Here is a 72,089-nt window from a genome sequence, read left to right on the forward strand (position 1 = left end):
CCCTCAAGTGAATTAGCCGATACTAGCCAAAGAGGCAGTGCCCATTTTAATATCAAGAGACTTGTTGTTAAGGGGTTAAAGAGCTGCGTGAGGGATTGTTTTCTGCATAACAAATTGCACTTTATTTACTGTATATACTCTAGTATAAGCCGAGACCCCTAATTTTACCATCAAAAACTGGGAAAGCCAGCCCAGCCTGCCCCCCTGTAGTATAGAGCCAGCCCAGCCTGCCCCCCTGTAGTATAGAGCCAGCCCAGCCTGCCCCCCTGTAGTATAGAGCCAGCCCAGCCTGCCCCCCTGTAGTATAGAGCCAGCCCAGCCTGCCCCCCTGTAGTATAGAGCCAGCCCAGCCTGCCCCCGAAAAAACAAAACTTATATACTCACCCTCCGGCGGCCCCGATGCGCTCTTCTTCTGTCTTCGGTCTCCCGGCCGCGGCATACTATGACATCATCAGCGGCGCATCATAGTATGCGTCGGCCAGTGAAAATGGTTAAACGTATTTTCACCATTTTCTTGTGGGCTTGGATTTAATGGCTTTCACCGTGTACCCAAAAATTACATGTCTACTTTATTCTTGGGGTTGGTGCGATCATGGGGATACCAAATTTATATAGGTTTTCATACATGTACAAAAATGTAAAACCTCCTGTACAAAAAAAAAAAAAAAAAAAAAAATCTTCATTTTGCCATCTTGTGCTAATAACTTTTTCATACTTGGGGTACGGAGCTGTGTGTGTGTGTAATTTTGATTACGACTTTTGAATACTACCATTTCAAGGACTGTACGGCCTTTTTCATCACTTTTTATTAAATTTATTACATTTTTTAAAGATCGGAATTTTTTAGTTTTATTTTTTTTTAAACTTTTTACTATTTTTTCTGACTCCTTAGGGTACTTTAACCCTAGGTTGTCTGATTGATCCTACCATGTACTGTCATACTACAGTATAGCAGGATTAGAAGGGTTGTGTGCGCTATGGTGCAAGTGGAAAGCAGAAAGCTGTGCTCTCTCTAGCGGACATACCCGCCATTCTGTAACATTAATTGTTTAGTTTGCTGTTCCACATTCACTTGAATAAAAAAATACAACTATAAATTGTATATCTTACGGATTGCCAAGGCTCTTTAATATTATATGGTTGTTTTAACCTACTTGAGCAACAGGTGTTATTAATGTTGAGTGATGTGTATTATCTATGCTATAAGTTTATTTTAATTTGACACAGACACATTGCCTTCGGAAGTAAAGATAATACACTTAAAGACTTGGGTATAGGACAGAGAAAAAAAACAAATAGATTAGGGGTAAAGGGAATTCAGATGATCTATGTAACTCAGCATTTTGAAATTGGTGAAAGGTCATCTTGAAGGATATTGCTACTAACACGTTGCTGACAGAGGACGACTATACTCATCCTAATTAGCGGTGACTTACCGCATTAGGATGAGCATACTTTTCCCAATATGGTTGAAACCTTGAGAGTCTGAGCCACTCAGCAACAGGAGACCGCCTAGTATACACAGCCTGGTCCCTGCTGCATCTGCCCTACACAGAGATCTTTATGCCGGGCAGTGTAACCCCTCAACAAGATTGATTGTGGCAGCCAAGGAGCCAGACAGAGGGAGCATGGCTCCCACACCCTGGCCCCACGCATCATCATGTCTGCCATGTACAGAGGTCTATTAGGCCCAGTCCAAAGCTGGTTCTAATAAGCAAACCATCAGTTTAAGACAATACACTGCTACAATCCAGCGCTAAATGTACTATGAAGTCAGATATACCCCAAAATAGTTCCAACGAAAACATCTTATCCTGTAATTACCCCCATAATGCTCTTTTGATTGAGTAATTAAAAAAATATAGCTTTCAGAATAGGACAACACATAAACCTATGAGCATTCTGCAAAATAGGTCAATTTGTTAAAGTAGTAAAACAATCTTTAATTTAGTGCATCTATTGTGACATGGACCAAATGAAATAACGTCCTGGTGTGGGAAAATTAACAAGACACATAGGAACACAGCTCTGATGACAATATGCACAATTAACTTACGTTGACTCCATCTCTCTCAGCTTGGCTCCAGATGTAAGTTGTGAGTTTTTTCTTTGCCAATTCATGTCCTGAATGCGTTTTCTGAACAAAACAAGATTTATATAAAGAATAATAAAACAAAGTTTCATAGAATATCTGGATGAAGAAGCAATCTGTAATCTGTCTAGAAGGCAGGCACTGCAGTTACTATCTCTTACCTACACAAAATGCATTCAGTGGCATTTGTTGTGTATAAGGTTTAATAAGAGCATATGCTTCCAGGCTACAAGCGATGCGGAAAAGGAATTTCCACAGAAAAAAACCACTACGAACGACAGCAATTGTCACCATCCTCTTAAAAAAACCTTAGACACAGCGAAATGTAGACAAGCAGGTAAGATACATAACCCCTTCCTGTCCGAGGTCAATTTTTGCAGTTCTTTAAATGCCATTATCCTTGGAAAAGCTTTACATATCAGAATAATTTTTACTTAGTTTTATTAATATTAAACAAATTTTTTCAAGTAGTAAAACTGTATAAAACTTTTACCAAATAGGTTATAAATATCTATAGCATTATTCCATCCCAATTTCCCTCAAGTTCAGATACAAATGCAGAGGGTACATGTACACTTCTCAGTCTGAACACTGGCACTGAGAAATACAATTGTGTCATATTACACAAGAGACTCTCCCCTTTAATATGCTATAAATACACTATATTGTGTATGGATGCTTCACATGACTAAGGGAGATATCCACTCTAAAATATACAGTCAGAACTAGAACACTGTATATAAAAATCTAAAAATTTTACTTCAACTTTGAAGAGTAATAGTGAAATCCCCCTCATTATGACAACCAGATTGTGTTTCTAGGTGCCAGGGTTCAGGAGATTATAGCCGTTTGAATGTGGTGCAAAACTGCAACTTTAGTCAGATTCCGTAAGACAGAAAACTAGTGTGCTAAAGCCTCATCCAAATGGTTGTGTGCTAACCAGGGCGAAGCACACCGCTGTATGGAGAAGGTAGTAGGGATTGACGCTCCTCACCCCTAACCCCTCTATAGAAAGCAGAGCAGCCGCCTGGCTCTGTCACAGTGCGGTGAGACACTGTGTGCTCATTACACCGTGACCAGTTGATATGGTAGAAGACTGAATAATCCAGATCTCTTTATCCTGCAATTCCAGAGTATGCTATACAAAGTCCGTTATTTTGTACATATAAACAAAGTAAATACCTTAATTTCTGAAGATCCTTCTGTGCAGATTCAATCATATGAACTAGATTCCTAAAAAAGAAAAGATGAGAGGGTTAATGAAGCTTCAATTGTAAGCATCCTCGAATGCAACATTGACTATTACCAGTTCAACTCACTCATTATAGACTCTCCAGGCATTACAGCCATGCTGAGACATGATCTCCAGATTCTCTATACGAACAGCCTGGTGCTCCAGCTGAGCCATTGAATTGTTGACGCACTCCTGCCATGCAGTTATATCATTCCTCTGACCAGATGAAGGCGCAGGTAATTCATATCTAAGAAAGCACAAGAAAATCTCCATCAAATTAAAAGACCAATTATACCTTTAATGTAATGTAAAAAAAAAAAAAAAAAAAAAAACAGAATCTTTAACGTACAATGCCAAAAAGAGGGTCTGCTTATAACTGGTCATTTTGTCCAGCAAAAACAAGAAGGAAGAAGCAGATGCAAAGAAAAATGTCTACTTGTAATAGACGCATGAGGGAGCAGTTTCCCCGAGCGTGGGGGGAGGAGAATACCACTCCTTCCTGGCCACTCCCATGGGACTAGGGACACAGCTCGGAAGAGAGAAAGGTAAACTTTCATCTAACTTTTCTGTTTATTGGAAAAGGCCAGTTTAATTATAAAGACACTTTGGCAATGTGCACACTATCCCCTATGGGGAAGCCAGAAATATCTCCCGATGACAGGTTCCCTGTAAAATGCAAAGTCTGACAGAAAACCCCTAGGACTCACCTCTTCATGCTTAGAAGCTCAAGCGGCTGGCGAGCAGCTAGTCTCTCAAACTCATTCCTCATTATTTCGGTCTGGAAAGATGAAAAAAAAAAAACCCAAGATTTCAGATGAATTTTAAAGATGAAATTGAAATAAGAAAACCATCAAGTGTAGCCCAGGGAATGCTGCAAACCTCCCCTGTGTATATAAAAAAAGCCACTTCCCTAGGCAAAAGGTAATGGTTTGATATGGGTTCTCTATGATAAGATAACCCACCCCTCACTATTATTGTACCACTGAAATCAACAACTGCTGAACATGTCACCTCTAAATTACCATCCAAGGATTTCCATCTTTGTTCAAAGCAGGCACGTGTTACCTACCTCCATTGTGATCTGTAAACTTTTCCCCCTGCACTAAATATCAGCACAACCTTCGTGGAGGGTTATGTGGACATCATACAAGAGGATTTCCTACTTACAATCTATAAAAATATAGAGTGTGAGCCCTCCTGGGCAGGGTCCTCCTTCCACATGTTCTCTGATCATTGTAGTTTTGTATGTGAACCCTTAATGATTGTACAACTCAGTTAAAATAATAATAATTGGGATACACATCAGAGTTCGTCTACTGTCTAACCAGGGCTTGGATAACAAATCCCCTATTTACTGGACAGCAAGGAAACTCTAGAATCACTGGTAACAAGCTGGAAGACAACAAGAAGTGACACCACTGCGACTGTTAGAGAAGTAGAGCTGCTTGTGAAAACACCATTTATTTTAGTTAGTTGAGATTGTCTATTAATCAATATATTTTCAGGATACACCATCAATATTTTGACCTCCTACCCCCAAAAATTAGTTCAGGCACGGTAGGACACAGAGCTTCCAGCAAAATGCACTCAGTTGTGTTAGATCACAACAACTCATTAACCCACTAACCACCAGGCCCTTTTTGATTTTTGCACTCCCCACCTTCGAAAACCTGTAGCATTTTTTTTCCATGTAAAGAGCTTTGTGATGGCTTGTTTTCTTCACAACAAATTAAAGCCTCCTGTACAAAAAATTCCTACTTCAATGTATGGCGCTGTGTGTGGTGTCATATTTTGCTACCAGTTGCAAAAAAAGAGGAATTTTCTACTTGTACCTGGGAGAAGATAATTTTCCATAAATGTAGTCATAGTCAGGAGATAGTTTTCCTTGGATACAACCACCCCTTCACTCTTCCAGCAGTGGTCAGACATGCATTATTGAGTCCTGCCCCACCACCTGGATTCAGCAGTCATTCCACGTGACGGCTGTGGGACAGCCAGTAACTCCCGCCCATTTCATTTGTAAAAACTATTTGTTTCTTTGTACAATCCCTCCAGCAGCGGTGGTGGTATCAAAGGACAGTATGGCTACATTTATGGCAGATCATCTTCACACAGGTAAATTTCTTTTAATTACATCTAATTGAAGAAATGTATGAGTATGGCTTTAAGTACTGAAAAAGCACTGCTCTAGATCCATACCTCAAAAGCGCTGTAATCAGGAGTAGGTAAATAGCTCAGGTAATTTTTGGTTGGACGATAACGTCTCGTTTCCTCTTCCACCAGGGCAGCGGCCTAAATATAAGGGCAAAAGAAAATATCAAATCTGATAACAAAACTGCATTAAATGTTATTGAGCTTTTATTGCCCATTTTCCTGTTACGTACATGCATGTACAACAGGTTCACCATACCCATCTTATAATAAAAACCTTGCCATCTCAAAAACCTGCAAAGAGCACCACAACACCAACAGCGACCAATTACCAAGAGTTTACTAGTATTTTATACAATTAAAGGTAATCTAGATAAAACTATTTAAAAGGAACCTACCACCACGAATTACCTATAAAGGTAGATCGGGTGGTAGGTGGATCAATAGGACGTGAGGATAACCCTTTTAAGGGCTAATCCTCACGTCCCCGCGCTGTTTTGTGAACTTATATTATAGCTTTATGCTAATTTTGTTATGCGGCTACTGGGGCGTGGAGTAGCCGCAGCTGTGGCTACACAGCGCGGCTACTCCACACCCCAGTAGCCACTTTCCCCCTCCTACCCACAATCTTCGGCGCGCAGCTCCTTGCAGCTGCGCGCCGAAGATTGTGGGTAAGAGGGGTAAAGTGGCTACTAGGGCATGGAGTAGCTGCGGCTACTCCACGCCCCAGTAGGCACATAACAAAATTAGCATAAAGCTATAATATAAGTTCACAAAACAGCGCGGGGACGTGAGGATTAGCCCTTAAAAGTAATGATGTGTAACTGCCATCACCACAACACTGGCCATACTGGATGCACTGCAACCAACCGACTACAGCCAAACATATAGGTGATCACATGACCTGCCCAGGCAGGTGCAGGACATGTGATATGGACATGTGACCGGCGGCCATCTTGTGTCCTTTGTATGCTCTGCAACGGACCGCGCGGAGGAAATTAACGGACTGATTAAAGGGCCAGTAGCATTTTAATTCTTAAAGGGGTATTCCGGGAATATGAAGGTCTGACTCAAAAACCCATGATGATATAAATAAATGCATACAACAATACTCAAAGATATTCACCTATGAGGAATCTTCTGAGTATATGTCAGGGATTAACTTTATGCACTTCATAACAAAAAATAATATAACGTGGAAATAAAAAAAAAACTCTAAAACATGTAATCAAAAGGTGTTTTTTTTTTTTGGGGGGGGGGGGCAATTTCCGGAGAGATTGCCATTTTACACACACACACACACACACACTTCAGCAGGAAGTGCCTGAGCTGATCTTGTAATGCAGGGGAGAAGGCAGGAATCTAATAGTTGATTTTTGGGAGCATTTCATATTTCTTTTCAGAATTCAAGAAATATTAAAAAACATGATAGTACTGTTCACTAATAAATTTTGTTTTAGCTGTAGGAGAATATGTGCTCTCCGGTGGTCCTGGGTACGAGAGACTATAAACATTAGTTAATGTTGCCCCTACCCCATGTTAAGCTAAAGATGTATATATTTTATTTACAAGCTGTAGCTGCTAGATGAGGGGTACACTTCAGGTGACTACAACTTTGAACAGTGTTACCTAGAATCATCTTTTAAGTTGCCTGGGACTTGGTGGATTTGGTCCTATTTGGTGAACTCTGTCCTGAGGTGATGGTCTGAGTGCCCACAGAAATGGCTCCGAGTGCCACCTCTGGCACCCGTGCCATAGGTTTGCCACCACTGCCTAGGGTATTTTAACTCTAGGTTGTCTGATTGGAATAGATGTGTAAAATCCCCTGTATTATGGCAGTATATGGTAGAATCAATGTGGAAATCGTGTGTTGCAATAATTGAGTTAAAATGAGATACTCTTCAAGGCTGTCATAGTAACCAATCGCCACTGCCCAATGACTATAAAGGGGACGGCCCTTGCGCCGTCAGGATTTAAATGCCTCCAGCAGCTTTGCTGGAGGCGGTGGGAGCCGACGTGTGACATAAGAGTACATCACACGTTGGTACAGGGTTAACTGTGACAGTCGGGAGTGGGTCCACAAACCCAAATTCCATTTTAACAGTGAATATCTCCGATTCTCTGCCACCTAGAAACACCACACTGGTATCATATGAAAGCGGGAATTCTATCTAGGTATGTACCACCAATCCAAAGTTACGGCTCTAAGTAGCCAGGACATATTAGATACATCCCAAGTATGTTAACGCACAAAAAAAAAAAAATTAGTTGTGCCACATAGACGGGCTATATTTTTACAGCTTGTTTCGCAAAAAATGACATCTTATACACCTCTGGACACCAAATTATGAAAATTTATTAACGTCAGAGGATTTCATTCTCTTTTTTGAGCACTTTGTTTTAATTTTTGAAAATGTATTAAAACACAATAAAACCTATATAAATTTGGTATCAACGTGATCATACCGGACTAAATAATAAAGGTAGAAGTATCAGTTGAAAGTCATAAAAACTGAGCCTGCACAAATGCGTTTTTTCCAGCTTCCCAGTACACAGCGTGGAATAATAATCGCATTGAGAAGTAAAATTTGCTAAGCAGAAAATAAGCCCTCAAACATGGAAAAATGAAGGTTGAGAACAAAAAATTTAAGAAAAGATAGAATTTGTTACGTACAAAACAAGCCCTCAGGCAGCTCTATAGATGGGGACAAAATAGTGATGGGTTTTTCAAGGAGGGGAATGAAAAACGCAAAGTATGGACAGGGAATTGGCAGGAAGGGGTTAAGGCAGGTAAACATATTTTTCATCTACAGTGAAGATTAGATGACAATGTCACATAGTGTCTTCTATCCTGGACAGTGGGTCACGTGGAGATTTCAGGCTCCAGACTACAACTACACCGGGCACACGGACATCCTGTCTGGCACCATTCACACGCGTCTGGACATCACTGCCCTCACCGCATACACGCAGAGCAAGTTACCAGACACCCCACGTGTAACATTACGGGACATCTGCACAGAGCACTCACCGCCTCCCGCACTCCGGCGGCGTCGTATCCTTGGTCAAAATACGGCAACGCATCCACAACCACATCTCCAGCAACCAGACTGGTCCCCGCCATCTTGTCGCCCGGCAGAAGACTGGAGAGCGCACGCGCGCTGCCTGATGACGTAGTCTGTCCTACTCATTACCTGTGTCCCGCTGTAGAGAATGCCAGAGCTGCTCGTTGATTGGTCAGCTGCGAGTTGTTCTATCACGTGACTTACCGCGGTTGGAAGTGAGTGAGCTCTGTGCAATCAGCCCTGAGACTGTACATTATATAGAGGACTGTATATACAAAATATTCTACAGTCACATACAGACTGAATTGTTTATGTTATAAATTGCCACAATGTCTAGATGTGGGGGCGGCAAAGGATGTGGTGGTGTCCCCTGGAAATAGTAGTGACATGATCGTATCCGAGGAAGCCGCTAGTTAGATCAGAACTTCTGTCCAGACAGAAAGGGGATACAATAATTAAACGAATAGATGAATAATGCTGAATGACCGAGTCACCAGCAGCTATCTATATGCACTATATGCATCAGTCAACAGACATGTTTCATTTTATCAGAGATTACTGTATCCTTTCCTGTATATATGGGAATAGGACAGTACTACTACTCCTATCCTGTATATATGGCCACAGCACACTACTGCTACTCCTATCCTGTATATATGGGTACAGCACACTACTACTACTACTCCTATCCTGTATACATGGGTACAGCTCAGTACTACTACTCCTTTCCTGTATATATGGGCACAGCACACTACTACTACTACTACTCCTATCCTGTATATATGGCCACAGCACACTACTACTACTACTCCTATCCTGTATACATGGGTACAGCTCAGTACTACTACTCCTTTCCTGTATATATGGGCACAGCACACTACTACTACTACTACTCCTATCCTGTATATATGGCCACAGCACACTAATACTACTACTCCTATCCTGTATATATGGGTACAGCTCAGTACTACTACTCCTTTACTGTATATATGGGCACACTACTACGACTCTTATCCTGTATACCCCCCACCCTTATTACATATAGTCCTCTAGTGCCCATTTTAATATATTCTTGTAGGGGCCCCTTTAATATATATATATATTTCTGCAATAGTTGAAAATAATAAAATTCACTCACCTTTAGCAGGGCTCCCGCATCCTCTTCTTCCCCCTGTAGCACGACCGACAGAAACAACAAGACGTGCGGCAGCGTGAGTGCATCATCACGCTGCCGCGCATCAGGGGGTGACAGTGCGACGCGTGCCGGCAAAAAAACCCCGGCCGCGACGCACACACAATGCGTGCATTACATTAAAGACGGTACTCGAGTGGATGCTTACGGGGGCCCACTGTAGGCCAATCCGACCCGGCAGGCAAGTGCCTCAGATGGGTACGGGGGCCCCTGTCATAGTGGAGGTAACGGGGGCCTACCGGAGGATCCACCGACCCTGGTCTCACATGTGTATTAGGAGGATGCAGCATGTCAGCAGGTAAAGCACAGACACCAGCAATGCTTTACTATACATTACACACAGACATGAGCAGGGGAGGAGAGGGGAGGGGTAACATAATACAGAAAATATGATTTTGCAATGATTAATGTATGAATTGACTAGATAAAGGCTTGGATGGAATCCTTGTGAGCTGCTCCAACAGGTAGTGGTGACAGAAATAGTGACAGAGACCTGATGACAGGTGTCCTTTAAAGATCACAGTCTGGGCAAAAAAAGAGGCAGAGTAGCACTGAAGGGCCCAAGTGCCCAAGTCCAAAATAAAAATCTTTTTAAAGTTTTTTTTTCTAAAAATGGTGTTTATGTTTATGGTGTTTATCCATGGATTATTTAGAGAGCTGTTAAATTCTTTGTAGACAGAGTGGAGTTGTCATCAAAGTGAAAAGTATAATGATCTTGTACTTCTTATCAATCAAATGGGATCCAAACATTAGACAATGGTTTATTGTTTGACCATAGATGTAATCTTATCAAAGGCCATGTGACTTGATAGAATGCTGATGATACTACAGCATATACCACTTTTTAGGATGTTTAGAGTTTTAACAAAGCAATCTGAGTCCAATAGAAAAGACTAATGTGTACTTAGAATGCACAGTAAGTTGAGTAAGTTATGTCCTGTATAGGATAAAGTGTTTATCCTTGGTGATGACACAGAATCAATATTAGAATTGTCTCCCAGATATTAGTGACAGATATATAGACTCACGTTTTGGCCGTACGTCTGATCAGTTCTTCCTATAATGGAATGCCACAATCGCAGGGCACAGAGCCATTGTTCTTCACCTCGGCATCCTCTGGGTTCTCATGTGCATGCAAGTGCATCTAATTCACTCCATCCGTTTTTTTGCCCAGCCTGTGATCTTTAAACCATTGTCATATTTTTATTTTTAAGTATTTTTATGTATATATTATGTTTGCATAATTGATCTCTCTAATAATGATATACACCACTTTCTGATTCCAACGACTATATGTCTTGTTTTTAGATAAATATAGATTTTTAAATAAATCTATTTTGTGTTTAAAAATCCATTTGGGTATACAGTGTGAATTGGTGCTAAATTGGTGCAAATTCCATTTGCAATTTTGTTCATACTAATACAGTTAGGCACTTCCACAGTTCCACCATTTATGTACTTTACATAGCTATTGGGATTAGGTTAGTGCTGAATTTTAGCAGTAGTCTGATGATCTGGTGGGGGGTGGGGTCGCTGTATGTCAGCCATAGTATGATCTGGGGAGGTTGTAGCGATTGCATCAGTCTCTAGGTTAAAGTTTCTGAGGGGTTGAAAAAAAAGGTTGTGTACCCGTTGTTAAAATATTAGTGCACCAACAGATGGCGACAGTAAACAAGTTACATGTATGAATGACACTAATTCATCATTACCATGTGGGTGCACCCACAGTATCTTACAATTTGTCAGCTCACATTTACATACCCAGTAAACTTGTCGGATGATGACAGCAAAAACATATGTTAGGGGTTAGCTTCAAGTTTTCTGGAATGTGTGGGGGTTAAGATATTAGGTAACTTACTAATATTACTATTAAAATTTATGATTTATCAGGAAAGGGAGGGGGAAGATTGGAAAAAGAGAAAGATGTGAGTGTAATAAAATATAACCTTTATTGGATCTCTAAAATCTTGAGTATGTTCTCTCACACTAATAAGTGAAATATCTAGTATGGCATTAATTTGTGTTGCCATACTTTATCCTAGCCACTTCAGTTGTGAGGTAACAACTGAGGGTACATACAGGTAGGGGTACCCTTATAAGTTATTATATCCCTCCTGTAGTATAACAGAATCCCACCAATAATTTATTATGGGGATCAGAGAGGAACAGGCTGTGTGAGATGTGGGTCTTTAGATTAGCACATCGCAGAGAGCATTAACATCGCTGGCATGCAACGGAGCGCGGCACTGTGGATGAGCCGGCTGTTGCTGTGAGCGAGGATCGCGGCTGAATTGGTTATATACGCCGCCTCTACATTCACTTCAGCAGCGCTGATGGCTTAGTTCCAGATTGCGTGAATCCACGCGACTGAAACTCACAACTGCGTTCTGCTATTGTCACCCGCTATCTGTGACCCAGATTTGTGCGCCTTTTATGTAGAAATCTAAGATTGAGAGTCTAATTCACCAATGGAATAAGATTATCATTATTATGTCGAGATGGAAATATCAAAAATGGAATTAACCATATTCTCATTTTTACATGATTGCAGATGAACAAAAAATAAATATAGCCGATGTATTCTTTCTGTAATTTACCATTCGCTAATGTCCAACTAATTTAAAAACATTTTTTTGCGTGATATTAATCATGTTGCTAGTCCAGATACAGTCATTGTTATGATGGCAATTGTGTCTGCACATAGTGCCAAAGGGCAAATGTAATGTACCATCAATTTTTACAAAAAGCATCCGAAGCCAAAGTTATCATTCAAACCTCTTGGTTTAAGGCTTCCCATCCTGCAGATCCATCCAACAGCTCTCCATTTGAAGAAGCAAGGTATCCAAATCTCCACCTCTGATCCCTAATGATGTTTGGGTGATGGCCCAACCTTTAATGTCTCTAGGGTTACAGTTGTGAATTTTTTTGAAATGCTCGGCAATCGTTTGTTTTGCTTTAGGGCCTCAGTCTGCATTTTATCATAGTTTTTAATTGAATATAGATGTTCTCTGATCCTGATTCTCATCTCACGAATGGTCTTTCCTACATACATTAATTTGCAGGGGCATTGGAGAGCATATATCACTCCAGATGAGGAACAAGTAATGTGTCCCTTGATGTCATATTTATGGCCATCCTTGTCTTCAAAGGCTGTCATTCTGACTAGGATTTGGCATGATAAATGAATGAATAAAAATTATTAATTTTCAAAGTTCTAAATTTTCTGCTTTTCAGGCAGATAGTCATAGCACCCAAGTAACTTTATAACTAACATTCCCAAATGTTCTGCTGTATAATGGCATGGGTTTTTATGCATCCTCTCTCTTTTCTAGGTTGTTAGGAGGTTTTGAATTGTGGGTGCAATTTTTCTAATTTTTATGAAAATCCCTTATTTAGAGGCACCTGCTCAGCTTTAAGTGACTGTGAGAGGCCTAAATAGCTGTACAACCCCGTAATTTTTATGCCATTTTAGAAACTACACCCCTCAAATCAACTTTAAGAAGTGTGTTAACCCTTTAGATGTTTTACAGGGTCTAAAACAAAATGAAGGTGTAATTTACAAGCTGTAATTTTTTTAGACAATATATTTATTTTAGCCAAAAATTAAACCGTCACAAAGTATTAAATGGCAAAAAACTCCACAAAGTTTGATACCCAATGGATACCGGGCATGGAACAGAAGCATCGCCATTCGCCATGCAGTTTCTCAGCGTCAGCATGGGTTTATGAGAGATAAGTCATGTCAGACTAATCTGATTCTGTTTCTATGAGGAGGTAAGTTCAAGACTGGATCTGGGGGACGCTGTGGATGTTGTATATTTGGACTTTTCAAAGGCATTTGACACTGTGCCACATAAAAGGTTGGTATATAAAATGAGACTGCTGGGAATAGGAGAAAATCTGTGTATTTGGGTAAGTAATTGGCTTAGTGATAGAAAACAGAAGGTCGTCATTAATGGCACATTCTCAGATTGCGTTGACGTCATGGGCGTAACTACAGCGGTAGCAGCCATAGCAGCTGCTATGGGGCCTGCAGTGTCAGGGGGCCCCATCATCTGACCTGACACAATAAAGAATGGAGGATGTGCACCATTATATCTATATTGTACTCCCCATTGTCCAGCATAATAAGTTATATAACATATACTGTGATGTATATATGCAGTATCTGTGAAGGGGGGCCCCATGCAGTAGCCTGCTAGGGGGCCCTGTCTCTCCTAGTTACGCCACTGGTTGACGTTACCAGTGGAGTGCCACAGGGGTCAGTATTGGGGCCACTTCTTTTTAATATTTTTATTATTGACCTTGTAGTGGGTTTACACAGTCAAGTTTCAATATTTGGAGATGATACTAAGCTGTGTAAAGTAATAAATACTGAGGTCGATAGTTTAGCATTACAGAGGGATTTGTGGAAGCTTGAGGAGTGGGCAGAGAAATGGTTGATGAGGTTTAATGTAGATAAATGTAAAATTATGCATTTGGGCCATGGAAACAAAAAGTATAATTATGTTCTAAACAGTCAAATACTTGAAAAAGGAAAAGGGGTATTGGTGGATGGTAAACTTAATTTTTGTGACCAGAGCCAGGCGGCTGCTGGTAAAGCAAATAAAATTATGGGATGTATCAAGAGAGGAATAGATTCTCATGATAAAGACATAGTTTTGCCCTTATACAAATCCCTGGTCAAACCACACATGGAATATTGTGTACAGTTTTGGGCACCAGTGTATAAAAAGGATATAGTAGAGCTGGAACAGGTGCAGAGGAGAGCTACCAAGGTTATTAGGGGAATGGAGGGATTAGAATAGAATGACAGATTACTAAATATAGGATTATTCAGTTTAGAAAAAAGACGACTGAGGGGAGACCTCATTACAATGTACAAATACCTGAACGGACAGTACAAGGATCTCTCCAAAGATCTTTTTATACCTAGGCCTGTGACCAGGACAAGGGGGCATCCTCTACACCTAGAGGAGAGGAGGTTCCACCATCACCATAGACAAAGGTTCTTTACTGTAAGAGCAGTGAGACTATGGAACTCTCTGCCGCAGGAGGTTGTTATGGCGGACTCTATGTACATGTTCAAGAGAGGCCTGGATGCCTTTCTGGAGAAAAAAAATATCACGGGTTATGGGGATAAAACATTTATTTAATTCTTAAAGGTTAGACTTGATGGACTTGCGTCTTTTTCCAGCCTTATATACTATGATACATTTTACAGGCTATAAAATGTTTTTATTTTTTTGTAATTTCGAAATATGGGGGATTATTTTTTTTGTGGATGAGATCCACTTTTCAGTTTTTATTTTTCCTGGACGTTCACCGTACCATAAAAATAAAGTGTTATCTTTATTCTATGTGTCATCACGATTACGGCCATACCCAATTTATATAGCTTTTTTTATGGTTAACTTGTTTTGCAGAATATAGAACTCCCTTTGTGAGAAATTTGCTTGTTTTTGAATTACCATGTAACAATGGGCATAACATTTATATTTTTTTGTTTACAGAGTTGTTTTAGAGCTTATTTATTGTGAGAAAAGCTGTATTTTTTCTTTGTATTCTGTTGGGGTAAATGTTATTTTTTGATGTAATGGTGTAATTCTACGTTAAGGTGTGGGAACTACCCGCATCCTATAATGTAGAATTATGTCAGGTGCGGAAAGGGGTTAAGAGCCTCAATTAGAATTGCTAAGAGCTCTTTGGAAACCCAGCAGTGGCCTACTGCAGGAGGTTGTCCCCCAGATCAACATGTATATAAATAACAAGAAACTTAAAACAGAGAATACCCGCTGGGTATTAACAAGAGGGTGATGGTGAAGGGAGATGAGGGAAGGGACAACCTATTTAATGAATTTTCTCTTCCCATGATAGATGACATAATGAGGCATAATGTAAATCCTCTATTAAATGTTAGTTGCTTAACCCAGGAAGAAGTATGGCGCCACCTCAAAACCACTAGAAAAGACAAATCCCTGGCCCAGATTCCATACACCCCCGGGTACCGCTGGAAGTATGCTCTAATCTCTGTAATATTATAACCCAGCATAAGCACAAGTTTATGAGGAATTGTTCTTGTCAGACGAATGTGATTAGTTTTTATGAGGAGGTAAGTTCTAGACTGGACCTGGGGGAGGCTGTGGATGTTGTGTATCTGGACTTTTCCAAGGGATTTGATACAATGTATGCGCATGAAAGGTTGTTAATTAAAATTAGACTGCTGGAACTAGGGTAAAGTAATAGAAAACGGAGTGCCTTCATTAATGGCACATTCTCATATTGAGTTCAAGTCACCAGTTGGGTGCCACAGGGGTCAGTTTGGGGCACCCTTCAAAGCAATGTTCTGAACTGTCAATTACTTGGTAAAACTTTACCAGAAAAAAAGACTATTGGTGGATGGTAAACTTAATTTCAGTGACCACTGTAGCTGCTAATAAAGTAAAGACAATTGTGGGATGTATCAAGTGAGGAATAGATATTCATGATAAGAACATATATTTGCCTTATACAAATCACTGGTCAGAACACACATGAATATTGTGTACAGTTTTGGGCACTAGTGTATATATAAGGATATAGTAGAACTGGAAAGGGTGCAGAGGAGAGCAACTAAGATTATGAGGGGAATGGAGGGACTAGAATACAATGATGAATTTCAAAGCTTGGGGTTATTCACCTTAGAAAAAAGTCCACTAACGGGAGACCTCATTATAATGTACAAATATCTGAATAGGCAGTGCAGGGATCTCTCCAAAGATCTTTAGCCTTGCAGCCAGGACAGGGAGGAGAGGTGGCTCTGCCATAGACTGGGTGTCAGGCACCAGGGGTAGTGGACCCACTGGACCACCTTGGATGATGACATAAGCTGACACCTGGGAGCGGAGTCTAAGTGATACCCGGTTTTCCACAGAGCCCACCGTAAAGTGGGTTTGACTTGCTGCGGCATGGTACCACCGGGCCGTTCCACAGGTGCGACATTGTCAGCGGTGGTGGCCAAGGCAAAGTACAAAGTCTTATAGCAGAATTGTAGTTGTGGACAGGCAGGAGGTCAGGGCAGGCAGCACAGGATCAGAGTTGGGGATGTAGCAGAAGGTCAGGACAGGCCGCACAGGATCGAACTCAATAACGGAACTGGGGTCACAACAGGAAATCACAATGTAAGCACAGGACATCAGGATCCAAGCTTTCTCTAGGGAAAAGGGCACGAAGATGTGGCAAGGTGTGCAGGAAGAGGCTGGCTTATGAGGGATTCAGGGAATGGCCAGCACCATTCAAAGGTTGACTGGTCATTTAAATCTTCTGGAGCCAGCGCCTGCGCCCTAGTAGGTGGGTACGCGCATGCCAGACCACCGGAGCAGGAACGAGGACAAGTCAGACCATTGAGGCATGGAGAGGAGCACGCCATAAAACTGGCATGAAGGAAGCAGTCATAAATCTCCCCCCATGTGTGATTAATCGGATTTAACCTAGAACCGCTCAGCTGAACGGACATACGGTTTTCAGTTCAGCCGTTCTAGGGTCGGTCTAGTAAATACTGCACAAACACAAAGCGAGTTTGTCAGAATATGCGCATATAGAACCAGACCAAAAAACCCTTATAATGCAAGAGAATGCATAGTAACAATTGTTTACCGTATGTGGATAGTCAGCTTTAATCTTTTGCTGAGGACAGATTGCAGCTACAGATAATTGGGATGGTTGTGACTTGTTGTGACTTGTACTTGCAGCTGCCTCTAGGGGGAAGTAAGAAGACACCTTAAGGAGACTTTGCTATTAAAGGCCGCCTCTGCAGACATGTGGAGACGTACAGTCATTCATGGTGCAATAGGTCCTGTGAGGTTCATTTGATACATATAATGCAGCAGATCTTTCTCCAGAAGACCTTTGGTTTCTTTAAGTTCATTTGAAACTAAGCAAAAACAGAATGTTCACTGGAAATGTGACCTTTGCCAAAGGGGGTATTGGGGACTGTATATTGATTTGAACAGTTAGTACTAAAGTCTGTGTAATAATAATTGTATGATCGTTTTGGTCAGCATAAAAGAAATCTAAGTTAATTTCAGAAATGTTTGGTGAGGAGGTGGATAGAGAATATAACAAACTTTGGCTAGAACACCACACTGAGCTTCCTCAAGGTAGATGCCGTCAATGTAAGGTCAGACCTGCCAGCTGTCAGTATGTGGAGGTAGCTGCTCAACTAAGTATACCAATAGTGTTGACTAGAGAAGGTATCCCCATGAATATTCATAAGCATGAAACTATTTTTGTCTGGATACCATACACAGAAATATGGTGGCTCACAGCTTTATGTCTTCTCACATTTTACCAGGGCTAAAGAGAGGCAAACACCTGGCTCTGTGCTCTCTATAAGGCTGGCTGCACACCAACATGTAAGAGTTAGTAAAGTACTGGCCCTGCAGTTCAGCAGGAAGACAGGAATTATTGCATCCTATTTTGGTATAATGCAAGGACCCCCACCTAAACAGTGGCAGCATTGCCATATTGTCACAGATTGGGGTTCCTGTGATATCAGGGGTCATTGATCTATAGCTATGATAGCTTGGGCACTTTGAGAGTCTCCTACAGCTTTCAATTGCCATTATCTATTACAGTCTGGCTGAAGAGCAGTATATTTACAATACACTACAGTACTATAGTATTGCAGTATATTGCATACATGATCAGACCCTTAGGTTTCTAATATCCTTGGGGGCCTAAAAAGTAGTAAATTAAAAAAAATAATAATAATAATAAATGATAAACATGTAAGGTCTCCCCACATACCAAAAACCCAGATTTATCAAATATAAAAATATTTATCCCTTATAATATACAGTGTAACAGAAAAAAAACATTGATGCTTTACTGAAAGGGACAGGACCTGAATCAGTTAAATGGGATGCCCGAGATCACAGATATTCAGAGGGATAGGTGAGAAATAGGGTTATTGTACATAGTGTAAAAAAGAACATGATGATATCCAAGCAGAGGGTATATACAATGGTATATCGAATGCCATTTATCATGTCTTGTGCACCAGTTTTCTGGTATATAAGGCATGAAAAACTTCCACACCTCTTTCTTGATAAGTGGCTGGGGCACAGACCAGGCAGGACCTGACGTGCATTTCATGTAGGTGCCAGAACCTCTGCCTTACATACCAGAAAACTGGTGCACAAGACATGATGCGCCTGTCTTATTAAATTCTCAGCTATCGGTGATATGGAGAGGGAAACCTTCTGACATACTTTCAGCTAGCCTACACTGAGATGTAAACATAGCTTTGCAATGCACCACACATTTATATATTATTATACTATAATATATATTATACATTTATATATACATCCATAACAACTTGTGTATGTCTGTGTGTTGATATAAATACCTCCTAACTTTTGGAATGACAAAAGGGAGACAAAAGTTTATTTTATTGCCCAAGCCAGAACTTTGCCTTGCCCCCTCACTCTACCCCCACAAAGTAAAATTCCACCCTCACCTCCTTGTCAGATTGTGCCCACCTCCTCCCCCCAGCTCCTTGTAATTCTGTGGACCCTCATCCAGGCCCCCTGATATTGTGCTGCTCCCCTTCATACTATGGCAGTGATGGCAAACCTTTTGGAGACTGAGTGCCCAAACTACAACCAAAATCCACTTATTAGTGGCAACATTGCATTTTAAGCAGTAACTTATTGCTACCTGTTCTTCCTCATCTTTCAATCGTATCGGCTGCCTGAGGCCACCAACACAGATGAAAGAAGGAGGGCACATTCAGACTCGCTGTAGATTCTCTTCAGGGTCTCTCTGTAGAGGAAGAATAGTGGGTCTAGCAGAGTGACCTCCAAAGATAATGCACTTCTGTCAAAAATCTTCTCACTTTTCCGGCAGTTCCAAACAGCCAATGAAGTGTCGCTTTAAAATATTACTAAGAGCAGCATCTCTTACTGCCTGGGTGCCCACAGAAATGGCTCCGAGTGCCACCTCTGGCACCCATGCCATAGGTCACCACCACTGTACTATGGGATCCTCCCCCACCAGCAGCTCCCCTTCATACTGTGCCTCTCTAAGCAGTTTCCCCATGCCACCAACATAAGGGGGGCCCTTGCATTATACCAAAATCTAACGCAAGGACTTCCCATCTGCCACCAGACTGGAGTGCTGGTGCTATATTACCTGGTTCAGTGTTGGCACTGCAGTTTGACTGGCAAATGTGAAGTCCTTGCATCATATTTCAGTATAATGCAAGAACTCCCCTTATGTACAAGGTGTGCAGTTTCCTGCAGCACACAGTATTGTGCAGGAGGAAGTGAGAATAGCACCCGCGTTCTTCAGATTTATGGATGTCCTTTCTTGCAATTGGTTGGAGTTCTGGAATTCTTGCTGATAGCGAATAATATGCAAATTTGGTACAAGCCCTTTAAGTAAAGGAAAATCTTCTCCCACAATGATAAATGTACTGTATGCAATCTATTGCATGTTCTCCATCTATAACATTCTGACCCCAGATGAAACTGCAAGCACACCATGACAAAATCTCTGTATGGGTGATGGCACACGTGGCGTTTTGAACGCGTTTTTGGCCCGTTTAAAGCAGTCCGTCAAAAAACGCATCAGTTTTTGACAGGTTTGACCAATTATCTTAATTAAAACAGGTCAAAAACGGATGCATTTTTCAAAAACATGCGTTTTTTGAATGACTGCTTAAAAACTGCCCAAAAACGTGTCAAACCGTCACGTGTTCCATCACCCTAAGGGAGCATACATCAAAATTGTCCCCAATGTATTATTTCATGTTTGATACGGTGGGCGTATAATTGCATTACTTATGGCGCTTCACACTCTTAAGCTACTTGCACACTGCCGTATGCTCTCCCGGCAATAGTACGGGTATAGTGCACAGCAGAGCGCTCCGCTCTCCATACTGATGCGCACCGCAGGGCCATATGTGTGGCCACTGTACCACCACCTGGTGCCACCATAGCTGTCTATGGGGATGTATATACAGCTGCAAACTTGCGCTGAATATCTGTCCCTGTAACGGCAGTGTGAAAGGGATCTTAAAGAGTTATTTCCATTACAGAATATCTTTTTCTTGTGAAACCTGTGGTTGGCTGGGTTAATATATCTTCAAAATACAACCATATAGGGCCAATAGGCCGTTTTTAACCCTTAGGTGCCTGTTAAAATTTAACTTTTAATTCCTTATCTATTAAAAAAATAATAACGAAAAATGTGACTCGGTACTATGTTGTTTTAAAATAGTCAGGGGTTCGAGATCAGCCTGTTTATAAATATCCCTTTCTCCTGTCAGGTACCTATTTTGGCTATCTTTTTAGTTTGTATTGTCCTCTGTTACTTTGGGTGGCGTTCAGACACTGACACATCAGCACTCTGACATGGGATGTTAGTAGGGTTGGGGAGAATTTAGGATTGGGGTAGGGTAGTTCACACCATGCATGCATTCATTCCACCAGTCTACCATATTCTCCCTTGCTTTTCCCTTTAGAGTCGGTTTGCCGGTCCTCTATAACTCTATCTGAGCTATCTCGCTGCTCGGCTGTTCTCGTGCCCTGAAGTAAAACCTAGCGTTGACCCCCACCCCCCGACATGTTTCGCCACCTAATGTGCCGTCTTCAGGGGTTTTTTGGCTATTGCCCCAAAACCCCTGAAGATGCCACATTAGGTGGCGACGCTAGGTTTTAATTCAGGGCACGAGAACAGCCGAGCAGCGAGATAGAGTTATTTTTTTAATAGATAAGGAATTAAAAATTAAATTTTAACAGGCACCTAATGGTTAAAAACGGCCTATTGGCCCTATATGGTTGTATTTCCATTACAGCACATTATTGTTTGTACCGGTATTATTAAAGTTATACAATTTTTCAATATACTTTCTGTATGAAATCCTTGCAATTTTTTCTAAATCTCTGCTTGCTGTCATTCTATAGAACTCTTCTATATTTACTTCTAGTGGACAGAAATCTGACCATGGTCACAGAGGTGCACGACTTATGGTCAGATTTCTGTCCACTAGAAGTAAATATAGAAGCTTTCTATAAAATGACAGCAAGTACAGATCTAGAAAACCACGAGGAATTGATACAAAAGTATATTTTGTATAATTGTATAACTTTTCACTTGTATCACAAAAACAATAACATGAATTTGCTGAAATGGGACTACCCCTATAAGGCGTAATCATCAACTGTGCAGAAACGTGTTTCACAGGTGGACCACAATGCAGGGACAGGATTCCTAGCATTATATCCATCGAATATGCAAGGAATCCATGCTTACCCATCTAAACAGCTGTAATTAATCACAGTGCTTAGCACGCCGATTGTAAAGCCTCCCTGAGGGAGGTCACACATTGCAGTTACAATTGCGTCGTAATCAGTTTTGAGATGGTTTTAGGCGCAGTTCGTTAATTTAACAGGTTAAAGACATGAACTGAACGGGTGAATTTGATTTTGAAGGAGAAACCTGTTTCACAAATGTCTTTCACCTGTTAAATTAACAAAACTACACCTAAAACACCACCTCAAAGCCGATTGCGATGCAGTTTTAACTGCGACATGTGACTGCGACATTATTGATTTACCACTTTTATAAAAAAAATTAATGAGCTGTTGAAAGACCCAAATTACAGTCAGTCATCAGTCAGACTGTGATGAAAAGAGCGTCCTTTCCAGCTAAAGCAGTTATCCACCATATCCTAATAAACCAAATCCTTGAACAGTACAAACAACATGGCTTCAAAGATATAAGTTTCATGTAACACTTTATTTATATATTTCGGTACCAGTATAAAAGCAGAATAGTGAATTATACAGGTTCTAATAAAGTATTACATATTTACCTATAAAAGATAAACAGCATGTAATAATTATATGACATATACAAAAGCTCAATATGAGCCACATTTTTAACATAGGTAAAACCTTCTACTGTATCAGTGTATGCTGTTCGCATGTGAATTCCAGACCAACCATTTGCACCATGTTTCTAAACGTTTGAAAGGGTTAAATAGTAATTGGATAATACACTTTTGCGTAGAATAGTCAAGCAGTCATGATCAATTTATCAATATTTCTATGCCGGAATTATGGAGTAATTTGCACCTGAAATTATTTTATTAAGGATTTTAGACCATTTCTAGGCAGTTTTTGGACTTTTATGAAAAGGGGACATAGCCTAGTTTGTGTGCCAGAAAATTCTGTTGTACATTAGATTAAACTAATAGCTTGATTTATCTGGCGAAGAATGCAACTATGGAGTCTAACTCTGGTCTATTCGCCTACACTTATTTATTAAAAGTGTCTCCCCCATTGAAGAAATTTGTAAGCAAATAGCTACAAATACTTCCACAAATGAAACATTAACACATTTACAATTCTACTCTACTCTGAAATAGAAAAATACAGTCTATCCCAAAATAAAAACATGGTATGTTCTAGAAGAGTACACACAACTTTACAAGCTTCAAGAATCAACTAGCTTAATTGCTAAATATTGCTCATATTTTACTATACACAAGGTAGTATCAAAGTAATTTGGGAGTTAAGACTGCCAAATCCAACATCATGTAGGGTTGCACCCATGTTTATCAGATTTGAGATGTTAAGAACAGACAAACGGCAAAGCAGCGTAGAAGGCACATAAAATGCAATACTACATCACGAAAATATTTCTCGCCTGGCCAAATGTTAATCATATTTAATGCTATTTCATAAGCTGGAAAAACAAACAGCTGATGGCATATGCCATAATATCCCCCCACTGAGTAATATGCAGCAGGTGTGTGAGTTGGGGAGGGGGTAACTTCCATTAGATTTTCTACATACAGAAGGGCAAGAGTAGCATTTTCAGAAAAATATTACAAATTCACCATAAATACAAAAGGTAAAAAGCAACAAATATGGTGTGGATTGAGCCGCAGTTTATATGTACAGATTATAAAGTGTTCACCCATTACACATTTAAATATACATTTTTGTAATTTATGAAAAAAATGTTCATTATTAAATTGGTTGCATGAACCCATATAATGATATAAATGTTCTGCAAGTAGCGTTAATATACCATCATAACTTACGGTAAATGTACAACTTGTACTTTAAACAAGGCACATTCAGAGGAGAAATTTTTAATAGAGTCTAAAAGATTTACGGTCTGTGACTTAAGAGAACACATGGACAACATGGAGCAGTCTCAAGGACTCCCACATTGTTATTTTTGGACATGTCCAAATCTTCACTTTAAAATGTTTTTTTTTAAACAATTACAATGTTTCTAATAGTTTCAACTGCATCAAAGAACTTTCTGGCCCCTTAATCCTGTTCGAGATTATGTTCCAAAGCTAAGACAACCTCGATCAGACATTATTATGCTACTCTAATTTAAGGTCATGAATGGTTAAGTCCTGGAAAACCATTTTTAAAACCCTTACCATTTTGTAATATGACAAATAAGGTGCATTTTCATTTGCCTTGTAAATATATGATCCTAGTGTTATACAGCACTGTCCTGCACAGTACACAGTAATAATATTTACATCCAAGTGTCCTTTATAATACAATTCACAGTGATTAGAAACAACCTGTTATTAGAGTTTGTATATTTGCCACATAGAATATTGCTTTTCAGAAGTCCAGTGTAATACAGTATTATTATGTACAGAAGTGCTGAGCAATTTCTGTAGATCATTGTTCATTTGTAAGGAAGACAAGTTCTTTTTAATTCCCTATTTACATATAAATTATTTCAAGTGCTTTTACAACATTGTCTTTTCTTTTTCTGGCTTCTGTGTTCACGTTGTTCAGTTCAGTACAATAACACAACACCATAACATTTTATGTGATTGTATACTGCCAGTCTTTTAGAATGTGCCCCCCCCCTGTCCTTTTGGCAGGTTTCTTTGAGTACTTGATTATACTTGATGATAAGAGACAGACTACCATCCAATAAGATTCAAAATCCTCCCGTCTCCAAATCTTCGTTCAAGGTGGAAGATTTAGTCATCCCAAGCTCTCCAAAAATGGTTTGTTCACATAAATGTAGCAGCCATGAGACATCCAGCTAATTCCAAAATACTTTAGAAAATTAAGCTTCTTTCTATGGGTAAATAATTCACGAGGATAATCATCACATCACTTTCCTCTCTCCAATATTGGCAAAAGGATTAAAATGTAGACTCCTTCAATTCTTTGAAAATCTGATGGAATCTGTCAACATTGTCTGGAAGATTCCAACAGTAAAAACTTCATATGACAGACAAACCAGAAAAAGGTTTTAGTTCCTTTATTTCTTTTGAAGAAACTTCATTTTATTACCTGCAAAAAAAAAAGTCACATTTAAACAGCTTATCTATATCTCCATCTTTCTATCTTACATATACATGTATACACAGTATGAGAATTCTTCAAATTTTTTATGATTTTCCAGAGCCCTTTATAGATGTTGGAGACAAATGGAATGATTAGTGGGGGACAAGAGAATTTAGAGCCCAAACTGTTCTAATAATACGTAATATTACACAAACCACAATCGGAATAAATAAAGTATGGAAACATCAGACATACTTAGGCCTTTCAAAAACTTGTTGACTCCGCTGGGTTCGGTTTCAGGGAGAGTCTTCAAATATTCACAAGCTCGCACCTCAAAAAGCCCTAAATAAGAAAAGAACATTTGCCATGAGAACATGAATAAAACAGCAGCTTCCTGGTAAACAGTCCCATCACTATTACATTTAATGCATAAGGGTTCTGTCTGCAGCAAGCATTTTTAGGAACACCCATTCCACATAATTGGCCCAAGAAAATGTCCCAGACAGTCAACAAACAAGCAAAAACTTGTGTGTTAAATATTTGTATCTTTTGTGCAGCATAAAAAGTCTATCGTCAACTTAGGATATTTAAAGTGTTTGGGAAAGGAAATATTGCACTGGCAACACCAAGAAAGTTGTGTCTGCAGAACCCCCCCCCCCCCCCCCCCCGCCACCACAGGTGCATAGCTATGCATCCAATTTCAGAACAAGGAGTCTGTCAGAGCTTTAAACTGAATCACTATCCTGTAGAGGAGAGTTTAACAACTTTTTTAACAGATTATATGGGAGGCTTCCTTAAAGGCAATGGCCACTTTACCCCATGATTTTTCTAATGTTGGTGTAAGTGCGGGGGGATGGGTTCTGCACCATTTTCCTGATATTTAAAAATCCTCCTATATTTGACCTCATCAGCCAGACATATCATTATTATCATTTCCGACCATAAAATGGCTGCAGATTCAGATCATAGACAGATAGAGATCACATGACCCTCCATCAGCGGCCATTTTATGGTCAGGAAAGTCTAGTTGTATAGGTAAAAGACAGGAGGTATCACTTTACATGTCTATAAAGTGGTGCATAACTTGCATGTGTAATTGGGAATTACCTAATATCCTGCCCCCACACACACACACACATTACAAAAACATGATATAAAGTGGCAAACCCAGGGCTGCCTAGGACAACAAGGATAATTCTGCTGCAGAAATGCAATTTTTGTAGCCCTGAGGGGACAATATGCTATATGCTGTGTTGACCATAGTTAAACCAAAGTGAGTTGTCCAATGCCAACAATTGTATGTTCTGTAACTTTTTTGTAACAATACTTAAATGCTAAAAGCATTTCCTTACCTTTCACCACACTTTTCCTTAGTTCTCTGTCCTGTGTAAAACCTGCAAACATCTGAGTCTCCATAAAGAGGTCAAGGAATTGGCGTACACTCCTTGAGGTGTGAGACTTGCGGAAGAGCTCTCTTTGGAAAATCCGTTCTCCCTTCTCATTCACATACATGTGCAGGGAGTAATGTCCAACTATCTCCACAAAGAACCATACAAAAGCTTCTGATACCAAAGAATTCAGACTAACATCTTCTGAAAAGAAAATAATAATGCATTACATATGACAATCGTTTTAAAAAAGCAAACTAAAATTGAGTCTGCATCTGCTAAAGATCACTTGTGATTAACTTTTCCTATAAGACATTAGTGTCGGGTCAACATGACTCTTCTTCTCCACCCCTCCATCTTAGATCATGTATTCACTGTTCATAGTTAATTTTTTGCATTATGCAAAATATCCCACACAATGGAAGTATATAATTATGATCCCGGCACTGTACTTCAACACATGGGCTATGACTTGTGGACCACAATGCTCCCGACAGGTACCCTTTAAATAGTAACTGAAGGAAAGTTTACTTTTGCAAAATCAAAAAAGGTTTGGAGCCAAAGTTTAGAGAGAAAGTCAAATGAGGAGGGATAGAAGGGCAGGAGACATTCTCTCCAATGACAGTGTTCCTAATATTTACTTTTGATTTCTGCCAAGTTTGACATATGGGCCTGTATAGGCCTATATTTTATTGAATTTGCTCACCTTCAGTAAAATGCTGTTCATGATACATTATGTCATTTCTTTGCTCCAAGATCTGTACCAGAGCAGCCTGAAGCTTGTGAGGTAATATGTCATCTTCATCTGATACCTGTGAATGAAGATTGATAATGTAAGTCAAATCTTTTATGGCCCACCTTATGAATCACTGATATAATGTATTGATATACTGTATTTACATGAGAGCCATGAAAAAACCTCAGCTCCAGCTACTCCACGCCCCAGTAGCCTCTTTAGAAAATTTGCATATTACCCTGATTTAAAGATTAGAAAAGATAGAGCGGGGTAAAGCCCAAAAAAGAGCTATTGTTACATACGTTAGATGCACCTACCACAGCATCTACCTTAATAGGTAGATCCGTAGTGGTAGGTTTCCTTTAAAGAACACCAATTCAATTCTTCTACCTCAGTAGGTTTTCATTCCCAGGTGAATCATATATATGTATACAATTGTATGATGGTAAGGTGGCAACCTTAAAATGGGTGTCCAAATGATAATCATCAAATGGGCAGGACAAAGCCAGACAAGAAAAACGTGCATTGTGCTTCACTGTGCGAAAGGGTGGAGGAGCTGGAAAATGGCCAGGTAGTACAGCTAGTAAACTCCCTAATTTTGGCAGACTGCTTCAGGGACCAGATTGAAGCTGTCATTTTGCAACCATTCTACAAAAGAACTTGTATGCAATCACAGGGCAGGGACTTACATCCATCTGAGCCCAGGTGCAGGAGGATGACCTAAATGCACATAATGGTGTGGTGTGCTAAAAGGATACACCTTGAGTATATCACCACCCATCACCAACAAACAACAGAATGATGGTTTGATCTGCATTAAGTCAATAATTACAGGTGTTATCAAATCTCCTGTATGTACTAAAATATCTTATCTTTAAACATTTGGTATTTCTTAGTTCCATCATGATGAAAAAACAAATAGTTGAAACTACAGTCAACCTTGGCAATTTATCGAGTTTAGCCAACAGTTTGTACTAATAAATGGGAATAGTATAAAGCTCAGTAATTGGCATAGAATGAAAAGGTTCTCACCTGCTGTAGAAACTTATTTGCACACAGATCTACAATTAATACCTAGAAACGTAAACAAATACAAGTAAATAGTTAATGTAACTATTGTAATAGTTGTCCAAATTGTATTAAGTTGTCCAGGTTTCTATGGTGTACATTATTACAATCAGATTAATAATATACAGTGCAATTCATCCCAACTATAAATAAAATAAGGATACTTGTGCTCCCCCATAAATACTGGTGAGGATCATTTGACCACTGCATCGAATCACATGAACAACAATGGTGACATCTCTGTTTTTGCTCATATGACCACTGAGGCCACAAGCATTATGGTCTCCTCACCAATTTTGGCCATGACTGTAAAACAAGGTACAGGGAAGCACCAGAGAAATGAAGATATCCTTTATAGTTATATTTTATCTCTGGCCTGGTCTCTCAATAAGGCTTTATGCACATGACCTTTGTGTTCTCTCGGGCTTGTAGTCCCTGGCTTGCGGCTCTCTGTCATACGCTAATAGGAAAACACGGAAATAAGTTTTCCAGGATGGGGTAAGGAAAACAACCTATAAGGCAGCTCCCTTGACCTTCAGGAACCCTTATGACGTGATGCAGTATTAAAACCAAACCATCTATTCCAGAAGACACAGATTCCCAACTGTTTTCCCAGAATCCCCAAGTGGAGGGTTCATGGCTTTTAGTCATCACACGTGTACAAGGTGGCCTTAATTAGCAGTTTCCATAAGAATAACTCTTACTTCCCAACCCTTGTTATACGCCAATGACTGCCAAGGAAATGACTGCACAAGCCGCAACCTGTGTCAGGAATAGGACCTGCTATATGATTTGTTGCTCGGGCAGTCAGTTCATGCACGGTGCTGTGGAAACCATGGGCATGTCCATGACCACATAGAAAGAAATGGCACCATGGTCATGTGCATAAGGACTTTGTCTGAAAAACTAATTTCAGGAAGAACTTCCATAAATATAAAATAAGCAACATAAACGATAACTATTACAACTAGAATAATTAACAACAATCCTACTTTTCTGCCCTTTTGTAGTAATAGTAGGACTCCAAGTACCTGAGTATCTACATAGTCTACATAGAATTGTCACAACAATTGATAATAGTTACATCTAAATGTGGCAACATACACTGTGAATGGACTATGACCCACAAATATTTTGTCCAGTGAAATAAGTAACAAAGCTGCACAATCTTAAGGCTCACCTCTTCAATAGGAAGATCACTCAGCAGAGGTAATGAACAAGAAAGGATTCCAATAAGGAATGGAGTAGGTGAGCAGACAATATCAATCATGGAAGCCGGAAGCACTGGAATGTAGGTGTGCTGCCATGTGAAAGGATAAAGTAGGGCTACCACTGCATGAGCACACTTTGACAACGTGCTAGAGAGAAATAAAAGGGGGTTGTCAGATTTGGTGCCAAGGAATGCAATATACATGATTGTTTATAATGCTTACAGCTGCAAACACATCTAAAACAAGCAATATGTAACAAAGTCTTAGAAAAAAGTGCCACTATATAAAAAATAGTAATTATAGTAACATGAATATTCATACAGATCACCACTGACTCTAAAGCAAAACAGGAGAGATTAGGTGTGAGCAAGAAACTGTTTCCCCACTCCTAGCATGTAACTGGCATCATCAATTTATCCTAATGCACTTATCCTAATACTCATGCAGGACTTACCTCAGTTTGTCAGCTACGAAGATGACCCGTCTCTCAAGCAAAAGTGAGGCAAAGACCTTGATGAGATGGTGGACACTGAGGCAGCTAAATAAACAGTCAAAGTCAACATGTTCCAATCTGGAATCCATGGGCCTGCAAAGCTCAATTACCTAGAAAAACCAGTATAAGAAGTATGAAATACAGGAAAGATACATTTATTTAATTGTATAATGATGCTCCTAATAGAAAGTATGGATAGAACTATTGATACTCCCATATCCCAAATTAACTAAATGTACCTCATTTCCTGATCCTGGTAGAAAGCTCTTTACTGTTATGGTTCTTCCAGGTGCTGGGAATGGAGCCTCCATAACACTGCGCATAAATGGAGACACCAAAGCAGGAGACATCTCCCTCCTTTTCTCCACTTCATCTAGAATCTAAAAAGAATTACAAATTTACTTACCGTAAAAGACAAGTTTAATAATACATATATTGCAGTCTTATAATAAAGGATTATCTTATCTTATAAAGGTTGGCCATGCACACGCTCTGTTAACAACACTTCTCAGCTTTCCAAAAATGTATATGTTGTGCATATTCTCCAAAGCTAACCTCAGATGGAAAGCTAGGACAGACGGCACTATGTTGCCATACTTGTATGTATATATGTTTGTATGTATATATAGACATGTTTGTATGGGTTGTATGTATGGGTTGGTTATCCTTAGCAGCAATACAGCAGATTTCATTTCTTTCCAGTGATACCTTAGAAAAGAGGTTGAAGCAGCCCAGCCGGCTGACCATACAGTAGACTTCTGGAAGACGTTTTCCTTTACCTTGTGGCTAAAATTGGATAGAGAACAAGTTTAGTCTATGGTTTACCCTTAGCAAAGATTTACAATATTTTTCTTAAATGGCATGAAAGTAGAGTAGGAAAATGAAAGGAGAGTCCAATACAATAACCAAATAAAATTACAACTGGATATGAAGACACACTAGTCATGGCTAACCATTGACCCAAGTTATAAATTCCTAAAATGAAGGACTCCTTTCATACAAGTGCAAACTATGAAGGAGGTTGGAATGAACTTAATGCACAAGTCTTTACATGGAGCAACCAATTATATATTACAGACATCATAGGCAATGAATGGCGGTGGATCATGATAACGCAAAAGCAACACTAACAGATGTAAACAAGTGATTTTTACATAAAAATGAGATTAGTAACAGGGACAGTGTGGAAATACTATGCGTTTCCAGGTGAAGGATTTCATGGTTTTACACAGGATCTCTCTGAATAACCTACTTGCCAAAAAGTATAGGCTACAGACAAACCCCAATCTTTTTATATTATATCTAATACAACAGATATTTTCTGCAGCACAAAACTTACCAGTAGTTTCTTGCAATAGCCAAACCATCTACTTCCATCTTCTCCAGTTAGAACAAAAGAAAATGTTTCACTGGAAAAAGAAAGATGGCCAGTTATAGAAAAATGATATATATGCATAGATACACCCATTTATCTTCTACCCAAATTTAATATTACCTTTTTAGATTTGAGGTGGGAGCCCAGTCATTAGAGTCAGGAAAGCAGAACTGTGGGATGACTTTAAGCCTTTCTTCTGTATCTTTTGACTGTTTGACTGGTTGGTCATTCTATAAAATATATAACAAAGATCTTAAACATATTGTATGTCTTTAACTGACATTTGTTACAATAATCAAAACTAGGAGTGAAAATGTAGAAAATTACAAAGTCAAAAAGTTTTTACCTTATTGGGATATTGTTGTGTAATATATGGAATATAGCCATCACCAGAAGGCTTCTTCTTCAAAGAAACAACCACAAACAACTCAAAAAGCTGCTGCTCCTGAAGTTCTATGAGGTCTCTCTCCAAAGTCTGGTAGTGAGGGTTCCGCTTTAATGAGCTGTGGAACTGATTCAACCTCTTATTGTGTTCTGTGAAGAGAATTAACAAATGTTTGTGTGTGTCCATCCAATATAAGATCACAACCAGTTGGATTTCTGTAACTGGAGTATGATAGTAACTGGCAGGTCTTTATTCAACCATAGTGCTATCCATAATTGCAATGTATCAGAATGACGTGAACAGCCTTATAGACCAAGGTCATAACCTCAAAGGACATTTACCACTAGGATGAAAGACTGTATGCAAATGAGCCTAAGGGGCCCCTCAGCCTCATTTGCATACAATCCTTCATCTTGGTGGTGGTGGTAGATACCCTTTAAACCAAGAGTCAAAGTAAAACCTTTTAAAATGGAAACTGTGAATAATGAGGATACATTATTATTAAATTCTAATCATGTGTGAACCTGAGGGTGCTAAAAGTGTATCCTCACGGTATCCTTTAAATTAAGTATTGAGAAACAATGTTATGGGCGTCAAAAGAAGTCCTGCCCAAAGTTCAAGTAAATACATGCTGCTACATATCCATGATATATCATCTCGTTCATCCAGAATGACAAGGTATTCTGGATTTAGAAAACCATTGTCTTCCTTATTATTTGAACTTTTATGTAAAAAAAAAAAACATCATTGACAATTTCCCCAAATACTAGCTGATGGAAAATTTGGTAGAAAGTCATATTGCCTGTCTTCAATGAACAGGGAGTGGTGAGAACTTCACATATGTGAAAAAAAGCTAATTCCCATGGATAGTCCATGCAGCTACCCAACTCATTTACTAAGGAGCATAGAAAATGAAAATAAGTATAAAGAAACAGTCATAATAAATCTTGTTAGAAATTTTCTGGTTTCTCCTTTTAGACAAATTGTAAATTAGAATAATGGTTATACAACTATGTTTTTTAAATAATAGACAAAACGCAGCATATATAGACATTAAACACCATTTTCTTACTTTTCTGGCGATCCTCTACTTCACTTTCAGATTCACTCGCTTCCCCTAAGAAATGAAAAAAACTCAAGTTAAAGTCGAAAGGGATTCAACTAGAAAATTCTTTTATAAAGACATTGTAATAAATGATTTAGAGGGATGTAACCTTTGTAAACATACCTTTTGATGAAGTATCATGGCCAGTGAAGGTCTGAATTTTAACTTTCTTCTTTCCACGTTTGGCATCAAAAATGTCTTGTATCTTCATCACAAGCTGGAAGAGTAAAGAAAACTTGAATTTACCAATCAATATAATAGTGCACAATGAACAATAATGCATAAAAAGCAACTAGTAAAAAATACGATTTTCATGTACGTTAAGAGAAGCGAGAAGAGACATGGAACTTGCTTCTATTCAAAGCATGCATAGAAAGAACACCAGAGCTGCAACAATGAGATTACGCTGCTACAAAGTTAAGACAGGAAGGATTTTGTGTGTGCGTTTCCTTGTTAGGCCAATCACATCCTGCATGGAAACTTTTTATTTTGCCTTTGCTGTAAACACAGGATGAGCAAAGCATCATTTAAAACGGAGTGATGTGTACCGCCATAGTCTCATGTCATGTTTGATCTTATATATATATATATATATTTTATAGGGAGCTATAATGAAAAAAATCAGTTTGTTCAAATAAGGAATCTTACCCGAGGGAATTTCTTCCTCTTTTTAGTCATCTCTCCACTGTTACGGAAAACTTTCCATTCCATTAGTGTCACTGGAAGGGTGGAATCTTTTGGGGCCTTCTTGTGAACATACAGTTTGGTGCTTTTCAGCTCCAGTGTTTGTCTTTTCAGAAAGTTTGGTTTTGAAGGGATCTAAAGGAAAGCAATTTACTAAATCACCTAATAATGTCACATTAAACATTTTATGATACAGATTTAATAATATATCACTCAGCAATATATATGCACTCAACAGTTGCATAAAATAAAAAAACTGTAGAGGGTAAAACATAATATATTTCATAGTTTTAATAAAATTTGAAACCATCCTCATTCTGCTTTTAATATTAATAAATATTTTGAACTTTGTTACTGGTGCCCATTGGGAGCAAACCATATCCCCATTTACTTAATATTGCAATATTAGCAACAAAGTTAATTTGCCATAATTTTGGGCACAATTTATGCCAAAAAACGGCAAGCTACTTAAGGAATGTACCACATGTCTTTTAGGGGTCTGTACTACCCAAGGTGTCTTTCACATTAACGTATGTATGACAACGAACATATGTTATCTGTACCGTACCGTTTTTTATACAGGTTGCATCATTTTTATGGGCAATACGTGCAACCATTTACATGGCCATACCATTTTCAATACGTTTAAAAATATAAAGCATGTTTTTTTCTCCAGTATTTCCATCCTGTACTCCCCCATAGTATGGGAACATTTCAAATATGTGAGGCATACTGTTCTAAACCGTATACTGACGTTTATACATGCAGTATCCAGGGAGACAAGAACTAGTGGGAGGTGCATTATGTCTGTCTTTCACCCAATGGTCAACCATCCATCAGCCAGACATTATTTGCCAGCAGACTATATTTTAAGTTGATATGGTGACATGAAAAACTGAACATATTCATTTGTGTGGAACTACGGAATTTGATGGTGCTATATAAAGAAAGATTATTATTATAGAGAATTAACATGTTATAAACAGTTAAAAAGTCCAATTAGAATTGTAAAGCTAACTGAATTGGTGAACAATAACCAACCTTAGGAGCTTTGATGGTGCATCTTGGAGGAGGGATCTTCCATGAAGATGGAACTCTCCAAACAGGTAAAGGAGATATTTTAATATCTTCATATGGATTTTCTTTCTGTGGAACTGAGGGACATGACTAAATAAGTACAAAACTGTGGTAAACAAAGCACAATAGATAGAAATTACTGGGACACCTACATGCAACCTCCTCATAGATATTGTCTTCAGATACTGTGTGATAGAGAGTAGATCTTGAGGGCTCACTGGGTTCTTCAGAGATCTGAGGGTGGTTTGTTTGGTGTATGAAGCGCCTGAATGTTTGAACATCTTCAAATTCAAAGGATTTCCTAAAAACAAACAGATGCAGAGAGATCAGTCACAGCATTCCACGAGTGCCATGCTAGAATGGCAATGATGACAAACACAAAAGCCTGTTTTTACAAAGGCAGTATGTTTTTATCATCCTGAAGGTAACATGAAAGGCCGGTAGACACTTAAACAGCGTTCATACATGGCTTTATCTCAATGTTCATTATTAAGCGCCAGAATTTTAGTAAAATTGCATGAATGTTTATGGGTATTAGTAATTCATGTTACTCTATAGATGGGAAATGGATTGCTAGACATGCAAATGTTGCAAAATTCTTTACATACTCATAGACACAGCCATGCTGGATGAGAGTTAGATTACATCTTTTTAATATGTTAAAACTTTACTGTGAAGTATGCATGTTACTAAGGAAGTGAATAAGATTTCAAAACAACATAAATGTTATACCGAAGTCTGATTTACATAGGGTAGAGATTTTTTGTTTATTCTTCTTAAAAAATATATAATTATAGGTTTCTTACTATTGACATTGTAAGCATTTAGCTGCAGTTTGTGGGAAAACTTGTCAACAATATCCAATGTCCCTACATAGGAGAAATGGAGCATTACATGCTGATACATGCTGGTTTATCCATGTAAAAGCACAAACAAGCTCAGTCCTCCATACAGAGATGAAGACAGAAGGAGATAGTCTTTGCAATCTCTTTCTTAGAAACTTTAGAAATCCATTTTTAAACCCTTTATTCATTAACGAGTCAAACCTGTTTTTTCAACTTGTCATTTATAATAATCATCTTTATTTATAAAGTGTTGACAAATTCTCCATCCATTCACAATTGGGGAGGTATCTAAACAAGTACTCAGTAATGAAACTGGAAAGACATAAAAGAAGCAAGACGTTCCCAATTGATTCCTAATATCTCCTTCTGTCATTGGGTATTTAAACTGTTATAGTTGGGTCATAGCAGCAAAATACCATATTGGTTATCACAAACACTATCTACCAACATGTGTCCAGCTTTATTTAGCTATAATAATATCTCTTAATCTAATGGGTCACTTGCACAATGTTAGCCATAGAAAATACAGATGGTTACAAGACACACTGTAAATGTAAAATAAAAGATAAGTCCCATATAGAAGTGTATCATTTACCTTTTGGATCTGGGTCTTAGTTTTCTATTTCCAGTTTTCTTTGGCTCGGGTGGTGGAACAGAAGGGTCTGAAGATTCTGTGTCACTGTCGTCCACAGACTTTCTCCTCCTGTGATTGTGATAATTGTCCATACTCTCCTCCCGGTGGTTATAGTTAACATAACGAAATGTCCTCCTTGGTTTAGGGACAGGATTTATAGATGGGCAGTGATCAAATGGTTCAGTATCATAATAAATGTTTTCTGTGCTCTTCATTGTGACAGCTTGATCCATCATGCCTCCCAAATCTAGTTCCTTCTCAGTTGAAATGCTTTTACCCCTTCTCCTTTTAAATTCTAAAACCATCTCTGTCAAATCTTCCTGTGAAATCATACTGCTTTTCTTGAACATTCCAGCGGAGGTGTAAAAGTTTCCAGGAGGAAGATCCATTTCTTGGTCTAAAAACATCTTTGTTTTTGAGTTAAAATTTGTTGGACTTTCGGCTTGGTCCTCATAAATATTTGGTGAACTCGGTATGATGTTTTCACCATCCAGCAAGTTGCCAGTACTACCTTCCCTGAAATCCAATCCCAAATTTTTAGCACGAATTATACCACATTTCTCATTGTCCAGTCCATCCTCAGTTGATTTCGTAAGCCCATTTTGATCACCAAAAGTTCTTTTGGGCTTCAAGTCCAGCAGATCTCCACAGGAACCACTATTGGATCTAACTTCCCACTGAGAGATTTTCTGCTTAATGTTTTTGCAGTGACTTCTTGAAAGAGTTTGTTGGGTAACCCTGGTCAAGCCACATTCTGGGCTCCCCATTGTATGCATCACGGGCATTTCTATAGTCATAGAAGCCTCATAGTTCCTAGAAAAACAGAGAGACCTCTGAGTGTTTTGAGAAAATGGTCTTTTAATATAATATACAATTTAGTGCTTCTTTAAAGAAAGAACTTTGTCAGATTCAGTCAAATTTAGGAGGGGCTTTGGACTATTTTCATTACTCAAATCCTCTGCTAGCAATATTAGAACTTAACAACTTTACAGAGTTATGAAGTCATATGTGGGAACCACATCATCTTGTATATTAAGGTCTTTCTTCCAGTGCACCAGCTGAAACACAAATGCATCTTGTTACAATGTGTCCCATAGATAAGGGCTGGAGTATAAGCAACAATAACTGCAGTGTTCCAGAGCAAGTGAAAAAATGTCAAGTTCAACAGTTTGTGAAGGACAAAAATGATAAAAGACATGATAAAGATGCAAAAACACTGGGTATATTAGGACTGACTATAAGGTATCAATGTGTTTTTCCTAATATTTCTATTGCGTAAGTAATAAATAAGGATATAATCAAAGCTGATGATACTATATAAACATTGATTTATGCAACACATAAACAACATCTATAAAGTTTATTTCAGGAAACAAAGGAATTGGTTGTGAAAGATCACAATGAATCAGTACATATACAGAGGGACTGGAAATCCCTATGCATGATTGTCACATGTGCTGAAGATGGAGGAAAAGCTGAAAAAATTACAGTATAGAGAAAATTCAAAAGGTTAGATTATGTAATGAGGCTACTGATGAGACTGACAAAGACATCAAAGGAAAGGCTGACACTCAGGCAGCTGCTAAGAATTAGAAACAGAATAAGAGTCAAAAGTATCCATTAAAAGGGTCATCTAGACACCCAAGTTAAAAAAAAATGCTTCAGATACTATAAGTAATAAATTATGTTCAACTTCAATTTCCCTCCCTCTCCCATTGTAATTTTTCCCAAGACTCCTCTTCCGCTCTCCATTCTTCTAGCTAAATTGACGTCATGTTCAAATGAACTAATCATGGGCTGAAGTGGTCACTGCGGCCATTAACTGGCTACTATGGTCACATGTCTGTAGCAAGGGAATTAGAGACCGGTGATCGACTCACAGGAAGCACTAAAACATAATTTTAGAACCTGTTTTTCAATTGATTGACTGAGCACCGCCTTTAAATGTTGTGTCCTTTCTAGACAGTCATTATAAGTGAATGCAGACTGTCTCACCTTAAGAACACATTATATACATCAGAGTTGAGAAGCTTTATTTAACTGTATCTGCAACAACCAATAAAGCTGCATAGTTCAAGGAATAAAATAAATACATCTATAAGATTTAACTTTACCTCTAAAAACCTCCACATAAAATAATATACAAGTTTAGATTTATATAAAGATATTGAGATATCCATAGATTTTGTTTAGTTTTTTTTACATCGTCTTCCTTTTTCCAAAAAAGGTATTTCCTGTAACTTAGCCGGACAAGTAGTGTGACTGGTTACATCAAACATTATCATGACCAATTTCTTTTATTATTTTTTTTTTTAAATCCGTTCATTTTTTGGAAGTCTGATAGCCGGAACCTGACAGATGCTAGCAATTATCATTTCTGACTACGCAGCCACACAGACTTTTAACCAATGTCTACAAGTAATAACAGGGTTTGCTCCCACTGGGGATGTGAGAGGCAGGAAGAAAGGTTTGAATGTGAAGAGAAGATATGTTTTTCCAGCTTCCTGCAGGGTTAGCTGTGCCCACACCCTAAAATAGTTTCATAAACTGCTTTCCTGGCATTACGAGACAATAAGGCCTGAACATGTCAGCTCAGCTTTTCTTTCCTGAAAAGCTTCTGAAAGCAGGAGAATTTCTCTATTGCATTAGAATGTGTTAGTCATTTGTGAATCCAAATGAGAGAGATTAAAGAATTGTTGTCATGAAAACCAGACCTAAAACTGTGGTCGGTTATCACAGATTTTAGCTGCAACAATGAAGAGCTCTGCAGATTATTTATTATTCATTTCAAAGGTGTTTGGCACATAGGAAGAATTAGTAATGAACCCTCCCTACCCACCCCAAATACTCATCCAGATAACATCCTCTATCGAAGAAGCATGTCTACTCTGTTGTCTACATAGAAATGGTATAGAGTTGGGGGCGATGGAAAACCAAATACAAACCTTTTTGTAACCATTTTAATAGCAAACAATTACATTTTGCCTCAAGCATTTTACATCTATTGTTTGAAGGGGTTATTACAAGGTTAGTACGGCGGGCATACATCGGCTCCGGAGAGAGGAGCAGGGCACAGCACCTTATTCCAGAGGAAGATAGGACATGTTCTATCTTTCTATGGGCCACATAACAGTACGGTGCCCGCACCGTACCACTCCTGTAGGGCGCAGTGAGGCCATAGAAGTGTATGGGGGACATATAAGTCGTATATAAGTCGGCCGTATATACGTCCCCCATACGTTTGCGTGAATGTAGCCTAATGGGTTGAAGCATACAGGAAACAAGTAACTGTTAATATTGTGATTATTGCTACTGTTACCCCCTTATCTGATATGTACTCTCTTCTTCTACCCTTCCCATTCCCTTCTTCTTATCCCCCTTTTCCTTCTTCCCCCTTATACTTGAGATTTGTATTACTGCATTGTTATTTGAACCGCTGCAATCTGTTTACCCCGGGGGATCACCGGGATTATTAACTCCCTGTACTGTATAATTAGTTTTATAAAACCCAATAAAAAAAATGTATGTTAAAAAAGAAATCGTTGCTACCTATACAGTTTGATCTGTCAACAACACCATTGCCTTATTTACTTGCTGAAATGTTACTATCAAACTTATTCTAAATGATATAAAAGCGGTCGCCTAACTAATAAGCGTATTCCCTGCCGACTACAGTCTTGTGAGTTCCCTATGCTTACAGAAATGGCTGCACGTACTGAAGAGACCATTTCTAGGACTCGAAAAATAGGGTTTTTTTTTATTAATTTTATTTTTCATTGAAAAAAATGTATAAATCTTGTCCCATCAAAACAACATTTCCTTCCAATTCTTTGTTAACTTTTTATGTAAGCGATATCTGTACAACTGTCTGTTGATGTGAGGTGACAACCAACAGGCTGTTTCCTGTTATGTGATGTGCGCTGCATGATTAGCTTTTATAGAAATTTTCAACAGAAAGTAATAAATCTACTACAAGTGAAAACATGATAGAAACCTCCAGTTAATTCCACAGCATAATAGGCAGGTGTGGCAGCAGCTGTTTATGGATGACGTGACTCAGGGTATGAATGGTTTTAATCATTTTTTTTTCTATACAAAAAAAATAACCATTACCCTCTCATTATTTCCTTGTATTCCAAAAGCTTTGCATGAATTGTACATAAACTGGTCTACACTACACTAGGCATCAGATCAGATCTCTTACAGATAATTAGAGTACTTTACCCAGCTTTCATAGCTAAAGGCTATAAAGCACACAGTTTAATATGAAAAGTAAAAAAAAAAAAAAGAACCCTAACAAATGATGAGAAATAGTTTTTGATAGTTTTCTGTATAAAATGGCAACCAATGTGTAGGAGCATCCATACAGCAGCTATCAAGAGCACTCTATGAGGGGAATTTATCATCATACACCTGCTCTTGATGCTCTTCGCGCCGTGCACATTACCAGAACATTATCTTACGCCTGGATTCATTCTACCCCAGGATCTGCCAGTGTGCTGTAACCCGATCCAGGTCCTGGTACAGGCCTTATTTCACTGGGCTGGGTTGTACCTGCGCTGGACCGGCCCACAGCCTGCCACACCACACCCACACCTTAACCACTTAGCATATCCTATGCCTGCTATGGGCATATAGCACATGGATCACTTGTAGGACAAGGACAGAACCATCATAAAAACTGAATTTTCATCCTTTGCATTATAAGGTGAAAAATGAAAGTCCGCAACTAAAGAAAAAGCAGCAGTCTTCTTCATTTTACTAACTCTGGTCGGCCATTTTTAGTAAGTAGAGACATAAAAATACTTAGTGCGGATCAGAAATGCCTAGCCTGAAGCATGTTGTAACATTTACAGATAGGTGACACATTCCATTGCATACTGAATACAATGAAATAAATAACCATTGAGCAATGGCATCTTAACTTTCCAAGCTTAAAATCGGTGAACTAGGGCCAGGAGAAATACTTATTTATTTATCTTCTATCCGTCCGTCATCCAAGACAGGGATTACACAGGCAGTATTTATAGAATTTTGTAATGAAGTTTTTTAAATGAAAGCCAATAAAAAGAAGAAGTATCTAAAAAGTAGGAAAACTATAAAGAAACAACTGATATATTTCATCTTATTGTATCTAAGCACCTAGCTCGGGAGCCATGAAAACCATATCAATTGGTGTAAAGTCTGAAGTCTACAGCTTAATTTGGCATTATGCCAGTTTATCGGTAGTCTTAAAACCCACAAGTGAGTCTGATACAATTAAATTGCATAAAATTTGCATTGTGTGCTTGCCAGAATGCCCAAATGCTCAGAGACTGCAACTGAACTTAGAAGGGGGCATTTATTATCTCCTCTCAAATGGAAAATTTGAAAAAATGGAAAATTCTTTTTTCCAATACTGTGCCTCTTGCACCATATTTACGAACTGTGCCACTAGTTTGGTATTTTTTCGACACTCACTACTTGTTCTTTTTTGGGGGCCCAAAAGTGTGGTGCTGCTTGTGAATTTGTTACTTTTCTGGCTCATAGTTTTCCGACTCTTTTTGTGGCTCAGTTTTTGGCACAAAATTAGAGCAGCTAAAAGCTGGTCTATAGAGTTCTATTTCACCTTCACAAATGTTGAGACAGTTCCAATCCTTTTTGTTTGTGCGCCAAATCATTAATCCCCTCCACTACAAACTTGCATCCCACTGAAAATTATAGCACGCTTCCAGCCACCCAGCGCCGAAATTAATAAATGCTCTCCAGCCAGTTCAGTTCCTGTCTCAGAGTTCGGGCCGGACATTTAGCCAAGCAAAAGATGCCAGTTAGACACATCAGATTCGCTTGTGGGTTTTAGGCCTTAAACCAATCCTATTTATTTAAAATGCATGGTTGCTTTCTTTTTGACACAGAGCCACATGTGTCTATTGGAGATGGCTGGTCATGCGAGATAATTATCTTGAAAGTACACGACTAAACTGTAATACCGCATATAACCTGTCGCCAGAATTGAATTAATGTTGTGTTTCCTGCTGCTAAAAAGCCCCTTAAACTGTCAAGATCCAGTCACCAGTAACTCATTCTAAAAAAACCATATTTTTGGACTACAAATAAAAATTTTTGCCACCTAGAAAAAATCCCAATGTCGTGTTATGAAAGTGCAGTGTAGACCTTCCTAATGATGACTTGTTTTCCTAGGATCTTATAGATGCTTGTTTATAGCACCCCACTCAGCACCTTTTGTTTCCGGTGACAGTAGTGCCATTAGGAAAGCAATTAAGTACAGGCCTCTAGGACATTGGTTAAGCTTTGGATCTGATGACTAGAAGCAGTCAATAACCAGTTAATGATCTGCTTTCATCATCATGTGAAGACTACAATCCACGTCATTCAGCTATTTCATTATAGTATATGTCTTATAAAAGCATGTGAGCCTTCTAGGCTTATAAATTATTTTCACTTTATACTAAAGAAGCAAAAAATAACATTAAGACCCAGGTGTCTAACTGGAGAAATACGTGGCATTTAAGGCTACTAAATAGAGATGGGTGAATCATTTTGCCAATCTAATCTGTTATAAAAATGCCAAAGGACCAGGGGCCCAAACTTTTCATGTCACTTTGACAGGTGGTCTTGTGGTTTAAGAACTTTGACCTTTAGAGTCTCATAAGCAACTTTTTAATTTTTGCCTCTTAAAGATTTGTATTTCAGTTTAACAAAAATAGTACATATTATACATAGATTTAGTTTCAGTTTGCAAAGTAGAGTGGGGTAGCCCATGGATCAATTATGTGTAATATATATATATATATATATATATATATATTACACACACACACACACACACACACACACACACACACACACAATCCTTTGCTGTAATACCAACAGAGAAAAGTACTATTGCCCCTATCCTGTACTTATGAGCACAATGCAGTATTACTACTCCTATCCTGTATATGTGGGCATAGTATGATTTCTGTTAATAAAAATATCTGTGAACACACCATGGCCGTTGAAGTAATACTGTGCAGTGGCCATTTTACAGTACACAAGTACACTATTGTGCAGTGCCCATATATACAGGATAATAGTATTACAGTACAAAATTACAAGATAGTAGTAGTACTCTATGCCCATAAATACAGATTAAGAATAGTTGTTCAATGCTGTGACCATATATAAAGGAAATAATAGTACTGTGCCTAATATATATATATACACACACACACACAGGAAATGAGTAGTAGTACTATGCTGTGCCTACATAGGTAAGCCATGACAAATCATATTGTGCTTTGATTCATCCATAGTCAGTTACTTATACAGCACCCAAGTTTTTCATTTCTCTACCACCTCTGGGAGCCCAACTATGCCATGGAGTTGGTGTTGTTGCATTTTGTATAATATTTAGCATTAAATCTTTCTCTGTGTGAATAATAATAACGTCAATGCCCAGGCAGTCATAAGTGCTTTTCATTTAAAATCCCATACATTATGGGTATAGCTCCTGGAATCCTGATAGGAAATAACATTCTATAGCAGCATTGTGAAAATATCAAGAATGTACAATTATATATGCAGGTACTTTTTACCTAAAATAACTGCAATGTATTTTACTGTAAGGGTCAGCTATAAAAGCAATTGCAAGTACAGTGAGACAGTACCATCTTCTCTCCCTTACTTATAACATTTCCCTTTTCCCCTCATTTAGCACAACCAGCACTGGAACAATAGCACGACTATTTATTGGTTACTATAAGAACCCTCTACGATTCCAATTGTCATTCTAATAGCTCAATAACCATTAAAAAATTGCCTACAGAAGGTGTAATATGCACCAAAATGTAACACTTTAATGCACAATATGTTTCGGTAACTTTTTCAGACTAGTTTAACACTATTAATGTGGCCTGCAAACCATGCCTGCCATTAGATGGTGTAAACTTTAGTTTAGAAAGGAAGTCTATTCACAAGATTATTCAAACAATCTGAGCCACTGTGATAAATCTGGAGCGTTGTTAGACTATTGTGTATGCGTAAACGTAGACCTACAGGTTGGAACAAGAGTACACTGACTTACTGTGCGTTATCACTCATGAAACAAGTGTAAGAAGTTGCAGTTGGTACATTATGAAATTATATGCTTTGTTATACGTAAATTAAATGTGTGTAATGCTAAAAACTTAAAGAGCCAAATTTATTGCAGTTTTTCAGGAAACTTTTTTAAGGTAAAGCCAGCAGTAGTTTCAAAGGACTTTTAATTCTCCTTCCTGGTAAATCTACTTCTGGCTTAATGTCAATAAAGTGCCCCAAAAACTGTGATTATGCTTTTTTCCAAAAACTTGTCCATTAAACCTTAAAGAGAACCTGCCAGGTCCCAAAACAGACCTGTATACAAGCTATGCAAGGCCTGAATAAAATATATATATATATACACACACACACACACACACACACACATATACATACATACATATATATCTGGATGGGAGTCCGACACAACAGACCTACATCAGCCTACATCAGCGTCAGTGCCTCCTCTCGCATTGTGGGAAGTGAAGTCAGGACAATATCCTGGATTTACTGTGCATGTTCCGTACCTACAGTGCTTGCGCAGTGAAGCTGGGGTGTACCATGCTGGCTACACTATCCGCAACATGCAGGAGCTCTGAAGCTCTAGACCAGTGATGGCGAACCTTTTAGATACAGAGTGCCCAAACTACAACCAAAACCCACTTTTATGTCGCAGTGTGCCAACATGACAATTTTAGCAGTAACCTATTAATCGTATTGGCGTCCTGAGGACACCAATGCAATAGAAAGCCGGAGACATTTGGATTGTAGCTTCCCACCAGGGTCCCCTAAAGGTAATCCATCACCTTCTGGTCACCTCCTGTAGTCCTGGTAGCCAAGTAGGTGTCACTTTAAAATAGCACTGAGCGTGGCGCATCCCGCGCTGTTTTGGACCACAGGAAGAAGCCTCGAGTCCTATCTGGTAAATTCTCTACTGAGTGCCCACAGAAAGGGCTCCGAGTGCCACCTCTGGCACCCCTGCCATAGGTTCGCCGCCACTGCTCTAGACGAAGGTAAGTATAAATGTTTGGGATTTTTTTATGCGATCATGTAGGGAGCGATTTAGGACACCAAATCCCTAAATACCTGTGGGTGGTTTAGTGTCCCAAATGACAGGTTCCTGTAAAAAGCTTGACAGGTTCCCTTTAAAGCTTACCATACTCATGAGGGAAAAGGTTTTGTGGTCAACTGCTACTGTACTGTACTTTATGCATGCATGTTGAAGCAAAAAGAGTAAACTTCCAAACATCTATTGTAGTAGCTTCTTTGGATGAAAAACAGAGAATTAAGCATGTAGAAATCCCTTTTGGAACTGCTCTTTTCTCAACATTTACATACAGAGGAAGAAGACCCATACACATAAGATCATTGATCAATCAATCAGCATAAGACATTTAGCTACAATGGTTACATTTAAGTCAAGAAAAACATATACCTTTTCATGTAAGTTTTTTCTATCACTTTAAAGAAGTGTGACAGTCAATACCCCCCTTCATATATATATCAGTTGTATGGGGGATCCCTAGGCCACTACAGCTGATTTATATTTAAGGTATATGTAAAGGTAGAATCTTTGTGTATGCAAACTGAAATAATGTCTTTTACATAAGTTTTATGCATTAAATATTATTTCTATTGTTATAGAAATGAAATAATTTCTATTCTTATGCACCTCTAGCTTTGCCCATTGCCATCCAATATAGATGTTCTATAAGCTATAATTTATTCCTGCTATAGAAAATAGAATCCACCCAGATGTGTCATGGAGCTCAAAGATTAAGATCAAAGTTTAATTCTATTGTTGGCTACAACTGAATTTTGCAAATGTATGGGCGACAGATTTCATGACAAACATGTAATAAACAAGTATTATTGACATATCGAACCACAATCCGGACTTTACCAAACAAGACAATAGGATGAGGCTTGCCATAGTAAATTTAATGAAAAGTTATTGTAAGAGGTATTGTGTGTGACTGCTTATTTTTATACCATAATTTGCCGTTGTAAATATTTCTGGGCTAGACAGACCCTTAAAGGTAACCTGTCATCAGCAATTAGCCTAATAAACCACTAACAGTATATTGTCAGTGTAACACCTTCTAGTTTTAGTTTCTATCATGGTTCAGTGTGATGGCATCATCTATAAAATCAACTATGAAGAGAGCTGTAATTTGGTTGTATAAAGTCAAGGAGGCAGAAAGTTTAACACTGAAGTCAATGTGGGGAGCTCCGAATGCCTCCTCCTCTGTGACTGACATCATGCATCGGACTTCAGGAGATGAAGTTGATCTGGATGCAGAACCCTCAATTAAAGTGAAAGGGGCTTTCTGAGGAAAAGAGAGCTTGACTTCAGTGTTAAAATCTCTGTCTTTCTGACTTTATACAACCAATTTCGATCTCACTTCAAAGTTAATTGTTTGGATGTTATCAATACACTGGGTGTTCAGCTACTTAGCAACATACTGGTAGTGGTTTATTAGGTCAAAGTTGGTCTTTGATTTTTTTGCACTTTCTAGCAACTTCTTTGAGGCTATAGTTCATAAATCATATGGCCCTTGATAGGTCATCTAACCTGGAATCAACTGAAAGCCCCATCTCTATAGAAGCAAGTATACTGTACATTTCATGATTTATATTACACAACAAAGCATATCCATGTCAATAATGGGAAATTATTCTTTGTGTCACTCCAAAATCCCTTTGTGAGCAAAGAGTGTCTGCAGCCGCTTCCTAGCTGGTCACAATCATCAGGGAAGTAGTGAACACACACCTACCAGAATAAAGACACATTGCATGTCTTTAGTGATGATTAAAGTAACTAAATACGGCTAATAACACATAATAACCCAAGAAAGGGAAGCTGTTTAAAGGCAAAGGGATTATTCTTACAGCTTTTGGAAAAACACACATACAGCAATTTTCTAATACCGGTAACCATTTCTTTTATGGCTGTAATTTAGTATCACAGCAAGGCGGGTACTGATTTTATGAGAATTTTGTCAGGCAGAGCTTCATCTAGGTATCCAACTGTCCTGTAAACTTGCCAAGAAGTCCCATAGAAGCAAATAGAGTGCAGGTTGAGTAGGCACATAGTATGAGGCACATCTTTTGTTCCCCATTCTTCCAATCGCTAGATGGCAGGTAAGAGTTAATTATAGCACAAACCCTTTAAATGTTAAATTTTCTGAAGGGTGCAGTCACATGGTGAGTTCTTGGTCAGTTTTTAAACTCACTAAAACGCATGCGTTTGGCTGATTTGAATCCGTTTTTCTTCATTGCTGGGCGTGTAAGCAGCTGTATTAACATTTTCACAGCTGCTTAAACTTTCACAAAGGAAGAATAATGGATTCAAACTAGCCATGGTAAACATGGTAAACATCTTCAGTGCATTTATATATGTTTCATAGATTTCAAGTGTGTTTATATCCAGTTATAATGGTTATACATTATACATACAACTTAACCATTATCCCTATCTTCAAAGTTTATATGTCATAAGTGGCAATCTCTATGAACTCCCTTACATACACTATATTTAAGCTTGTGTAGTAATGTGCACATATGCGAATGGTCAGCCTGTTGATATTCCATCCCCCATTGAAGATTACGCTTCAAGGCTTTTTCACAGATTACAAGCAGCCAGTTGCTGTTTACATGGCCAAAGGCAACAGTTTCAACGCTACCTTCTCAAATAACACAGTGACTTTCAGTATTTCAAGGAAGATTTCGTGACCACACTCGATGCATAAGACAACATTGAATACAAAGGACACATTGTAAATAGCGACTCATCACATTAATCTGGGATCTGATCTAATAGACTAAAGTAAATCTGATTTTGTTGCAGTTTTCCACTAATTGCAAAAAAAAAAAAAACAACTGAATGGATGTTCTGCCAACAAAAACTGGATTCCAAATGAAATGTTTTTCAGTCAAATGAAGGAAATAGTAATTTATAAAAGTGGGTTCCTTTAAAGATCTTTGCAGAAATATGATAAGGAAATAAGAATATCTGCAGACATAGCAGAATAGCTGAAAGATTTGCCCCAGTGGTAATTCCACAGCCATTACACAAGCATCTGTAACCAGCTGCAATCAATTGGATTGAGTTGGATTACATGCCATGATTTCGGTACCGCAAAGTTGGCGGAGCTCAACCTTTTGCAATGCAAACTTAGGAGGGAATTTATCAGTGTTTCTACGCCAGTTTTCTCCAAGAAATTACGATTTGCAGCTATGCCACCTCTTGATATATTTGCCATGAGAGTGACAGGACACAAATGTGCTCCACCATTAGCTACACTTCCACACCAGAGACCTGACTGGTCCATTTGGGGTCCAAATCGACCTGCATGAAGGTGGTAGGTGGGTAAAAATAGAAAAACACTTTTTTACTCACCTAGATGTGAGTCTGATGAGGCACACTGGACTCACATCTGCAGATCCCAAACCAGTGCCTCTTCTCAAAAATGCAGCCAGTGAAGCTGAGATAATTCCACAGATTAATTGAGCATGGACCATACATACGACGCTTGCACAGTGAAGCTGGGGTGTAATACGCTGGCTTGTCTTGCCGAACGTGCAGGCGCGAGGGAACAAGGCAAGTTTCTTTCATGTGCCAACATAAAAATTCTTACAGCCCATAAGGGCCTATGGGTGGTTTAGTGTCCCAAATCACCCGACAAGTCCCCTTTAAGTTCACAGGATAAAGGCTGGCAATCTATAGTGGCTGGGTATCTTTCATGGAACAAACACTATAAAGACTGATGCATATAAAAATCTTGCACTGATAATTAGAACACATTTATACATCTAGTTTTTACCCAGGGGTGTCGGACAGTGTTAACTGGTTGGGCTAACATGGCGTCTGGTGGGTACTTGTCAGCTTTCCATGGTGTTTGATTTGTTCTCATGGTCTAGAGCAGTGGTGGCGAACCTATGGCACTGGTGCCAGAGGCGGCACTCCGAGCTCTTTCTTTGGGCACCCGGGCCATCACCCCAGCACACCACACAGGACTCAAAGAATCTTCCTGCAGTTCCAAGCAACTTAAAAGATGCTGCTTTCAGCCATATATTAAAGTGATACTTACTTCCCTACTTGGGACTGTAGGAAGAGGGAGAATGTGTAGTCAGGGCCAAATTATCTTTGGAGGACCTTCTATTTATCCTTGGACAATAGTGATATGGAGTATCTTTTTTTATCCGAGTTTACAGCTCAAGTTTTGTTATATGTTTTTAGATGTCTCTTTTAATGTTTTTTTTAATCACTGCATGACTGTATGCAAATGAGCCTGTGAGGCTCCAGGCTCCATTAACAACTGCATACAGTCCTTTATCCTGGTGGTAAATGCCCTTTAATGAGATGAACATGGATACTAGCCATGAAATATCCTTAGTATCCCCAATTTAAGATCCAAGCAAAATAAGCACAACAATAATAAGATTATTTCAGATCTGATGTACCCCATTATTTGTTTTGCGCCCATATAAAAAAGGATGTGTACAAAAGAGATCCTTTTTCTGTGATCAGTTTGACCATTCACAGATATAAAAAACTCAGCACTGGGTGTCCTATTTAGAGTTAAATAGCCTTGACTTTATCAAGGTTATCCCCTTTGTCTCAGAGGCTGCAGCATAATAAGAAGGCTTGTGCTTTGTGAACATACTTTCAATTCTCGGCAAACATTATGGATGCATGGCCACTATGAAACACTGACTACATAGAGGAAACTATCTGAATCTGCACCCAGCAATCTTGGTATATCTATACTGCAGCAATTACTTGAAGTCTTAAAGGGGTTCTCCTGAGGTTGGAAAACATGGCAGCTTTCTTCCAAAAACAGTGTCACACCTAACCATAGGTGGTGTGTGGTATTGCAACTCAGCTCCATTCATTTCTATACAGCTGAGCTGCAATACCTGCACAAACCATGGTCAGGGGTGGCGCTGTTTTTGGAAGAAAGCATACATGTTTTTCAACCTTGGGAGAACTCCTTTAATAGGCCCTGGGAGCAGTCCCTCTTAACTTCTACCTGTCAGCACTTTTCTGGCTGAAGTGGTGGTGTGATAAACACTTGTGTGTCAACACCCTACAAACTAAAAAGAGCTGTCAGGGATCTGAAGCTTATTAAATGTGTCACCTGGGTAGTTTTCAAAGATTTTTTTTTTAGAAAAAGGACAAAAATAAGTTAAATGCTTCCTGTGTTTTCTGACAGACTCTCTGGACACAACACAAATGTCTTTCAGCCCACCACAGGCTAAAGTGGGCAACCACACCGCATCTTATAAATAATCCCATCTGCAATAATATTTTTTTTTTGACTATCCATACCAAAAATCACCAGAGATAGAGCAGACCAATTATCTTTTTTTCAGCAGTTACATTTGATGGGGAACTTCTGAAAACCATTTCTTCCAGTTCACACAGACTATCTAGTATATGCAGCTATAGGACGGCCACTCTAAAGGCCATTCCTGTAGATTACATGGGTCTGTGATCCCTTCATTAGTCATGCATCTTATTTTCGGATGCTAAATGATATATTATTTAAATAATTTATTGTTTTTATTATTTTACTACCAGGTGACTCAGTAAAACCATTTCTGTAATTGGCTTCATCACTATGTCACATGAACAGCCAACCTGGAACTTGCACTTCCCTTTCACTTTTAAAACCAGTAGTTAGGACTGAAACCTAAATGACCAAGACGTTTTGACTTGACGTATATAGATGGAAGAATATGTTGTTAATTGCACAATACAACACAGAAAAAAATACTAGTTCATGGATACTGAAGTTCCTACAGTTCCATAGCATATGATAGTAGGGACACCATGCAGACTTAGTTGGGAATGTATAACATGGCAGCCCTCATGACAACAAATTTGAATCAAATTATCCTTTCAATAGCAATATTCATGATAAGTAGTCATGCATATTACTATTATTAGTTCCCAAACTTGGAATCCTACTTGATTATTCCATTAATAATAAAAATACAAATTTTCATGCCTACAGTACTGAAGTGAACATTGTAGTGCAGGAAAAAGTTCCTCTCAGCCATCTTTCCCATAATGAAATCAAATATCTGCTGCAGGGAAATGCCTAATGCACTATTAACTATTAAAACACTACAACTGTCATAGTACATAATCGCCTAAGGGTGCGTTCACATGGTCAATCTTTCCGATGCAGTTTGTCCAAAGCAGGAGTGGAGTTAAAAAAAAGGAGGAGTAGCACTCCCATTATGATCTACACCTCCTTTTGGTTTTGAAAACTGCATCTGAAAAACTGACCGTGTGAATGCACCCTTTACACTGTACAAACATAACTAAGAGGGGAGCCTTCACTGCTGAGCCTATACACACTTTTTCCTGTCTAACACTGGCTTACACTGTATACTAGGTTTGGCGCAACATAAGAAACTTTTGTAATAATATTCAACTTTTTCCTTCCCTGCTTCATGTTTACTTTTCTCAAAAAGTATCTGAAACATAAATATGGTGCAAATGAATGCAAAATTCTGGTTCATGTCGCTGTTCAAATAGCTCCTATTACCTTCAACTTCATCACACATAGCGAACACGGTTATAATTTATTGCTACCACTATTGCCTAGTCAAAACATAGGCAGCAATTTAATTCTCTGATTTATCTGAAGTTTTGTGTATATGCTTCTACAATTTTCTTGCATTAATTTGTTATTTGTTGGTTATTTGGAAAAGTGGTAACATATACATTACATTTCCATATCATAGCAATCATCTTAACCTATCCTAGTAATATGATAACCTTCAGGGCTAGATTGGGATTCAATTCCCTCCTCCCCTTTTCAGGCTGTTGCGGTTTTCAAAACTTTGTCCAGCAGGATATTATACGCATTGCCGTCAATATACGGAGAACACACCAAAGGAAAGTATGCTGTTCTGTTCCCAAAAATTACATATACAGTAGGTCTAAAAACCAACATTTCCAAGTAACACAATGAGAAAAGTTCAGTCGGTAAATGGTATAACAATACTAGAGCCAGATACAGGTGAGAATAGACCCAGCTGGGCACATTCCAAAAAACATAGGCAAGCAGAGAATTACTTACCAGTGTATGGTCCAAAAGCCTGAGTAGCTTCAGAATAAAATCCACATTACAGGAGGATAGAATAACCCACTCTGCAGTTTCTCAATTCCTTGTTGCAGTCAGTGTGATGAATACAGTGTGAATGTCCTGTGTATGACACACCAGAGCTCAGCACTGAGTAGGATCCCTGTAGTTGGCTTATTAGTCAGAAGTGTGGATGTGCAGGGGCTTGTTAGTGAATGTGCTGGGTGGAGACTACTGACATAGCACTGTGTATGTGAGGAGGAAGCCTGTGTTGTCATCTACTCCTCCCCCCACGTGGAAATCAACTCTGATGTGAGATCACAATACATGTGTTTGGTCCTTTCTTCCTAACTTTACGTCACGATGCAAAATTGGTCAGAATTCCTTATTAATGAGAAACTTTGGCCCCTTCCACACTTGAGTTGCAGATCACGTCAGAGTTTGATCAGGGTGCGATCAGTGTTTGGTCAGTGAAAAACGCACATTTTGCATCAGAGTGCAATCAGTTTTCAGTCAGAGTTTGTTCAGTGTCTCAGTTTTTCACGCGCGTTTTTGATGCAATTGCAGAAAATGCGCGTGAAATGGACTCAGGACTGAGCTCTATCTTTTCTATGGCAATTGATGCGTGAAAAACGCATTGCACTTGCATTGCACTTGCAAGTGTCTCAGAGTGCAATGCGTTTTTGATGCATCTCCATAGACTTGTATGGTGCGTTTTTCACGCGCGTGACTTGCAAAAGTAGAGCATGTCGAGATTTAAACGCGCGTTAAAAAAAACGCGCGTGTGTGCGTGAAAAAAAATGCAAGTCTGAAAAGACCCATTGGTTACAATGGGTCAGAGTGCAATGCAAGTTCTGCGCGTCAAAAGCACGCGCAGAAAACGCGCATGAAAAACGCAAGTGTGAAAGGGGCCTTTGGGATTTATTAATTAGACTTTTTTCATATTTTCAAAATAGCAACGATGGAAAACCTTTAGCTCTCTTTGAGAACACACGTTTAGGTTATTTTTATGCACTTTCTGAAGTGGATCAAGATGGGAGAAAGATCATCATGTTACCCTGCAACTGCTTAACTGAGAAATCCACTGATAGCAAGTTATCATCACATCAGATGCATACTTCTGAAATGTCAAATACTCCGTTATATGGTCCTTGATTTTTGGGCTCTGTCTTGGCCAGCAGAAGGAATGTTCCACATGTGTCTTAAGATGTGGGTTAAGTTGATTACAGTGAAGTAGGGAGCCGCCAGTATCCATTTCACCATTATGTTCCTGTCACTTCTGTGTGATGCCAAGGCTGAGATGCAAGATTTGATGTCATCATTGTGCCTGCCAGCTTCAGAGCAGCACACAGCAGCAGCAGAGAAGAGACAGGAGAACTGCTGTGGGGGAATGAGGAAAGTTTTTGTGGGCAACAAAAAATGGATCATTATAAATTGGGATGTAAACAGAAGGAGGTATAATTTGGGAAGCTGAAGAAAGGTGGCAATATAAATGCAGGGCCATAAAAAAGTGACTTTGAAAGGAAGGGGCTAGATAGAAGGGACAATTTTAAGTGGTGGGCTGCTGAAAGGGGAGTATTAAAAATGGCTGCTACATTTAAGGTGGATTTATAAGTAAGGGGCTACTGTAAGGGGTTAATATTATTTGTGGTTGGACATTATACAGCATGAGTACCACTAAAGGCAGTGGCGTAATGTGAAGCTGATGGGCCTCAGTGCAAAGTCTGTACCATTTATAATGTATGGTTTATAGTATATTGACACCTTATGGGCCCCCTAGGTCTCTTGGTCCTGGTTGCGACCACACCCTATGCACCCCCTCATGTTACAATCCTGACTAAAGGGGGTATTATATTTTGTGGGCAAAATAGAGGGTTGGCCAAATGACGTTGTTATGAACATGATCAGAAACAATCCCAGGAATTGGAAGTGATTTTTCATATGTTGAAGGTTTTAGTTTGCATAATGTAGTAAGTTCCTTCTATTATTTAGGCCTCTCACAGTCAATTAAAAGTTGAGCAGGTACCTGTAAATATAAGTTTTGGCGATTTTCCAAAATATTTGAAAAATGGCACCCAAATTGTAAGCCTTATAACATTTTCCAAAAATAAGTGGATTCTTAAAATACCATGCTTTGACTAACTTCTTCATAAGTAGAGAATTTAGAACTTTGAAATTGAAGAATCTTGCAAAATTTTTGGCAAATTTTCATTTTTTTTCTCATAACAAAACACAAAAGATATCATCCAAATTTTTAAACTAATTTGAAGTACAATGTGTCATGACAAAATAATCTCAAAATCCCCTGGAGATGTTAGAGTGTTCCAAAGCTACAGCCACTTATAGTGACACAGTTCAGATTTGAAAAATGGGGCTGTGTCCTAGAGTCCTAAAGGGGTTAAGCGAAGTAGGTTAGATTTCTTATTAAGCAGCCTAAACTGCTCTCGCCTATTGAATAAAGATGCAAATTCAAGAGAATTTTTTAATCTGATGTCATGTGACTCAATATTTTTAATCCTATATTGCTACCATTTATTCTACTCTCTAGTGAAAAGACATACATGCTGAGAAAGGTTAGGAAGGATAGCAGCCGGCACTTGGATGCAAATGCATGGGCACTTTAACTATCTTATATAATACTATGCTCCAGTACAGTGCATGTAATTGGATTGTAATGCATATGAGGTCACCTTCCTGTTACCTAGATGTCAATTGGTATTTCTTTTTTTCTGGTAATAGTAAGCATTAGGGGAGATCTCTTTTGTGTTTCTGAATTCCTTTGAAGTGTCCTGACATGGTGTCTCTATTTAGGACATTATGCTAATCTACAACACTTCATATAGATCTCATCTACTGAAGTACATTTTCTTTTACCTTAATTTTACTTTACTTTTACCTTTAAGAAATATAGAACAAAATACATGGTTTGACCAAACCCGAATAGTCATTCTTATGACAATGGAAGAAAAATGTAGGCACCATCAATTCTTTTGCATATGAATTAAATTCTAGCATTTCACTTTTCTCTTTCTAAATTTAGTGGGTGGTGGAGGGGTGCTTTCTCAACCCCCAGCTTCAGTAATCTAGCTTTTAACGGTGTTACATGGGAGTCTATTTGTGTAGCTGTTTCTTCAACTCCAACTATCTCATAGTAATGGAGACAGGACTGTTATAAACTCAATCGGGAACAACTGAGTTGTAAATTACCCCTTTAAGGGCTTATTTAGGTAGACATATTTGGCTCTTGAAATACAGACCATGTGGAAGCTGTTTTTAAGATAAAATACAATGAAAGGAGCAGTACTTACAGCAGTCTCTCCAGGGGTCCTTTCTGTTATCATGTTAGTTCAAGATATCCCATATGGAGGGAGTGACTCACTGCATTATGGTTGACCTTGAAAATTTATGGCCAACACATAACCTTAAAACTTGTAATTTTTATGCAAAAACTTTTTATGCCCTGAATTCCACTTTTCTAAAAAGTGAACGTGTAAGGCCAAAATTTGGCATACATGATTGCTCGACTCTATGCTGGCGCATAGACCTTATATCTAGATAGGAGAATGTTACATCATTCTGAATATTCACTCTCTATATATCATCATGGTGGTTGAAATGTGCTTCTATAAGACTGAATTATGATAAATTATTATATTTCAACCTATTTATATCTCAACCATTTTATCACAACAAATATACATTATTTTATCAGTATAAAAGGGTTGTCCGGGATTAGAAACAAAGTTTATATGGGGGGTGTATTAAAACAATAAAACAATCTTATACTCACCTCGTTCTGGGCTTACGTTAACCCGGGGTCATCTCTTGGTACTGCCAGCCGTTTGTATACAGAGGCCAGCAGTGATACAACATCAATAGTGCCTTCAACACTGCAGCGTGAATCTCTTCAGTCCAACAGTAACGGACACCAACGTAGGAGAATGGGAGGGAGAACAGAGAGAGGTGAGTATAAGATGTTTATTGTTTTAATACATGGTGACAAAGCAATCTTTTATCTAAGAGTATGGGGTCCCGAGGTCATCCTTTTCAGTGGCTTAAGTATGCATTACATGTACCTGTATTATGTGTGCTGGTTAGACCTTCATCTATGACACATTTTAGTTGTCTAGTGTAGTGTCTACCCATGTGGAGTGGGTAAACGTGTTTATGAATTCATGGCATCATATGATTTTTCAGGAAAACGTGAATAAAAGGATTCACCTTCTGTTAGCGGACAATATCTTCGTGTTCACAATGTGACAATTACAAGAATGTAGTGTACCGTAGGAAACTGATGTACGGGACATAACTGTGTGTACTAGGACAAATGTGTTGATATGTAAACAGAATCTGAACTGTATTAGAAAGAGCACATGGCTTTTCATATTGACAAGGGATTTTACTTACTGTACGGAGAGAATAAATTCTCTATTACTTTCTTGCAGATAGCTTGCAAATGAACTAAACATATAATTTATGAAATTATCAATAAACTGGCTTTGTTGCCCATGTTTCTTCTGTCTATTTTAACTCTTTAAACGCCCGCATAACATGTAATTTGATTTCATTATATTCTTACCAAAATGTAATGCTGATCTATAAAGAATTAATTCCTTAAAAGCTTAAGTCTCCTCTCCTTGTTTGTCTGCTTTTGTGTGTACATAATTCATAAGAGTGAAGAACAGGAAACATTTTATCTTTAATAAAATATATTCTAAAGTTTACTATTGATTAATGAAATGAAAAGAAAAGAAAAGGATTTCAGCATTAGTCTGCTAAAGTATGTGATACAGGGTCACTTGTCATCTTGAAAACATTCCTACCAACCTTATGTGAAGCCTTCGTTCTAATTATCCCTCACTTTTTATATTCCCTTTTAAGTAGCCCTCCTTACAATGTTCTTTTTATGAAGCCTTCCCCACTTATAATGACCTTTTTTTTTCTGTTATCCTCCCCATTAAAAAATACCTCCTCTCTCATACCCTCTGCTTCTAATGCCCCATGTTCTGTGGCACCCCTCCACACGTACAGGGTCGGACTGGGGGACCTAGGGCATACCAGTGAAATTGATTTTAGGGGCCGACCTTCTACTATGGGGAAATATTAAATGTACATTTTTAGGCCACATTGAAAGGAGGGTATTAATCAGGACTTCTATGCGTAAATGTCCTGCAATAATCGCAGATGCTAGAGTATTGCCAGCACTTGCGATTATTTTCCCTATTCTGCCATATCCACGCCAGGGGGACGTGGAGGGGCATGAAGAGGAGTTCAGGGGAAGACGGAGTAATCAGCATGGGGTGTTCTTGTCCTTGCACCAATGCACTCGCTGCTTCTGGTGACTACTCACATTTGTAGCACCTGGTGTAGAAAAAGATGCTAGACAACCACCTGCAGGATACATCAAGAGGCGGGAGCCCTTGGCAGGGCTATCATACCCAGCACACGAGCAGCAACGAATGATAAATAACCCTCATTGGGGCACATTTACTAAAGGCCATGTGCCAGTTTTCTGTCGGACTTTGCACCTTCTTCTTAGTGCAAACTGCTTTCATAGATATTTAAGAAGTGCCTTCGCCACATTTGTGGTGCAGCTGTTCTAGACATCATGCAAAACAAATTAGGGGGTTTTCCGGTTCACACCGGATTCAGATTTAACAAAGTCTGACAGAATTGTGTTGCATGCCCCTATGTTAAAGATGCAAAAAAAAGTGGTGCACTCTGTCGGAGCTGTGCAGAGGGTGTTAGATTAATGAAGAACATGCACCAGAAATCTTGAATCAGGCGCACCCTGCACTATACATGCATTTAGTGCAGTTTGCACTGTTGTTAGTAAATATAGCCTATTGTGTTTGTATTGCTTTTTGAAATGCATTACTAATGATGTTAAAAACACAGATGTATTTTGAGTTTGCGTTTTTCCCATTGTGTTTGCAATGCTTTTTAAAATGCAATGCAGACATATTGGGGCACATTTACTAATCTCACTCATATTGTGCCCCCTAAAATTGTGGCACCTCATCGATTCTTCATATTGCGCCTAGTCATCTCCCCCTCATATTGTGGATCCCCTCATTCTCCCTCACATGATGGCCTCTCATCTCCCCCTATTATTGTGGACCCCCACAATCCCACTCATATTGTGGCCCCTTAACCTCCATCTCATATTGTGGCCCCTCTCATTTAACCTTCATATTGTGACCCCCCCCTTATCTCCCCCTTTTAGTGTGGCCCCTCTCATCACCCCCTCGTATTCCTGTAAAAAATATAAATTTTTGATGGATTTTTAACAGTTTTTTTACAGTGTTTATCGAACAGGTTCAATAATATTCTTTTAATTCTAGTGGTTAGTACGGAAGCGGTGATGCTATAAATGTGGGGTTTGTGTTAAGATTTTGACCATTTTTTGCATATGTCTCTTTATATGTTTATGGGGCGTATGGGCATATTTAGTAATTTATTTTTATTTTACAACATTTTTTTTATCTTTTATTAACTCCACCATGGGACATGAACAAGCAATCATCTGACTGAGCTAATACTGATGTATCACAGGGTGTTATCATGAACAAGCTCTATGCACATGCATAGGCTGGCACTGTGCCTTTAAGATCCCATCACAGATGGGAACTTACAGGCACTGCCTGCGGACAGGCCTGGGGTCCTGATTGGAGCTCAGGGCTGCCATGGAAACAATGGTTCCCCCCAATTGTGGGCGAGAGACCCTGGCAGGCACGTTAAATGCAGCGGTCACGCTGACCTCGCCAGTTCTGAGCTCACTCTGACTGCAGGTGTTACACTGGGGTGTCAGCTGTTTAATAGCATATTCTGTTCATTGGAAATGAAAGCTGAACGGTAACTGGTTGTTCCTATCATTGATATTTTCATTATTGTAAATTATATGTTTGTGCATATTTTTTGGCTTGAAAATAGCACTGAAATCACAATTTCTCACTCCACAACTGACCCCATTATGTTCCCCACATAAATTGAGTATTCCCCCAACAAAAACAGCAAATAAAATGATATAGAATACAAATACATAATGTTTTCACTTAATAAGGAAAATTACAACACACAAAACTGTATGCTGCAGTATTGAAACAGGTATTTGGTTTTAAAAGCTAAAAATGGGGACCTTATAGACTATCTGCACTAAACATAACATATAACTATTGGACCGTGGATGGGGTAGTCACCTTTCTGTAGTTCACCTCAGGCAGCAGAGAGGTTAGCTTCACCCCTCTAAATAGAGAATAATTGTTAAATTAAGTAATTAAAGGGGTATTCCCATCTGGGCATTCACATTTAATTTAATTCATTTGCCATATGTAAACATTTCTTCAATTGGATGCTATTTAAAATAATGTTTCTGTGTGAAGATAATTTCTCATAAATGTAGTCATGTTGTCCCTTAGAAACGAGATAGCTTCTTTGGATACGACCACCTCACATTTTGAGCCCTGCCTGACCACCTGGATTCAGCAATCATTACCACAGGACGGCTGTGGGACATGCAGTAACTCCCGGACATTTTATATTCAGAAACTTTTTGTTTCTTTGTGCAATCCGTCCAACAGCGGTGGCCGTAACCAAGGACATAGTCTTTCTAAGGGACCAAATGACTACATTTATGAGTAATTATCTTCACACAGGAACATTTTTTTTAATAACATCTAATTGAAGAAATGTGTATATATAGCAGATTAATGAAACTGCATATGAATGCCCAGACGAGAACACCCCTTTAAGGCAAAGAGGCCCCCACCCATCCAAAGTCAGATCCCAGTATAAAAAATCTGAAGCAAGCAGACAAGTGTTTCCCTTGAAACTAGTCACTGTAGCATGCAACAGATGGGATATAAAAGAAGACAAGTACATCAGTTTCCTTCCTTGCCAGATAAACACAACATATGCCGGCATGGTCATTGACAACAGAACATTGAAAATATCTAACACTTACTCAAGACTGTGTTCAAGGTTGTTTTCTTGGCTAACACATATCTTAAATCTATGGATTTAGCATATGTGGTCAGTGGAGTAGTTTTTGGCCCTGGTAAAATAAGTTGCAATTGTTTTCTTTCCAAAATTCCCTCAAATTCCCTGAAAAGATTACCATAATAAATGTAATCCTTAGAGCCAAGTCTTCCGACCACATACAATGGTTTCCTATTTTCATACAACATATCACAAAAACAAGTCACAGTTTCAATGTATACTGACAGTATCTGACAGTGTGAAAACTCCTCAATATTCTTGGATGGACAAGCCAAAAGCATTCAAGGACAGTTGGGGAATTTGCCATCCGCTAGCTCTAGGTTCACCAGCTTATGATGAAATCCCACCAATTTGCCACGCTGGATATATCAAGAGGCTCTGGCCTCCTCCTCCGGCGGTGGATGTGCTGGGGTACAATTCTACGCCAGGCCCTACCTGGAATAGAATTGCATTATTACTGTGACCCACTCTGCTGCCAGGCACCCCTCCCTCGCACCCTCCACCCCTATTTAGCATGGAGGCGGCATAAAGGAAATAATGGGCAGTTTGCTGGGAATTGCGACTGTTTCAGGGTACACCAGTTTTCTGTTTGATGAATGTCCCCCAGTATGGGTAATGTAGTCTAAGATGCTGTGGTGATATGAACAGAAATAATTACGAATGAGAGGTTCGACAGCAAAACAGATTGAAGTGGATTGCACCAGGCATGTTAGCCAAGGCCCAGGTCATACTTTCCTTTATATTCTCTATTTCAAAGCACAACAGAGTGTCTTCTATTCACTTTCTATTAACCATAGATATCAATAAGTAGACAGTTCACTTCCATTACACTTCCTTTTTTTAAATCAGAAAAAAATGTGGGCTGCTGCACTATTATTTCTATTATAACTCATGAAGGACATAACAGAAGCTTCTGAACACAAGTATAAATTTAATACAAATTTGTATACATGTAATACAAATTGCGGCTAGCTCACACCTCCACAGCCTTCTATTGTATGTGGTCACGGTGCTGTAAGGCACTGGGGGACATTTACTTACCCGTCCATGTTGTGATCCCCGATCCGGAATGTGAGACGATCATGCATTGTGCCGCGATTCACGTTGATTGTGTGCCCGATATCCTGCATGTGTCGCTTCTTTGCTCAGGTCCGCCAGAGTTCACCTTCTTCTTCCTGGTGCACGTAAGTGCATTGTCTTGCAATACAATTTTAAAGTTAAATCCCGCACTTAGTCCAAATCCATCAAATCGTCCAATGTCACGGCCCCCGATTTGTGTCGCATAAAGGCCGGGGGCGGTGCATGCGACACAACTCCCTGCTAAATGCGGCACAAATTGGAAAATGTTGGATTCACCGACCCTTAGTAAATGAGCCCCACTGTGTCTCTTCACTGTGAATGTGCCAAGGGGCCAGGTATGTTTTTAATGGACATTAGTGAGGTCCACAGTACAAGGCCCGTTGTTTTTGCCACCTAAGTGGATCTGAGCTTGTGAGGTCAGCATTATTTTTAGCTTTCCTTACATTACTGTACACAAAAACCTATAAATTAGTAAGTTAACAAAACTGTGTTCTTTGTAGATAATAAAGTATAGAAAACACAAAACATGGAAATTAGTTCTGCTTGATCAAGTACTTTGAGGAAGAAATGCATCATACACATCTGTGGTTGGAAGACAGCTGATGACATGGGTCATAAAGCCACTGTAATATAATTTGTGGTAGTTAACACAAAGTTGCTGAGAGACTCATGACGCAGACAGCTGCCAGGAAAGAAAGGCCAGTGAAATATTTATGATGCCGTTTTCCTGTTCTAGTTGAAACAGTTATCTGACAATAGTCTTTGTTGGGCAAAATAATCCTTACCAGTGGCAAATATAACCATTATAATGATTTGACAGTGTACAAGACAAATGTATTACCATCCTGACTTTGAAACTCTATAATATCATATAATTAAAATAAAATTTCAGAAATGTTTTCAGCATCTATCTATTAAAATGTCTTCTTTGCTGTGCCCTACATGGGCATATATATTTTATAAAGGGACCTATCCACAAACTACACCATCAGCCTTTTATTTGACTGGTTGGTATGTTCTACAATAGATCTATATAATAATAATACATCTTTGTTCATATAGCTCCATCTTATTTTGCAGTGCTTTACTGATTATGGGTTATAAAAATATCAAATGAGATGCACCCAGGAAACTGGTTTGGCTGAGTGAGAGGCTAATGACTAGGGTCGGGAAGTAAGAGTTCTCCAATTAAGGCCACCGTGTCGGTGTGTGAAGTCTTATAGCCATTGATGCTCCACTACATCAATGGCTATACGACTCCACATGTCTACACAGCGGCCTCAATTTGAAGTCTCCGTAAGGAGAACTCTTACTTCCCGACTACATGCAACAGTCAAGCAGTTCTTTATGAGGACTGGTATTAAATAATTAAGTTACATAAATGAATACATAAACAAATAAATAATGCTACATGATATATTGTATCTTCCCTTTGCAGTAACACTTCTGGGTTTTCAAATCAAATTGGCAGAACACGTCTTAGATAAAATTCTAAAAAAAGATATGATCATATAGCTGAGACCACCAATGATCAATTGCACATGCTGATGGATGGGGGTCCAACTGTTGGGAACCCCACTGAGCACAAGAATGGTTTAAAGGAAACCTACCATTTCAAATGCCGGTGCCGGTGCTTAGTTTCGTTAGTGTTAAAACCGCGGTATCGCGGTTTTAACACTTTTTAAACTTTATAGCAGAAGCCGCTTCGGCGCTGCGCGCGACCGTGCGCGCGCAACGCCCGCGGCATTTCCTATGTAGGCGCGCGCACGATCGTGCGCACGCAGCGCCGAAGCAGTTTATGCTATAAAGTTTAAAAAGTGATAAAACCGCGATACCGCGGTTTTAACACTAACGAAACTAAGCACCGGCTCTGATAGAGTTAGCCAAGGACAGCACTCAGCTATTTTTTGGAGACTGGAGCAGGAAGGCTCATGCCTCATCTAATCAGTGATAAGGAATAGTCTAAATATTTTACATGTCACTATGAGATGTAAAAATAACATGTGAGCCTAAATATATTCTTGTTCCTCAAAATGTTAATTGGAATAATGTGAAGTAATATGACTGGGCTTATTCATTGCTGGGTCATTGCAAAACTTTCACACATGCAGAGTCTGACACAAACTATATGTACACAATAGGCCCCTGGGTCTGCAGCAATTTTCATTTTGGGTGACATTGGTGGTCTGATTTCCTACGTCTGTTTGCTGTTTTGCAAGTACATTTATTAATGCTAATGTTTTAGATATTAATGCAACTACAGATGTAATAAAACTTTATGTTATTGTTATTATTGATATTATCATTCATCTGTAAAGCACTGTAGAATATGATACCACTATAAAAAATAAAGATGTATTATTATTGTATTTATGTTATGGGTTACATATAATTTATTTTCAAGTTAATGCACTGTGAGTACATGAAATGTTGAATATTTTTATCGGAGTGCTACATAATACGGTACAGCTCGATGTAAAGTATTGTATTGTTCTGCTCATATTATTCCTATTAATATAAGTATAACAATCTCCCCGTACTCTGACACTGCTAGTTTACACTGAGAAAACTGTGTAGGGTCACAAAGAAACAGGGAGTAGTAACACCTAGTTGTATATTGATTCATACCTATCCAGGAGGAGAAACAGAGGAATTCTACAACACAGAATCAGACATTAAAGGAAATCTACCATTTGATTTCATGCATTATGAACCAAACATACCATGAGAATGCTGTAGCTACACTGATGCAGAATCATATCTTGTTTAATCCCTTTGCTGAGTGGTTTTGCTGAAAAAAACAATTATAAAATTATGATAATGAAGCTCTGTTGCTTCTGTGCCTGGACTCAGCACTTTTCCTTTCACATTAGTTATGCACTGCACCAGAGGATGATGCAATCACTGTTCTCCCTGCCAGGCAGAATAATCAATTGCTGCAGCATACCCCAGCTGCTGTGTATGAGTGATCCAGCTCAGGTTGACTAGTCCTCTCTTGGCTGTTCAGAAAGCTCATGTGTAATGTGTGCAATGTGGATCCAGCTTTCCCAAGGTCCTGAATTTCAGAATTGTTATTTCAGCAAAAGAACTCAGCACAGAGATTAAACAAGATATGATTCTGCATCAGTGTAGCAACAGCATTCTCAATGTATTTTTGGTTCATAATGCATGGAATCAAATGGTAGATTTTCTTTAAGAAAAGATGCTTCAACATTGTGTGTAGCTTTCCATTCTGTTGTTTCTACCTGGACATGGATGGAAGTGTCTAAAGTCATATGACCACTGCAAACAATAAATGGACATTGTCAGGCTTGAGGGTTTGTGGATCCTCTGGACCACTGCAGACGATAACTGAAGCCACTACCTGGGACCGGAGTCTAAGTGGTACCCGGTTTTCACCAGAGCCCGCCGCAAAGCGGGTCAGACAAGCTGCGGCGTGGTACCACCAGATCGTTCCTCAGGCGTGACTTGTCTGCAGTGGCAGCCAAAGTTGAGGTACAGAGACGGCAGACAGCTCAGGTCCAGGCACAGGGTCAGGGCAGGCGGCAGAGATGCAACCAATCCGGGGTCAGCAACAGGAGGTCCAAGCAGAGGGGTACGGGAACACAGCACACAGGACAGCAGCACGGAGGAACACTGGTACACAGGATAGCAGCACAGAGGAACACTGGTACACAGGATGGGAACACGGATGGACACAGGAACGCAGGATACACAGGAACGCAGGTAAATCGTAGAAGAGCTTTCTCTCAGGCTGTGAGGCACAAGGATCTGGCAGGGCTTGCAGGAAGAGGAAGGCTTATATAGAATTGGGCAATATGGCCAGCACCAATTAATGGCACGCTGGCCCTTTAAATCTGGAGAAGGCGCCGCTAACGCGCCCTAGCAGTCGGTGACGCACAAGCACAGTGGAGGGGAGCGAGCCGGGACTGGTGAGACGCGCTGGCGGGGTCAGAGCAGCACGGGTGAGCCTGCGACCCGCGATATGGGTCGCGGGACCACCTGTGACAGACATTCACTATTCTCCCTCACAGTGGTCACATTACCACCCACACTTAGTACTTGCTACCCAGCCAGGAGTGTATACCAACTATTAATGTTATGCCCTGTTCACAGGATATAACAAGCTGATAGATGGGGGCTTGGCTGCTGTCCCCCGCCAATCCTGAGAATGGGACCCCCAGCATCCAGTTCTCAATCATGGGTGGAACAGCAGGACGAGCATGCGTTAGAAATGTCTTCTTATCTATTAGGAAAGCTGGGGTCCTTGCATCACTAGCCGGTTAGCTAAAATGGCTGCCTAAGGCTACCTATGGCAAATAATTAATCCTAATTAATCTATGCTATTGTTTATTACCAAAATCTGTAGTGTAGTCTGGTTATTAACATCCTATTAAAGTCCTCCAAGTTAATATAATGATGTATTCACTGTGTGTGTAGAAGATATACAGTATATAACTAACATTCTAAAAATGTATAGACATTTATGCAACATTTTATTACATTAGCTATACGCAGATATCAACAATATTCTCAGTATCATAAAGTATATTCATTATCATGCACTAAACTAGAACATCTGTAAAGACCAAAGGTAAGGCAGATTTTCCTAATATTCTGAAGTGATACAAGATGACAGTATAGTACAGTACATTTTTTAGTATGGTACAATATTCTATTGATTTTTAGACTATAGTTTAGTACCCACAAGATTATTTTAGAATTTGCGTGATTCACATTGTTGTAACAATGGTCACACCAACAATGAGACAGCATGTTAACTTTTTAAACAAACCACTAAGGGTTGTGTCTAGACATTATGGCTTGTTCGTTGTGACGTTTTATGTTTATTCTCACTTTTGATGTTTCACAATCATGAGCCAAGGTTCATATAAACCCATAATGAGTAAACCAGCAAGACCATAAATATATCCAGGCTCATTCTGCCAATGAAATGGTTAACTACAGAAGCTGATAAAGGGGATTGTAAGTTCAACTTGTAGATGCTGAGTACAAAAAAAGGAAATTAGAAACATAAATAATAGAGGAAAAGTTATTTATAGTTCCCTTAGGTTGTTTTGATGACCTAGATTCTTACTATTAATACTTGCCAAACTCATAGATGTGAGACACCCAAAATTTGTACATCGATAAGCACACAGCAAATAGAACATGAAATGTAAAGCACTGAATGTTGTAAGTGATATTTGCAGGTTAATGGCACAAATGATAAAGAAAGCTGTAATTTGCTTACTTCACATGATGGTACAAACGACTAGAAGACACCAGAATATAATCATGACTTGACAGTGGTTGTCTTGAAAGCTTTGTCTGATGTTTTTAGCAAAAGAATAGCAAAACATCAGGACATGGTATAAACTAAAAGTATACATAAATATAGCAAACCTTTTAAATGTTTAAACAGTAGCTCTATCCTAAACATTTTCAGTCCTTGCAGGACTAGAAGTTATTCATCATGATTAGAGATGAGGAGATCCGATGGTTGAGTTTGGCATTTGGGTTTGGCTGCCTAGACATATTGCCAGATAGGTGGCTGTACAGCCAATCCTGCAAATTGACTGTATTGGCTGTTCGCTCGCCAATCTGGCAATATGTGTGGGTCAGGCAGCCGAACCTGAAAGCTGAACCAGTATCCGAACATCGGGTCCACTCATCTCTAATCATGATATGACATACACAAACAATACATGAGCAACTGGGCTCAGCAGTCGACTACTGATGAGGCCAGTGATTTGCTGCAAAGTCCATGACATAATGTTAGGCACATCACCACTTCCAATCTACCAAGGACTGAAAACATCAGAGACCAGACTGTCCTTCACTTTACTTTCTCCATGATACAAACTAGTATGGTAATGTGAAACTGCTCTTTATACATTATACGGTCTCTAATGTAAATGCAGAATTTGCACTGTTTTAGACATTTGATATTAACAGGTGGCATGGGCACTTGTTATCTCCCTGACATACAGGATCCATGTTGCCCAACTCTTATTTTCCTAGCAGTGTTTAGCAGTTTAGCAGTGTTCCTGACACTATTAAAGCCATAAACAGTAATACAAACCACAATGGGCTTTAAATTTAAACTTGAAATAGTTTGGCTCTGGGCGGCGTGATCAGGGCCCTTCTGTGCTGTAGCCTCACAGGCAGTTACACTGTGACACAGTTACACTCTCTCTCAATGTGTGAGATTATAACAGGTAGGAGGAGGTTGAAATGCTCCTTCACAGTGTAACAGCATGTGATCGCCCCCAGAGCCCTTCTCACTCATTAGCATAATTCTTAAAGTTGATTTTAGAAGGAAGGATGCTATGGATAACAAATAAAAGACAATTACCACAATCACAGTGGCTGGATCTATGAGTGCCCCCGGTTTATCATGTTTGATTTTGATGGTAGATTTCCTTTAAAAATAGGGAAAATAACCTTTCTATGGCTATAGTGGAAAAAAGTTTCAGGATATTACACTGTGTCTATAAACTGCTCTTTATCAAAGGAAACCACATCTAAACTTAATGGACCACACATCCAGGAATAGTGACATGGTCTTTAACAAGGGTGCTGCTTATCCAAACAACACTATGCATTGTGTATTATTGTACCTTAAAGGATATGTAAGTATGTATACTATATTCAGCCAAAGTTGGATAGGGAATGTCCATACAACTATTGTATATAAACTTGACTAATGAATAATGTTCTGTATGTCTTAAACATTTTATGAGGCAAATGTACAGGTCAACTGAATATTTATTTACTGTACAGGCAGTCCCCGGGTTACATACAAGATAGTGTCTGTAGGTTTGTTATTAAGTTGAATTTGTATGTAAGTCGGAACTGTATATTTTATCATTGTAATCCCAGACAGAACTTTTTTGGTCTCTGTGACAATTGGATTTTAAAAATGTTGGGTTGTCATAAGAACCAAGATTAACACTAAAGCTCAGGGTCGGACTGGGGTGCCTGGGGCCCACCAGAGAAATTTATTCTGAGGGCCCACCATACTGCTACCTAGAAATATTCCATATTTCACAGGAGTTAACAGTGGCTGCATTGATGAATTTATGCCAAGGCATAAATATTAGGGATGTAATCGTCAGTGCTCAGCACTAACTTACCAATAAGAATAACCCTTAATCTTTCCCGTATCCTCGCTGCACCACATAAAGAAGACTAGGCAATAACACTAAGGAAATAGTATAGATAGTTAGTCAGTAATTACAGTCATTAGACTAAGAAGTGGGATTCAGTACCTCACATGTCACACATCTTCTTCTTTGGGTACTGAACTGCAGGACAACTTCTCTCTGTTTTTACTTATCTTCAGATATCTTCAGCTCCGTATGGTACATCTCCACACTGTGCAACTAAAAGTATCACAGTCACTACAATATAAAGTCACCTGGATAGCAATGTCCCACACTGTGCTACTAAATGATATTTACCCATCACAACACAACTGACCACACGGTGCCCCCAACAAATATACCCCCATAACAAAACCATACTGCCCCCTCTCCATAAATCAAATATTACATTGCAACTTCTCAGTATATTACAATACACACTATAGCCCTTGAGTAAATAATACTGTACACCCAATAAATTAAATTGGACATCACTCCCATAAATAATGACATAATATATAATTTCCAATTAATCATTTATACAGTGTTATAGGGCTCCTACTTATTATGTTTTATATAATGCTCTCCTTAGTTATTCTTCTTCTATTGTGTTCTTCTTGAAATATTTTATATAAAAGTCCTAATAATTGTAAATACTCCTATCCTGTATGTATGGGGCCAGCACAGTACTACTGCCCCTATCCTGTATATATCATTATAGTAGACTGCTACTACTCCTATCCTGTATATATGAGACCAGCACAGTACTACTACTCCTATCCTGTTAATATCGGTACAGCACAGTACTACTACCCCTATCCTGTGTATATGGGCACAGCACAGTACTACTACTCCTATCCTGTACATATGGGCACAGCACAGTACTACTACTCTTATCCTGTATGTATGGACACAGCACTGTACTACTACTCCTATCCTGTATATATGGACACAACACAGTACTACTACTCCTATCCTGTATATTTATGGGCACAGCTCAGTACTACTACTCCTATCCTGTATATATGGGCACAGCACAGTACTACTACTCCTATCCCGTATATATTGGCACTGCACAGTACTACTACTCCTATCCTGTATATATGGGCACAGCACAGTACTACTACTCCTATCCTGTATATTTATGGGCACAGCAAAGTACTACTACTCCTATTCTGTATATATGGGCACAGCACAGTACTACTACTCCTATCCCGTATATATTGGCACTGCACAGTACTACTACTCCTATCCTGTATATATGGGCACAGCACAGTACTACTACTCCTATCCTGTATATTTATGGGCACAGCAAAGTACTACTACTCCTATTCTGTATATATGGGCACAGCAAAGTACTACTACTCCTATTCTGTATATATGGGCACAGCTCAGTACTACTACTCCTATCCTGTATATATGGGCACAGCACAGTACTACTACTCCTATCCCGTATATATTGGCACTGCACAGTACTACTACTCCTATCCTGTATATATGGGCACAGCACAGTACTACTACTCCTATCCTGTATATATGGGCACAGCACAGTACTACTACTCCTATCCCGTATATATTGGCACTGCACAGTACTACTACTCCTATCCTGTATATATGGGCACAGCACAGTACTACTACTCCTATCCTGTATATATGGGCACAGCACAGTACTACTACTCCTATCCCGTATATATTGGCACTGCACAGTACTACTACTCCTATCCTGTATATATGGGCACAGCACAGTACTACTACTCCTATCCTGTATATATGGGCACAGCACAGTACTACTACTCCTATCCTGTATATATGGGCACAGCACAGTACTACTACTCCTATCCTGTATATATGGGCACAGCACAGTACTACTACTCCTATCCTGTATATTTGGGCACTGCACTACTACTCCTATCCTTTATATATGGACTATTATATATATTCCTCCTTAATATAAACAATCCTGCAATAGTTTCCCTTATAATTTATAGTACTGTAGTGCCCCCCTTAGTATATATCGCCCTGTAACGACCCCCCTCATTTCATATATTCTTCTTCTGACCCTTTACTAGTATATATACAGTCCTGCCATCCTTATTATATATTTAGTTTAGTAGCGCCCCTCTTGTAATTTTTAGTCATCATATAAAGGCCCCATAATACTTATTTTTGTTCCGGACTGTGAATAGTTAAAAAAATAATAAAACTCACTTACCTATAGCAGCGCTCCCGCGTCCTCTCTCCTCTGCTTCTCCCCGCTCCGCTGGGACTGTACAGGAACAAGAAGCGCAGCAGCGCGAGTGCATCATCGCGCTGCCGCGCATCCGGGGTCACAGTGCGACGCGCGCTGGGAAAAGTTCCCGGCCGCGTCGCACACACAGGGTCAATGGCAGACCGCTGTGTAACAGCAGCAATTGGACTCGAGCGGCCGCTTATGGCTGCATCGAATACTAATGCTTCCACTGGCAGGGGCCTCATATGGGGATGGAGGCCCATGCTGTAGCAGAGGTACCGGGGCCTACCGGAGGATGCACCGGTGCTCCGGCGGGCCAGTCCGAGCCTGCTAAAGCTTCATTACAGACACCTGTGATAACTGTTACAGCAGTTTATTGTAGCCTAGGACTAAAGTACAATAAATTACCAATATCCAGTGGTCCGTTTGTAACTAGGGGTCGTATGTAAGTCGAGTGTTCTTAAGTAGGGGACCTCCATTAGTTAAAAAGAAAAACTTGTAACTCATAACTGTTGGGGAAACTTAACATGAAATTACTCCAAAGATGTTTCCCCTAAAATTCCAGGTAGAAGGAGATAAATTCAATCGAATTGGGGGGGGGGGTGTCAAGTCTGCAGTTTCTATAGAGCTGTGGTTAAGCATGCTTACTACATCCCCCAGTTTAATTCTTATTCATTCAACTCCTTCTACATTATTCCTCATAACCAGATATTTTTATCCAACATCATCTTCTGCATCCCCTGCATTCAAGATTACTTTGCCTCTACGGTGGGTATGGAAAGTTTTAAGACCCCTTTACATTTTTCACTCTTTGTTTCATTGCAGCCAATTAGTAAGATCAAACAAGTTCTCATTAATGTACATTCTCCAACCCACCTTGCTCATTTATTAAACAAGAAAAACTAAAATATCACATGGTGTCACAGTCTATGGGGATTAGTCCCTTAGGACTAAGTAAGTGGACTACCTGGACCACCGCAGGAGATAACAACCTTAGCCACAACCGGGAGCGGAGTTTAAGTGAACTCCTGGTCTTTGCCAGAGCCCGCCGCAAAGCAGGATGGTCTTGCTGCGGCGGGGAGCCACCAGGTCGCTCCATGGGTGCAACTAGGCCCACGGTGGCAGCCAAGGTAGGGGCACGGGGACCACGGGAAGGCAGGCAGGACCTCGGGAAGGCAGGCAGGCAGGACCTTGGGAAGGCAGGCAGGCAGGACCACGGGAAGGCAGGCAGGCAGGACCACGGGAAGGCAGGCAGGCAGGATCACGGGAAGGCAGGCAGGCAGGACCACGGGAAGGCAGGCAGGCAGGACCACGGGAAGGCAGGCAGGCAGGACCACGGGAAGGCAGGCAGGCAGGACCGCCACAGGACACCAGGACCGCCACAGGACACCAGGACCGCCACAGGACAC

The 72,089-nt window shown here is 39.3% G+C and overlaps 2 protein-coding genes across 3 annotated transcripts in view; both read right to left on the reverse strand.

Annotated features, from left to right (window-relative positions):
* The window catches only part of BCAS2 (BCAS2 pre-mRNA processing factor), a 9,472-nt gene extending 788 nt beyond the window's left edge, over nucleotides 1-8,684 (reverse strand). The window contains exons 1-6 of the mRNA XM_072137661.1: nucleotides 8,509-8,684; nucleotides 5,526-5,618; nucleotides 4,034-4,104; nucleotides 3,412-3,573; nucleotides 3,275-3,325; nucleotides 2,057-2,137 (exon numbers count right to left, since the gene is read on the reverse strand). Coding sequence (XP_071993762.1) covers nucleotides 2,057-2,137; nucleotides 3,275-3,325; nucleotides 3,412-3,573; nucleotides 4,034-4,104; nucleotides 5,526-5,618; nucleotides 8,509-8,601 — 551 coding nt within the window. The 5' untranslated portion in view covers nucleotides 8,602-8,684. The remainder of the gene's footprint in view (nucleotides 1-2,056; nucleotides 2,138-3,274; nucleotides 3,326-3,411; nucleotides 3,574-4,033; nucleotides 4,105-5,525; nucleotides 5,619-8,508) is intronic.
* A 13,817-nt stretch (nucleotides 8,685-22,501) lies between these two features.
* DENND2C (DENN domain containing 2C) lies at nucleotides 22,502-52,488 on the reverse strand. 2 transcript variants are annotated; one of them, XM_072137663.1, is made up of 19 exons: nucleotides 52,222-52,488; nucleotides 36,026-36,877; nucleotides 34,738-34,886; nucleotides 34,550-34,662; nucleotides 33,473-33,643; nucleotides 32,948-33,041; nucleotides 32,792-32,836; nucleotides 31,681-31,868; nucleotides 31,455-31,564; nucleotides 31,299-31,368; nucleotides 30,668-30,745; nucleotides 30,199-30,339; nucleotides 29,921-30,069; nucleotides 29,436-29,613; nucleotides 28,220-28,261; nucleotides 27,158-27,263; nucleotides 26,416-26,652; nucleotides 25,319-25,405; nucleotides 22,502-25,069 (listed from the first exon to the last, which is right to left on the reverse strand). In XM_072137663.1, exons 2-19 carry the CDS (start codon nucleotides 36,859-36,861, stop codon nucleotides 25,038-25,040), a joined length of 2,826 nt encoding a protein of 941 aa, XP_071993764.1. In that variant the 5' UTR covers nucleotides 36,862-36,877; nucleotides 52,222-52,488; the 3' UTR covers nucleotides 22,502-25,037. The 2 variants fall into 2 exon arrangements, with proteins under 2 accessions (XP_071993764.1, XP_071993763.1); XM_072137662.1 differs by having other exon boundaries at nucleotides 26,416-26,655; nucleotides 52,222-52,487.
* Between the last annotated feature and the right edge of the window lie 19,601 nt (nucleotides 52,489-72,089).

This window comes from Engystomops pustulosus, chromosome 2, assembly GCF_040894005.1.
Source record: "Engystomops pustulosus chromosome 2, aEngPut4.maternal, whole genome shotgun sequence".
Classification (NCBI taxonomy): Eukaryota; Metazoa; Chordata; class Amphibia; order Anura; family Leptodactylidae; genus Engystomops; species Engystomops pustulosus.

Coding starts and splice junctions, on each gene's coding strand:
- DENND2C (XM_072137662.1), bottom strand. CDS start 36,861: ATGACTATAGAAATGCCCGTGATGCATACAATGGGGAGCCCAGAATGT. Junction 31,565..31,680: donor CACAACAATATCCCAATAAG/GTAAAAACTTTT, acceptor TATATTTTATAG/AATGACCAACCAGTCAAACA. Junction 26,656..27,157: donor TGAACAGCATTTTACTGAAG/GTGAGCAAATTC, acceptor TTTTCTTTTCAG/AAGATGTTAGTCTGAATTCT.